Source organism: Argopecten irradians, chromosome 5 (genome assembly GCF_041381155.1).
Source record: "Argopecten irradians isolate NY chromosome 5, Ai_NY, whole genome shotgun sequence".
Classification (NCBI taxonomy): Eukaryota; Metazoa; Mollusca; class Bivalvia; order Pectinida; family Pectinidae; genus Argopecten; species Argopecten irradians.
The window spans coordinates 31,073,530-31,145,476 of record NC_091138.1 but is presented as its reverse complement, the minus strand read 5'-3'; the positions used below and the strand labels follow the sequence as shown (position 1 = coordinate 31,145,476).

The 71,947-nt window shown below is 34.7% G+C and overlaps 1 protein-coding gene across 1 annotated transcript; it reads left to right on the top strand.

Annotated features, from left to right (window-relative positions):
• The first annotated feature begins 12,274 nt into the window (after nucleotides 1–12,274).
• LOC138323514 (QRFP-like peptide receptor) lies at nucleotides 12,275–66,320 on the top strand. The gene is made up of 4 exons (XM_069268168.1): nucleotides 12,275–14,355; nucleotides 59,655–59,867; nucleotides 64,490–64,941; nucleotides 65,423–66,320. The coding sequence occupies exons 1-3, from the start codon at nucleotides 13,519–13,521 to the stop codon at nucleotides 64,772–64,774; spliced, it is 1,335 nt and encodes a 444-aa protein (XP_069124269.1). The 5' UTR covers nucleotides 12,275–13,518; the 3' UTR covers nucleotides 64,775–64,941; nucleotides 65,423–66,320.
• The last annotated feature ends 5,627 nt before the right edge of the window (nucleotides 66,321–71,947 follow it).

Sequence of the window (71,947 nt, the reverse complement as noted above, 5' to 3'; positions counted from 1 at the left end):
CGAACTAATCTAGTTTCGCCACAGATTAACTCCGCTTGAGATCCCTAATTGTCATTTCACATGACGTCAAATGATGGAAGTCTTAGACATAAAACTCTTGTATAAAGCCTGGGGACAAATGATTGAAAGCGGAAAAAAATCCAATCCAAGACATCGCCGTCTCGCTTGTCTACTGCTGTGGTATATACTCCTTCAATAGATATAACATTCGTGCGGTGGAGACCTTACAATCTAATCTGGCTTGTAACGAACACATTCATTGGCTCAGAATTTATGTTATTTATGGTGGCTGATTTTGGCTAAGTCATACAGTTGCATAGGCGAACCCACCATGCAACAGTGGGACAATGCGCCAAGCGAAGAGCGTCAATGCGCCATGCAATAGTAGGGATGTGCGCCCACGACAGTGCGACAATGTGCCAAGCAAAGAGCGATAATGCGCCAAGTGAAGAGCAACAGTGCAATAATGCAATACACTAAGCGAAATACAAAATGAAGAATTGCGACAATGCGATAAAATTCTATACACTGGTGTATAGCACTATGTAGAGTACGGATTTTACCGATTTAGACCCTAAATCGTCTAAAATAGTCTATGGGCACTAAAACCTTAACTTATTTTCAGATCCATTTGTAATTCATGAATACACTTCAGCGAATACGATTCTGCACTCAGTACAGTACATGGTTTGCATAACACATTGTAGTGCGGTTACAGTATGTATAGTAAGCACTTTCATAATGTAGTACCGGACCATTATCAGAAATGAATTCGACTGTTCCATGATTTTTCAAATTTTCGTAAATAACGCAATACGTTTGAGGATAAAACAAGTATTTTATGTTAGCATGTGAACCGTATGGAATCCGGATAATCGTACCACAATATTGAGATAGTGAGATGTTTGAACCTATCCGGAGTACATAGAACCAGTACCATATAGATTAATTATGGAAAGCTCTACAGATTTTCTGAACCCAACAATGTACTGTTATTTCGTTGCTGTTAATCGCCTGTTCTATTTTGAAATGAGACCGAAGAGTACATTGATAATTTGTAGTGCCATGTCAAGTGCATTGTCGTAAAAGTCACCGTAACGTAAGGATAAACCTTATACTGGCGTTGATTGGCTAACTATAGTGTCATGGCAACTGTTTACATCGTCACTTACACGAAACAGGTGTTAAGCTTCTGTCTGAACCAGATTGTTGAGGAAACGTGTTGATGTCGTCACTTCCGGTACTTGCACACACGTGTTCAAGACAATCAATAGTGGGGTCAGATTCGGCGTAAAAGTGCACAACCAAGAATGAATAACAAAAGTGTGTAATATTAGTTTAAATATTTACCTTCAGTTTTCTCATTTTATTTACAAATTCGCTGCGATGAGATTCGTATGCATATCTCTTTATTACTTAAAAGTGGCAATGCAAAGTAAAAAGTGATCCGTGGATATCCGCCATTGAAAAAGAATTTCCATTGGTTTCCTATTTTTGTCTTTTCTTCCTAAGGCTCCATCAACCTTGATGGGAGATTCTATAAATGTAATAAATATCAGATGCTGAAAAATCTGAAAGATGCCTACGACTTATTGTATCACATCTAATATAAGCAAAATGAAAACTTTAAAAATGAACTAATTTAAAACATTTTTTGCGAAATATTTCGCACAGAAAATTGAGCATTATCCTCGACAATTATATTCATCAATTACATGTACCAAACATTTTTTTCTAATGTCTACAAGTTATACTTTTGTTTGTTTTATTATTTTAACGTCCTACTTTCAGCCAGGGTCATGTAAAGACGGCCTCCCATGTATGCAGTGCGTAGCTTGTGTGAAGTGCGTGTTTTGGAAGAATGCGGTATGTGTGTTTTCTTGTATAGTGGAACTGTTGCCCTTTTTATAGTGTTATATCACTGAAGCATGCCGTCGAAGACACCAAGCAACACACCCCACATTATACTGACAACGGGCGAACCAGTCGTCCCACTCCTTATATGCTGAACGCTAAGCAGGAGCAGAAACTACCACTTTATAGACTTTGGTGTGTCTCGGCCAGGGGACAGAACCCAGAGCCTTCCTCACAGGGGCGAACGCTCAACTCCAGGCCAAAAGTGAGGCGGTGCCAAGGGAGGCATTAGGAAACATAAAGTCAGTTAGGAAAAAAGGAAAAATCGATGGCGAGGATGTAAGCGCGCAAAGGGTCTCGCAACATCTCATGCACTTTTGTATGTATTTCAATAAATTCCTTTTTTATGAGGTGTGTCAATTTGCTAAACATTAGTTATGAGTAATTGATTATTCAAACAAACAAAACTATATATATTATCATTAATTTAAATACCAACATTCCTAACCGGGAATGCGATCGAAATTGAACAACACTTATTCACGGCCAACAGGATGCTGAGGTCACGTGTCGGATATGACCTCCTCACCTCCGCCGGAATACACCCCCTCCCCGGCTGTGACGTAACACAACAGCACGTGCAGTGATACTGATTAAGTCGGAGTGTATTTAATTCATATAAACACGCACGTAAACAGGACGTTTATTTACACAGGAAAATGTTTGTTGAACAGATTTTAGTCAAGCAATAACTTATTTAACTTATTCACCCATGAAGCCACAAATAGGCTCTGACATATCTAGAACAGTCCATTATGAATTTTCAGAAATGAATAAGTTTTTTGAAAAGTTGAATGATTTGAAGTTTTAGTGAACTCTGTATAAATCGTTTGCTTTCATTTTTTTTTTACATTTAAGCATTGATGTCACTGTTTTTAATTTCATCGGGATATAAAAGAAATATTGTTTGCAAACTGTGTGAATACGCGTAGCGGATTCTCACAAAATATTTCAAATGAAAAAAAAATCTATAACCCTATAAAATTAACAAATAATAACACCAATGTTTATAATATTTTTTTCATATTAATTAATAAAATAAAATACGTTTAAACGTACGATTCCGTTGATTTTCCAAAGGAATTATTTTTCCAAATCAATACTCAACGTCGATGTCTTCATCACTTCTGTTTCCCATTGATCGTGGCTGTTGTTTTAAGTTGTTAAGAGTTTTAATCTGATTTCACATGACCTTTCATTGGGACCTTTTTAACCCCCATTTTGATATCAAGAACTATTAATCTATGGTAGGAGGAAACTTCGGAAAATTCGTTATTATGACCTTACAGCATTTATTATCGTAGCCAGCAAGACGTCTTAAAAACTTAACTATCGAATCGACATAAACACTTACATGATGTTAATCGGATTGTTTAGACGGCAGATAAATAATGTGTCTATCACGCGCAGACGGGCGTTGTCGTCTGCTGAAGGTGTTCCATTGTCAGGTCCACACGTCTGTTCTGTATAACATGGTGTCATGTCTGTGTAAAGTACACAAGCTATGACAAGTTCTACATTATATCGCATTGGCCAATCAACAGCAAGGCAGCGGGGGACGTGCAAAACGTTGCAAAGTAATTAATATGAATAAGAAGATAAACCGTGGTCCATCAGTTAAATATCGTCCATTCGATAGCAAGGTTTACTGTAAAAGTAGATATATTCGCGAGTGTATAATTTCGCGTTGTTATTTAGCAGTGTACACGCCTTCGAAGAGCTAGCATCATAGTTTCATACAAACACAAAGTATAACGCGCGCGGGGGATTTTCTGAGGTTAAAAGGTTTCCGCGTAATAGCGTAAATTTCTACTTCGCGTAAATTTCCACGTCTAAAGTATCAATATAATAGTACAACAACCTCTTTTGTATAGTCGCTGTTATGCAGTTTCCATGTCCAGATACATAAGAAAGGAGCAATGAAAGGAATAAAAAAAAGTCCCAAAGGCAGCATTTTAAGAAGGTTTGTGGGGTTTAAAAGCTATTTAAACTGCCGCATAAATCACATGACATCCACCGACCATGTGCGCCGCATTATATCATTATTATGGAAATTACTGTAATTATTCATGGAGTAAAAATATTTTTTTGGCCTTATGTAAAGGGTATCTTGGCCTTTCCTATAACCTATGACCGTTTTTGAACAATCAGGATGGTATAAGTCTACACTATAGGGCGTTAGAATTGTACCTGCTGCACCTATAGCATGATCGTAAAAGGCGACTAAATTTAGGATCTTATCTTTTCTCTTCTTCCTAAATGACTTTATCTTTCCTAATCCTTTGGCACCGCCTCACTTTTGGCCTGGAGTTGAGCGTTCGCCCCTGTGAGGAAGGCTCTGGGTTCTATTCCCTGGCCGAGACACACCAAAGTCTATAAAAGTGGTAGTTTCTGCTCCTGCTTAGCGCTCAGCATAGAGGGAGTGGGACGACTGGTTCGCCCGTTGTCAGTATAATGTGACCGGGTGGGGTGTGTTGCTTGGTGTCTTCGACGGCATGCTTCAGTGATATAGCACTATTAAAAGGGCAACAATTCCACTATACAAGAAGACACAACATGAATATACCGCAGTCTCCCAAAACTCGCACTTCGCACAACATACACGCAACACACCGCATACATGGGAGGCCGTCCTTACATGACCATAGCTGTTAATAGGACGTTAATTAATCAAACAAACAAACAAAACACTAGAGTCATACGTACAGTACAAAAGACACATGTTTCTAAAAGTGTCTGGATTTGTTGTCACTACAAAGAAAAACTTAGACGATTATCGAAACGCCAGATAAAACCCCCGCATCTCAAATATGTGTTATATCGCTAAAATGCTTCAGCTCCCTAGAGAAGTTTCATATTTATAATTTGAATTTCATTAAATGAAAATTTATATAATCTAGGCTAATGTGGAAATCAATTGTTAATCAATTTAGCTAAAAACTAATTTCTTTTAATACCGCACTGTTTTTCCTAAACAATATGGAAATCGTTGAAACATGAACTGTACTTTCACGCTTGATAATCGTGTAGGTGTAATTCAGATGTCTGTGTGGTATTAATTTTTAAGGTAACAGACCTAATAGCAATAAAATTCAAAGCAAATATCATATGATAAATTGTTAACATCATTTTGTAGACCGAATCATTAAGCAACGGTATAAACGCGGAAACTACCTGTTCTCACGAGAGTTAGTTCGATCACGTCGGAATCGTGTGTAGGAAGTTAAAGTGTTATTTTTTACGCAAACACTTCCGGTAGTGAATGCATCTATATAATTTGATTAGTGATATATAATCTGATTAACTGTTAATTTTGACTTCGATTTATTTCTTAAAATATCTGAATATCACGACGAGTTCAGACTTAAAGATCCACTAACGGCTTTTGATTTTTAAAATTGGAATGTAAAGCGAGATTGATAATTGTGTATAGTCGCAAAAGTTATAAGCTTACAATTATCATCAACCTCTGAACAATTTATCTAAAATCAACTGTTAATTTTCATAACGCAGGTCGTATTATATTGCCAGCCGTCACCCTGATTAAATGACTATCACTGCGCCAGACGACAAAACAGCGAATTTAATCTACACTATAACAACATATATTATGTAAGAAAACTTGACTTGTTAGGTGTTGTAACCTTATCTAAGGCATTGATGTAAATTTTCTTATGTTCTTATTGTTCTTAAGAAACATTTATTTTTGTTTCGGAAATCAGTGTTCATGCCATGGCCTAACGAGAATCTGAATTACAGAAAGCTATGGCGCTCGTAATAAGCGTTTTCTGCGGTAAAGCTATTCCTTTGTAAGATTTGTTTTCATCTTCTTCTCCTCTGAAACAAAACGGAGAACAAAGCGATCAAATAAAACAGCCTTGGATATTTCGAAATAAAGAGAATGTGCTTACCCCCTTCGCACCCGTGTTCGTTTTTGAGAGCTTTCATCTCGGGAACAGTTAAATAGTGTTTTGTGTGAGTTTATCGACAGTTAACACATATAAAGGCGAGTATATATTACACAGACACTGTGGCTTGTCAGTAAAGTCGGAAAGAGAGCATCGTTTTATTCTCACTGCTGTACTTAAACCATTGTTTCTAGGGGTCAATAACATAAACTCCTCGTACTCACCAACTGTACTCAGCAACTGGGAACTGACCTTTCTTTGACATTAACGAACATTTGAATCACGCATGCGCAATAATGGTCCCTTTGACAGGCAAACATGTTTTATATCTGCCTTAATGTGAAAGATTATCATAATTGTTTAGTTTCTCTGACACCATTTAATTCCAAGGATATTGCAACAAAAACGAAGGATCTCATCCCGCTAATTTTCGACGTCACTTTCTCATTAGTTCACGAAGAGTAAAAGTTGATTAAAAATAAGAACGAAAATACGTCACGTCTTTTCGTTCCTATTTTTAATCAACTTTGTCGATAATTAGATAAACAGTGGTAATAGCATAACAACATGCGATATTGAGCCTTTTATCATAAAATTTTAACCCGATTCATAAATTGTCTGAGATAAGCAATTACTTCACTTAATGGTTAAGATGTCCCGACATATTACTACAAACCATCAACCTCTTGGTTGCGGGTCAGAATCCTGTGACGGTTGCAAGGTACTAATCGCAGGTCTGTGATTTTCCCGTGGTACTTTGACTTCCATTCTCCTTCTTAACCTTAAATAACTCTGAATTTATATATGACGTCAGAGGTCTACCCAATGAAACCTAATTCTATAGTATATCGTATCATTACTAGATGCTTAGCTAGAAACCGTAACCTTTGATAATTCCTTAGCTAATGAAGAATGGAAATAAATATTGTCAAATAATATTTACAATTTTTTCGTGCAATTCCAAGAAAATATTTGGCTATGCTATACTCTTTAGTTATTTATTCATATTTGTTCCCATGGTATGCACCAATGAATTAATGAGTGATATAAGATGTGGGTACGTTTTCCATTAACACAGAATATGGTTGCAGGCGCACTAACCCTGACAAATTGGCCATGGGACAAACAATTAGTCTACTTGTCTCTAAGAGGTGTACTGGCTTTTCAGTAAACATGTTATATCACAGCCGACACGTGTTTGTCGTTGGTCAAGACTTCTGTGTGTGTTTACTTCATTATCATTCGTTTGTGCCAAATGCTTAATACTCTGTGGAAGTGGCCTCTCTTCTGTTACGAATGGAGTTTGTGGTGTAATCTTGTGTGGTCAACTAACCTCAAGATCATCTCAGAACAAGGGTAGCTGACTCTCTCGTCACTCAATCGCATGATCAACTATAGTAAGCTCCCTGTGGACATCGTGGCGACTCCATTCCAAGGTCAACTGACATACTGGCAAGTCATTCAAAGGTCAACTTACATACTGGCAAGTCATTCAAAGGTCAACGTACATACTGGCAAGTCATTCAAAGGTCAACTTACATACTGGCAAGTCATTCACAAGGTCAACTGACATTCTGTCAACTCCATTTCAAGGTCATCTTCTATACTCCAATGGTTCCGATCACTTACGACCGCTACATCCCTGGATTAGATTAAAGTAAAACTAGAGGCAACAGAACAGAACAGACAATTTAGTCCTTTGGTGTACATCAAAAGAGCCGTATAACAATACATTGTGGTTGACTGTGTGGCTTTGAAGTGGGGCGTCGCTTTCTGTAATCTATAAAGAAAATTTTTGCAGGCCTGTGATTGGTTCAGATTTGTTCCCTTAAGCTGCCTTTAGTTTTACTATGAGATAGTCATGGGCTGTAGAGATCTACCATTGGAGTATCGAGGATGTTTCAAGGTCAACTGGCTTCGTAGTCACTTCATAACACCTTAAACAGAACCGGTCACTTCAAAACAAGGTCAACTGAACTCCAGGGTCCAGTTGTTCAAAATGTGATTAGGATTATCACAGTTTAACAACACTTTTCAAATCCAGATAAAATGATTTCTTGAAAGAATAAAAACAAAATTTGGCAAATTCAGCAATATTTTTTACCTACTTTAATCATTTTTGTGAAGTTTCAATTACAGGTCTTCAGACAAATAAGCATTTCTTTTCTCTAGTCATGTTATTACACGTATAAGCTGATCATCTTTTGAACAACTGGTCACAGGATGTTGTCCAAATATCGCTTAAGTAAAGAACAACGCAATATTGTAGTAATTTCCCGAAGGATACCAACATGAGCATAAGAAGTGAGAGGGGAAATACAGAGGTGGTGACCCACCGTTAGGCACAAATTTGAAACAATGGAAGTTAACACACGTCTTGGTCATTTTATTACAAGATCAATTGACCTACTGTTCACGTCATAACAATAACAATCGACTTCGGCAATTCAAACCATGGTAAACTGACTTCCTGGTCATTTGGTCAGTCTTCTGGTCAGTCTTCTGGTCAGAGGCCCTTTGTACTCCTTTGTTCTACCAAGCCTCATATCCGTAACAATACCTTTCTCTTTAACCTTTCACAAACATGGGCATTCCCCATTTTCCTCGTTCTTGACAACATGACCTTTTCTCGCAGACTGACAAAGACAGTAGTTATAGTCAGTCTCAGTAGGGTTACACCGTATCATCATGTCAGATTTTCTCCATAAACAATTAGAAGCATTTTAAGGATAACAAAATGTTCACGAACTTCCATTAAATAAATGATATACGCCTTTTTGCAGTTTTTTGTCTCTACTTGCGTGACCAGGGCATGATGTTATAACCTATCGGAATGTCTTTATTTTCTCTTGAGAACAGAACACCCTTCCAAATGAGTGTACCAATCTAATATATCTACCTTTTCTAGTTTTTATTGGAAAAAAATGAGGATGTTGTCCAAAAATTGCTGATGTAAGGAAAAACGCAATTTTGAAGTAATTTCCCAAGGGACACCAACATGAGCATATGGAGTAAGAGGGAAATACAGAGGTAGAGACACACAGTTAGTCACAAATTTGAAACAATGGAGGTCAACGAATATAGTATAAACATTTTAATCAATATATATGATTTTGTAAAGGTATTGTAATTAATTCTTCTTTGGTTTCATACTGATATGAGAATGTTGCGAAAACACATTTAAGAAACATTGGCGTTGCGTATTGATTTGAAAAATTAATCATTTGATGAATCAACGTTAAAAGTTCTATTTTGTCAAGTAGTCTTAAAAAATTAAAAACAGTAATATCACTATTTCATTTTTTTATTACATTACGATCAATAAATTGTTTGCAAATTTTTATGATAATCTGCTACTCGGATGCAACAGATAGTTTGCAGATTACTTTTTCATAGATATTAGTAATTATAAAGTTTCATTCATATTGACATACATAAAGTATAACAAACTACAGCTTAATTCATCAAAACTTATTTTGTAAAATAGAGAATAGGATTTAAATTAACACGTCAAAAGTTTCGCCATGATGGCAAATATCAACTTCGCATATTTAAAGCACTCAATATTAATATCATTGTTATATCTTTGCGGAAAAAAAATTATATATATAAAATGAAACAAGGCAAGTGTCATAAAGAGATATTTTGACAGGTAATTGTCCCTAGGTAATAATGATATGAGTTTGTATATCCAAATTGAGATTCAAAATAACAATTTGGATAATAATTAGGTACAAACATGAGAATTCCAATAATTTTCAGTGTAAAATGCACATTATTTCAAAATTACTACCCCAACTGGAGTTTGAGCCGAAGAACCCCATCTTTTTCTATCCTAGCGTTATATAAAATCATAAACTTTAGTTATAGATCACAATAACTAAATATCAGTCGTTTTAATAATACATTACAAAACTTAAACCCTGTTGTCTACGGGAAAGCATTTAGTTGTTTGGTCTCTCAAACGATAAGATTCGTTGGAAAAGACCAATCAATTGTACTAGGGACATTGTCGTTCAGGATAGCAATCCTTTTCCAATTCTTAAGTGGATGAGAATTGTTTACTACACCGATTAATGGTGGAAGATCATTAAGAACATAGAAACGTATTCCGTTTTGATGTAATAATGTCATCGTGGAAGACCCACGGTAGGTTGAACAACGTTAGATTTACGTGTGTAGCATTTATCACGTGACAAGTGAAGTGTAACAAAGTACAATCAACCTTGGCTTTTCTGTGATATAATCACAGCAGTTTTAATTGTTCATCCTTGACTGATACAGTACCGATAAATCTAGGTGTAACACATTTAGACCACTCTGTTATGACGAAGAAAAATGACAAACATTTCAGCGTATATTGTAAGACATACAACCTTTACTGTTAGAGGTAGATGTAATTGTCAAATCCAAGCCTGATTCGCCATTTTTGTATAAGAACGAGATTGAATGTTTCATCTATATTTCCATAAACACCATAATTATGAGATAAATAGAATCTTACACTCGTGTCTACTCGGTGTGGAGTTTACCAAACTCGTTAAATATTTTGAGATGCCACACGCCTAAGGCTCGTGACTTATTAAATAATTGAACTCGTTTATTAAATCTTCTATAAAATAGCCATTCAAATAAGGTCCTCTCTATATAGAACACTTTTATTACCATTCTTTTATACCGTAACCAAACCAAATTTCCCTCAACATCATAATCCGTCATACTAGATCACGGGTCAGTATCGTCATCGCTGTGGCCAGCGTATGTGTATATATATATATACATAAATCTGACGAAATATGAATTTGAAGGTTCAATCAGAGATGCAGACGTATCGATTGCGCCTTCGGACTGGTATCCATTACAATCCTAACGGTATCTACTCACTGATGGTATAGAAGGAAGGGCTAGTTGATTGATGGTATGGAAACGATGCTTCTCTACCTGAACTGATGCTCTAATGGCCCCAATGCACAGTTGATATCCAGATGTATTTGACTATTACATATGTCTGTGTTATTTGTATTCTGTCCAGGCGATGTCCAAGTGAAGCTTGATTAACTCTTTCAACTCTGATGACCCGTTTGGGCTCTTCTAAATCAAAGACTAGACCAGTCTATTATACAATTTAAGGAATGTGATGGCAAATTCAGAAACCAAAGAGAGAGAGCACAGACAAATTTCCTACCATGAAATCCAACACCACGAAAAAATATCAACAATCAATATCGAACAATATATGATGAAATACATAATGAAATGCCATTGAAAACCATAAAGACCAAACACCAGGCATCTAAGACTCACGGAGAAATTTCATTATCGTACATTTATTCATTTTTCCTTTCATATTATTTTCAATAAATCCATTGATTAAATTTTTCCATTTATATATACATATCATAATTTATTCTTAACACTTATAAGCAGACAATATGTTTAATATTTAGTTAACTGAGTAGTTTTAGGTGGATCTTTGATATATTTTAATGTTATGGGGTTCTAACTCAAATATCAGAATTGTTTCTCATCTTAAACACTTTGCTGTTTATTAGGCGTACTCCTTGATTTTAATATGCATTTAAATTCAAACCGGACATCATCTAGCTGATTTAACGTTAACAAAGCAGGCCATTATGATTTATTCTTTTATTTACGAATTATGTCACTATTATGAAATTTTATAGGGGTATAATTTTCGTTGCAAACTAAGTTTGTAATCAAATTGCATTTGATAACCCAATATATTAAAAAAAAACCCAGAAAAGTGAAATCAATGTTTAAAATAAATTTTCACACTATTTGACAAAATAAAATATGTTTTAACGTACTATTCCGTTGATTTATCAAAGAAATTTCCTTTCAAATTAATACGTCATCTAGCACACCATAGTGAATAAAAGTAGTAATTTCTGCTCTGCTTAGCATAAAGGGAGTGGGACGACTGATTTGTCCATTATTACAAAAAGCCAGAAAACGAACATACTGCAGTTTTTTTAAAACACTTCACACACGCAACACATCGTATGTACAAGAGGCCGTCTTAAATGACCCTGGCTGTTAGTGGGGCGTTAATCTATCCAAACAATCAACTTACTATTTTTTAAATTCTTTTTCCCCATAGATGTATAAAGATAAAAGTACACAGAGACCAACGGTTCGTATCTCGAAATAACCCATTAGATTTTGACATCGGGGTTCATCAAAGTCGCAGGTAAAGGATACATAGATTTAACCATCCAGAAATAAGAAGTAAGGTCTGCTATAACAGCTAGTTAAGTGTTAGGTGCTATTCTGCCGTTACGTCATGCTATAAATCTATATGGGGCATTATTCGATCACCTTGTTGAAGAGTTGCCTACTGAAGATAACGTTATATGGATATCGCGATGGGTGAAATCAAAGAACATGCAAGGTCTCCGACAACCAGCTTCACGCGAACAAAATTAGGTCAAAGTATACCAATCTTTTATTGAAAAAAATTAGTTTACCAGGCACAAAATCGCTGTTGTCGATTTGAAACTAAATTGTTCATAAGAAGTCGACTTTGATGTTTTATATATGAACTTAGAATAGGCTAGCAATACATGCTCTCTCGTATAGTTATCATTAAAAGATACTCTCCTCACACGAGGCATAGTTGGACAATCTTAGGCATGGTGGTGTCATTTTAGTTAAATTATAATAAAGTATACGTATTTAACGTTATAATAGATCATAGTAATTAAGCATTAAAATTTGATAACATATTGACTTACCCGTCTTGTTTTGGCCATGGGCCAGGATGGATGACGACAATGCAGAAAATATTGATATATACTGTATGTAAATGAAATAAACAAAAGAAATTATACAACGGAAGACACAAACATATTCGAAATAAAAAAAAGAAAATAAGCAAAAAAAAAAAAAAAAAAAAAAAAAACATTACATTAAATAAAAAAAAAAAAAAAAAAAAGATAAGAAAAAAACCATGAAATATGGCATATTTTCAAATAGTTTAATTTTTTTGTAGCAAAATGAAATATTTCTTTTAATTTTAGGTTATCCGAATTTTGTAGTTAATGATCTGCCCTCTGTAATGATTCGTGGTGGAGGCGAGATATTACAGGGAGTGTAGAGATACGTACATACTCACACACACATATAGGGTGTAAAACTGTCGATAACCGCCTGATGCATTACATATAGATAATGGTGTAACCAGTATGTACCATTCTGTGATACAGAATGTATTGATTACACCGACAATACACGCGCGCCCGCCCCCTCCTTCACACACCGCTGACGAATCTCTACCATAGCTACGATATATACACTGCATACATTTTCTCATACAACGCACCGCACGGATCTGTACTAATTAGTGATCAATTCGAACGCACCCGAGCAGCACTGCTTCCCAAACCTCCCGCGCCTGTTCTATTCGATACACCGATTCTGTCGAGTTTCCTCGAGGCAGTCTGAACTACTAACCGAGCTTACAGGAGTTAAATACGTTAGTTACAGAGTCTTTCTTACATGAAAGGGATACGGAGCGTTAAGCATGTCGACAAATGTCAAGTGTACATAATGATGATGCGTGATAATCTTCTAAACGCTTATACAGGTGTCAAAGATATGATTGTACGATATTCAATAACAGTTTGAAAGAGTTTTACATACCCCATGTAACTTTCAAGAGGAGGGAGGAGATAGGATGGGGGATTATATCATCGACATGGGGAAACAAATATATCCACTCGATAATGAGAATGATTTTTTGAATGGTCTTGCCACCATGACAACTGTCGCTAACATGTCAAGCATTCGACATAACGAATCGGAATTGGACATTGGGACCGGCAATGAAACGCTCTCAAACGAAGTGGCCATGTCGGATAGCACTTTAACTGGGCTAACTGTTCTTTACACTCTAACAACTATCTTTTCAATAACCGGAAATGTCTTCGTTGTTCTTGTGTTCGTACGGGGCCGAAGATCTCGAACGGACCTACGACCCTTTCTGATTAATTTAGCAGCAGCAGACCTTATGATGGCTCTTTTCTGCATGCCGTTCACCTTTGCGGATGTCATACTAGGTCGATGGTTGTTTCCGGAAGTGCTGTGTCCACTTGTGTTATTTGTCCAGATTTTCTCGGTTGCCGCAAGTGTTTTCACAAATATGGCAATTGGGATAGATCGTTTTCTTGCCGTAACTTTCCCTTTACGATCCCGATTGACGCATGCACGTGCAAAATATTGTATAATTGTAATCTGGATTTGTGCTTTCATTTTAGGATCTGTAATGTTTTTCGTTGGGCGTGCGACAGAAATGTCAGGTTTTGGGAACGGGACAAAGAAATGCCTGGAGAACTGGCCTAGTAATGGTGCGAGGAGAACTTTTACTATTTTCATATTCATAGTTACGTATCTAGTACCTTTGTTAATTCTAGCAATTACCTACTCTATTGTTGGGATATTATTATGGAAACGAACGGCACCTGGTAATAAGGACCATATACGAGACATGCACAGACTGCGATCAAAAATCAAGGTAAGTCTATACGAGTTTTGGCATGTTATACGGGACTTATCTCAAAACCATTTACTAGTGGTTTATTTCAAGGTTAGAGTGTAAGACAACCCTTTAAATATTCATAATATTGTTTTAGAATGATGTATAACTCATAATTTCATTTGACATTTCATTTCACATGTCTCTGAAATTAAAATGCTCAAAGTGAAGAAATGATAGTTTCTTTGCTCGTACAAGAACATAATCGTTCCTACTTAACACTAGCTTACAGAACATGTCAATGCAATACGATTTGTATCTATTTTGATGCTGTTAAATCAATAATATTTTTTTTTATTACTTCATCAATTTCGATAATTGATACATTGCAATATAATGTGTAATGTTGTTACATTGAAGCGTTCTTGTGTTCACTTTTGCCCAAATTCTTTATTTTCATAAAATGAATAAGTTCCATTGAATTGTGTTGCTTTAACTACATCAATTTGTTTTAATAATACTCATGTCAATTACTCGTTACGTCGTAATGGGATATAACGATGTCGCTTTTTTTATCATTAAATAAGAGTTATAGTAAAACTAGCCATTATATCATAATTATATGATGTAACTTTTCCTTTCATTCAATAAGAGACAGTAATTTGATTAATCTTGAGTCTGTCTTTGTAATGTCATATTTCGTGACACATAAGACGCTCATAGCTTTTCGTTCTTAACAGCGTATTTGATATTTTCTATACGTTGTCATACGAATCATCTTCCTTTCTGGTTACCACTGCAGTGCCACCTGGTACCTAAATTCTGTTTTGCAGATAAGAGACTTATTCCCCTTTAGGGTGTTTATTTATTATTATGTTGTTATTTTATTATTTTGTTATCAAAACTCACGTCAGTTTCTCTGAAAAATATGACGTTACGCTTGCAGTCATGTAATGTCACAATCAATGCTTACCAACATTTCATATTCAACCTGACTACATTGTTCGAAAACAAGACGAAAAGTTAATCGTAATTCATGTGTGTAACATTGTTCGAAAACAAGACGAAAAGTTAATCGTAATTCATGTGTGTATCTACAGAAGTTAAAAAAATATGGCGTCAAGCGCAGTTGGTATCTTTGATTGGTATTAAGCACGGGGACAGATAGAGGACCTGAAACACCTTACACATAGCTTATTCTAACAGTAAGATATACATATATTTTTTCTCATATATTCTTGCAAAAGAATAAGCTATGAATAACCGATTTGATTTACTATTATTGTTTAAGGATAATTCTCAATGTTATCAAATGACGTTCACAATTTACATAAAGTTTGACGTAATAATAGGCTACTAAAGTTTGACGTAATAATATAGAAAAAATCTTGTTATGTTAACGTTTTGGAATCAAACCAAAATGAGAAAACGTCGAATTTTGTTTTAAACAACATTCCAAGCAATGGTATCAATACGTACCACGACTATTTCTATCAACGAACTGATTTGAAATCCACAAAAAAGCGAAAGAAATGACTCATGAGTAATGCTACCAAGTTAACGAAATTATTTGAAATCATCAAAACGCTAAAATCTCACAAATATTTCTATCAATGAATTTATTTAAAATCCACAATAAAGCAAAAGAAAACACTAGGGAATATTCAGTGATACATGTACTGTACACTTTTAATTTTCTCGATTTACTGTTTGAAAGTTATTCGCGGGGGTTTGTTTTCGCGAATTATCCCAGTAGCCTTTGGAAGCGTCATTATTACGACAGGCTATAATACGTAGAACCATGATATATTTCGCGGATTTCATTGAATCTAGCAAAATTAAAACCCCGGCGAATATTACCAACAATACAGTATATGGTGTAGAAAACCAATGGCTCTGTAAAATACTAGAGGACCACAGAGGTTGTTTACAAGCTGATATATTTGCCAGACCCACGTGTTGAGGCCGAGTGATGTAAGGTTTGTGGCCAAACCACCAATTAGAACACGTGGTATCGTAAACTAATTAAGCTATGCATTCTCTCATTCACTGCCAGGCATTAAATCACGTAGCGCGATTAAGTTAGTCTCCGAAAATGAATCATGAGCGAACATGTCAAATGTGTTGCTAGTAGAAGAGTCATTTCTACTCCTCTTAATTATTTTTTTTCTGAATTTCATTTTATTCCGATCTCTGTTCATACTGCAGCTCTATTAGCAAAATGTTCACATTTTTTTTAAACCGCAAAACGTGACTAAATCCATTCTCCCACTTTGATAACGGAATTTTAGTCCTTTAATTTTGTTTACTAGTTATAAGCATTGGATTCAACTTTCAATCGAGATTTTTATTAAAGGAAAAAATCATTTAGATAATATCGACAAAGTAGATCAACCGCTAAAAAAAGAAAAGAAAAGGTTGTAAATGCTGGGGTACAGAAAATATGTAAACTTTAGAGTATTGGGTGGGTGTCGCAGCTTTTACTTGATTTACCGTAACTTCGATCTATATAGGCATCTATACCTCATGAACTATTTTAGCATTAACTATGCCTGTGTTCTACTTTAAATCTTAAATCAAACATACTCATACTAAAGGTATTTTCTCACTCACTGAGATGTTACTAACCAGTAATGGTAAGTTGATGATGCATCTCGCAAGTCATAGTTGAAGGTTTTTGGCCTGTCCACTCCTCTCCCGTTGCGTTTAGTATTATTCTACCGTTACAATACAATTGTTATTGTGGAATCGTTATTACATTATTATTGATATTACACTATTTGATTGTGATAAGTTTTATCATTAGTCTAATGTCAGAATGTAGTTAAACTACTGTCATTTAAACTGAATTTTAACTACACATCATCTCAAATCAGTGACATTTAAAGTTTTGTTTATCACTGCAGAACAATTCCTACTAAAATAGATGGATGATACTATACAATTTACTTTCAGGTGCATTACTATTAGTATCTTTTATTCAATAGTTATAGAATTATAAACTTTAAAAACTTCTGATGTTACGACAACGCTATTGAAAACAGTCGATATTTGGTGAAACTATTGGCAGATGTTATTGCATTTCTTTGCAATCGATGCAGTGACATTAACACATGCTTATCGCAATGCAGCAATAGTTTCGATGAATTGTTATACATGAACCCCTAATAATCAGTTCACATTTTTGTTTTAATTCTTCTTGATTTGTTTCATGTTATGGAGGGTTGACACAAAAAATCAGAATGAGCTCTGAATGATGTTTTATGCACGATCCCACGAAATTCCGAATGTCGTCAGTGACTTCTTTCTTTACGAAATCAGTGCATCATTGTATCAGGCCTTGGAAGACGACACTATCATTTTATGTTTTGAGATAACGTTATATTATGAGCCAAGTAAAATGCAAGTTACAGATAAGATTCGTTTTTGTCAACATGACACCATTAAAAAAAACCAAAAAAAAAAAAAAAAAAAAAAAAAACACAAAAAAAAAACAAACCCCACAACACCTTGGCCTTCGCGCTGAAACAAGCAACTCCTTAATTGGTTGCTTTTCCCTAATATCACGCGGGTACGGTCCAAACAAATATTGTCAATTCACGCGTTTTTAAACAGTTATTATCGGCCAATATTTGGATTTTGATAACTTGATATTTTATTACGATATTTTGGTGGACCTGACTGTATCCATGTATAATTTATATGTGGACACTCGAGACAAATGTATTTTTATTTTGGCACCTAATACACGACTGAAATGAAATATCCAATTTCAGGAGAAGTACTTTCTGTAAAACAGAAAGAGCTTGACGTCTTTCATACCTAGCGATAGAACCAGCTGATGACCCATACGTTCCTCATTAAGCTTAGATAACATCCATATCGCTGTTGGAAATATACACGGGGATTTATTGCCCTATGCCTTGTCAATGCATCGTAATGCTTTGTGTGCATGGGTTCCTTAGGATGGCGTCTTCGTCGATTGGTCCAGACTCCCGCGAGATTTGGCACGCGCTTTAGGTTTATTTCGAAGTTTGATTGTAAATTATTCTCACACAACATTGCGTCTAATAGAGTCATATGTCTGTACAAAGTAAAATGCAATACCGTTTTTGACGTGATAATAAAAAACCGTCAAATCTTGGATTATTGTCTCGGGTAGAGACATTTACGACTGCACCAGCACCAACCGAAGATAATGGAGTAAAGAAAAATGTACATCTGTCTTGTTGTTTCCTATAACAAATGCATTAAGATGAAACGAACATACATTTTTAATACGTACTAAGTAATGGTATGTCCGCAACATATTGACATTTAATAGCTATAAAATATTCATACTAGCAAAAGCACTTAGTGTATAAATAATGAAGATTGTATACATTATAAAAAAATAAATGAAATATACATGCACTTTTATATAAAAATTAAGACAAGATTTGCCTCCCCTTTGAATTGATGGAAGTGCATATTTTCTGTCTACTGTTATGTAATTGGTGTCTAATTTGTCTATGCCTTGGGTAATGGGTAAACGTCACAAATGTCGTTAAATGACAATAAAACATTTACATCTTAATGAATCCGATACCACGTCATGATTCATGTACTTTGATATATCTGCTATGTATTGACGTATCTAGACAAATAATCACTTTGGGAGTCGCAATGTGTTATGGACAAGTATTTAATGATGACATTGGAGATCTGAAATGAAGATAACGATAAAATTAACCGAGGCGTGACAACAAGTCATCTTATTTTCTATAGTCCGTTGTGAATTTGAAATGTTGTAACTTTACAAAATCAATTTTCTACATTGCCGTTACTCTTTGCAACCTATCTTTGTTTTATGATTTTGTCTGATCTAGACGTAACCTATCAATGTAGATACATTGATCTACAGAGACGTAATACTATTCTGGATGAAAATGATAGACGTGGTTGAATTACACTTAAACTTGAGAAAAAACTTTGGGACATTGATTTTATTCTATAAAACATGTCAGGCGAGTAGCGGTAAATGTGAGTAACGAAACGGGCCCCATCCCCGTGTACCAGTGTTCTTTGTAGCAATTTTCTAATCTATCAAGCGCGAATTTTGACAGGAAAATAAATGTAGTTTCTACGGAGAGTATGCGCATGTTACCTCTGGACTGATCCGGGACCATTAAAGTCTAGTTCAAATGTCAAGCATTACACACATGTACACGTGGTTACTACTTATTTGTTTCACTTCATCGATAACTTCTTTATTAACCTTGTTAATAATCTTATCTGGCAACGCACTCAATCATACTTAACCTTTAATACATAACCTTACCATAACATAGAGCGATTTGGTTTAGTATTAGTGTTTTCGGTTTGCATGTTATCTATAAGTCAGGCTATTGAAATGCATGTCAGGTTTTGGTAGTTGCTAGAGGTCGGGGTATGCAGAGAAAAAGAAGTTGCATATGCCTTGCAAGTATCTCATGCTGATTTCAAGTTCGCGAAACAATGATTAAAATGAAATGTAACATCTCTTGATTATCGGAAAGAAATATCAACCAACATTAAAATATTAAATATCCAGGTTGGGGACCAGAAAAAGCCATTTAATTGTTTTGTCACTTCTAATTCTAATTTTCAAAAGGTTTGTTTCTTAGTGACGATCTTAACACAGGAAACATCTAAATGGTGCAGTATAAGTTTTAAAAATACTCTTAATACATAGTGTGTCAATTTTTGTAATCTTTTTAAGATCAACGTCTCCAAAATAACGCACTATTTCCTTGAGCGGTGACAGATCCTACGGTGAAAAGTTCGTGATACGCCGGATATTAAACAGCGAAAACATACGCTAACAATCACCCGTCACTTTTTAATCTATCTGAACTCGTTTTCTTGTCTGTTGTAAATGGGTGTAAAATATACCTACATGCCGGATCATTTATAAATGACAGATTCACCATAAATGAATCGAAGTGATTGGTAATTTCAAAATGAAATACACTTAATATCAACTCATCAACCGTGTTACTTGACATTATTGATATGTACGGGCTTAGAGTTTGTTAGTATATGCAGCTTATCAATGTTCCTTATAAATGTTTAAATACTAAAGTGTGTCCCAAGGGTTTCATAACAAATGAAACATCACAGTTTCAATATCGGTTGTTAGATAGAATTGTATAGAGCATTAGCAGACCAGAGATTAAAGCTGCCCACGTCTTCTTAGCTTTGCATTATATCTGGGTGCGGTTAAGGATTCATAGAATGATGTCAGAATACAAGAAGCCAGTCTGTAATTGTATGCCCAAATGAAATCGTATGACGTGCTTTATTTTCGTTACCCTGTTTTATATTTTCGTTTGTCTCTACATTTCCAAATATCTCTTTGTTTCTTATCTTCCGATACTGATTGCTCTTACTTTCATTGCGCATGGATTTAATCAGACGCTATCAAATGCCACGATATTCTAACTCATCGCGGTCGTGTATTGTCTTTATTCGTTTGTAAGATTGCTGTAAAAGTGCCTTTCTTGGGAGTTGTCTTATATAGTACTTTAAGTGTGTATAAGTAACCTTCTGCTACAATAAAACTACGCTAGTGTAAAGCATTTGACATTTGACATTTTGCCGCCTTGTCGTTGTTATCTTAGGCCATGTATTTTCTATGAATTTTATATTTTTTAATGTTATTCGTTAACATAACCATATGACATACATATATAAGCGCATCTTGGTGTATGAATTTAATTTTTGTCATCCCTTTTCTTGGAGCCAAGATGTTCAAAAGGTGATTATTCTAATAAAAGTTTAATAACAATTTTCAAATCAAGATTACTTGTTTTGAAGATGACTTGACAAAACTTTACTGATGCCTGGGGTACATTCTCTATCTGCTCGGCCACATTAAATAAGACGTAATCACAGGATTGGAAGCAAAACCAGAAATGAACATTTCACTCCTGATGTGATTAATCAAATCACCGTTTGAACATCCGGACCCTGGTACAGTATATACAGTGGTCGTTTGTTTGAGCTGGTCTTTAACTATCTATCGCATAAAACAACTGAAATCATTTAAAGGAATTTGTTGATAGAAAAAGTCCATTCTAAATTCTATTTTTGGTAAAAGCAGTATGCCAGTATGCGTAAAATGTAATATCGAGTGAAAAACATGGCCTGGAAATAATTTCCATTCTCTCAAAGATACTTGGAGTTAATTCCGTCCAATTGTTGTGTCACGATTTTGATTCCACTTACGACAATAACTTATATTATATCGTACCGTGTCCTTGTTTCGATTGGTAACTTCACAGTCGTTTGACAGACACATGTTGTAAGGTCGTGTGGATATCAAATATATCGGTCCTATAGGGGAAATAAAACCACCCTGAACCTAGCACTGACACATTATAGATTGATTATAATACCCAGGAGCTAGAACTACATGGAACTACATGTAGGTTAGAGCTTTGTTATATCGAGTGATATATGAATGTATTTGAAAGGGATCGTTGTCTCGAAGCACGAAATGTAGATTTGTTTTTTTTATATTGAATGATATATTTGAAAAAAATCTTTGTCTTGAACCACAGGATGTAGATTTGCAGATATGCATTTCGTTAAATCAAATGATGTACATGTATTTTAAACGAATCGTTGCCTTAAGCACAGAATTTAGATTTGTATTTTGTTATATCAAATGATGTATTTTAAACGAATTGTTGTCTGAAGTACAGAAGAAAGTAGATTTGCAGTTTGTTTTATCGAATGATTTATTTGAAACAAATTGTTACCTTAAAGCACAAGATGTAGGTTTTCAACGAAATATATGTCACACACATAAGCTTCTTATCTAAACAGTCAAAGCTGATTATCAATGCCTAACTTTTTTCCGATAAGATTATTCCTTATTAGGATATACATTGTATGTATGTTAATAACAGACAAAGTAGAAGGGTGACAGTTCATTATTTGTTTGAAGTATCCTGTAAAGTGTGGTCACCGCGTGTCGAACCATCACACGTAATTTATCGTTTAACCTTATTTTCCGATAGCGTGATTTTGATCTTTCGTATGTTTCCGCTAAAGTTTCTGTATACATATCATCGCTTCTTTGTGATATACCAAGCTAATACCTAAAACCACTATAGCCAATATCTGCTAGATGTATGGTATAATACAATGTAACTATGCAAGTTTTAGTGTCTTCTGTCCCTATGGCGTGAACGTAAAAGGCGCACTTTTCTTTCTTTTTTATTACTGACTTCTTCTCAAAAGTATACCGTGACACCACTCCGTCCACAAATTTTACCTTGTCATCGCCTCATGTTTGACTTTCAATTGAAAATTAACCCCTCCGTGGATGACTTTGATCTCTACCACGGTCAAGAAACATCACAGTCTAAAGATAGTATCTCACGTGCTTAGTACTCAGAATAAGGGTTGAGGAGAGGGGAGTGGGGCTGGTTTGATCTTGGTCACTACACTATAATTCCAAGACCCTTAATTGGGCAAAATGTTTTGATTTTACATGGAGGGGCATGGACATACTGCAGTCTCCCAAAAATACAAGCACATTCACTACATACAACGCACCAGTGATAAAAAACATTATATTAAAAATGTAATAAACTTTGAGAGATCATGTATTTGACATCCAAAAGAAGATTGGTATCGTTTTTAATTGTTTAAAGTAGCAAAAATATACTGCTTGTTTGACATTTTGAATGCTTTTTTGCAATTCAATGTTTGCTTTGGAACAGCTTGAACTTCAAATATAACGCTGACGTTGAGGCTGGTAGTCTAAATGTTTTGCACAAATGGGCGAATGGGATTCTAACACCTATTCTGGCCGTCAGATACGAGCGTTTTATAGTTGATTTTAAGATAATTTACAGAAACATTACTGACACCTCAGCGCAATGAAACTCATTTATGTACTTTGGCATTACCTTCTAATGCCAACACGACGCTTACCTCGCATCTGTAAAGCAATAAGAACCATACGTCTATAAACTATAAACTTCATTTATTGTACATCGATTGTGAAACAAGTTATACAACTTACATTCATAGGTCTGGCTGCGCAAGGGATTTATCTTAGTGCGGGAGGTATTAACCGGAGACACCAACTTGGTCGGGTAGGTTACATGTATCCACGCTAGTTTGATATCTGTGCCAGGAATCGAACCTCGAGCGTTCAGATAAAAGGTCGGTGAATAAATTAACTAGTGTTTATCCAGGTTGCGAGAAAAGCATCGTGTGTTCTTTATTGTGTTTAGTCGTTCTACTTGAAATCATTACAGAAGTTGACGTCATAAAATGTAAAATATAATCAATGAATAAAAGCAACTATACATTATAAGGCTTTACAAAAATCATTTTTCTCTTTTCCCCCCATCGTATATATTGTCTACCCATTGAATGTGTTCTCATCGTTCCGGCTTAAAGTGAAATGTCAGATTAGACAAGAAATGTCTTTGCATTAACCCATAGTCATTACCAGATGTGGATATTCCTTGCACAATTATCTACGCTCGGTGTTTCTGCGAATGACTTGCGCAATGACTTGCGTAATTGTACTTCTGCTCTTCAAACATCCATTAGGACTTTCTTTTTAATTGAGATTAAATTTCTCGGCTAAAACACTCTGGTAGAGTTTTTCGTGACCGACGTTCTCTTATTCAACTACGCCTCACCATTTCGACAGGCAGAGGTAATGCTGTAATTGAGTAATAAGTACCAACGGGAATGACCGAGGTCCGGCCTTATCACCCCTCAGGGGCACTATCGAAATCACTACGCCATTGCATCCGGTTTCTGTCACATTCGAAGCCAAAAGCTGACATTGCCAGTGGTATCCCAAGCGAGTCAACTATCATTGGAAAGAAACGAAGCGAATGTTTTCGCTGAAGATGTATTTGCCGAGGGACTATGAATTGTAAGCTTATGCAGAAGAAGGTGTCTAAGGTTGGAAGATTTACGATGTCTTTTATTAACCTTTCTGCCAGTATACGTCCACGGCTAGATACTGACTACTGTGTTCTGTCAGAGTAAGACATCAACCTGTGAGTGCCAGAAGTAGGGTTCTATTAAGAACAATAAATCGGATTTGACGTTACAACTAAGTTATTATTATCAATTGCTTTCTTAGTATCCCCAACAAGATTAGATTAACAGTCGCCATTGAAGTTAAGTTAATTTTTACTCCATTAAATTCCTATTTTGAAAAATACTTAGTAGTATATCTTGCTTACAAAATAGTTTAGATGTGTAATTATGAATTCCCCTGCCCTTCCAAACCTTCTACCTGATTAACTTTAAAAACTCACATAAAAGACAAAATGGCAGAGTAAAAGTTATTGTTCTTTTCTCTGTAGCATGTTACACTTATTAGTTGCTGTCTGTAAGAAAACATTATTTGAAGTATTTTAAGAGAACAAATTGAAAACAGTAAAATCGCAATGACTGTAAAATTGAGTTTTGGGGAAAAGGATCAGATGTCTAAATATGGTAAAGCAGTAATGTAGACTGTCGTAAATTAGGCGTAAAAAGCACCGTCCTTTCTACCCTTCTTCGGCGTTTAACCGTCCAAATTGTCCAACAGCGACAATTCCATCACCCTGTATTCCAGCAAGAATAAATTGCGGTCATCAGTATTTCATTCTACAATAGAAGTAGACAGAAACGTAAAGGTGTCAGTTGGGATACCGCTTTCTCGGCTTAATATGACACGGATCAGACTGTAGTGTTTGTATGGAAGCGATGGCTTTGGCCTTCGTTGTTGTTAGGTCGTAGCAAGAAGGCCTTGGAAGCGATGGTTAATAGAATAGCACGCGTTATTACAAAATACCTTGTGTCGGCGGAGATCTTATCCAAATAACACAAAACCGTGTGAGGTACCAAGGCCTATTGGATTTTGTGTCGAGAATCCCATGAAATATATATGACAGCAGATCGTTTTCATAAGCCCCGGTCTACGCGAAAGCAAATTAGATACTTTCATGTGTAAACGTCAAAATGAAATTATTTTTGGTCTTACACTGAGGCGTATTTTTCAAATATGATTGAGCAATAGAGTTATCGTTTTCTTTAAATAAGTTTTTACCTGTAATACGTCTTTTCGATTCGGTTAATGCCATTTCATTCGATAATGGACGAAATAGGGCAAACAGCGTTAGCTCTTTTTGTCCTTTGATAATTAATTGCCGAAATAACCAAGGTGTATCGCTTCGTTTAAAGTTTAATTTTCGATCTTATAAAACAAATAGCGGCGTAAGCTGTTTTCAAGATACTTGTTAAGATAAATAACTGCTGAAGTTTTTGTGCACAATAACATTGGTACATATGAAGTTTACATTGTGTGGAATTAAATAAAAATGTTTACGTGATTACTGTAGGACTATGACCAATTATTGAAACTTTACTGTTATCATAGCTCAAAGGATTAACGACGATCATTTTTACACACGTTTTAAAAATCTCAAAGCCACGGAAGAATATTTGCACGAATACTTCATGTTACAAAGTAGTGGAGATAAAACGTTTAAAAGACGTCCATGTAATGTGTTGTACGCCGTATGGGTCATGGCATTCAAAACAGTCATTACAGCTTGTGTTGTCTATTCACCAACACAAGGAAGTTTTGGCACAAGTGCCACCGCTATTTTCAAAACATCTACGCATGAATGAAAATCTAGTTCAAGTTAGCCAATGATTACAAGACCATACGCAACGTATACGCACATTCTAGAAAAGAGATTCCTTTTCAGCAAGCACCGTGACAAGGCCAGTATTTTTCATTTTTTCTTTCACTCTTCTCCTCTTTCTTCCAAACCTCACAAAGATGATCCTTCAATTGATCAAGGTCATAAAGTATAACAGTATCTTTGTAAAACGCTTAGTACCATCCGTATATTTGTATTGATACCGGTGACACATAATATTTACTTTGCATCTTAATTTATAACAATTGTAAACCGTTGCTTTCATCAAAGCTAAAATTAACATGTACATCATTTAGAATTACTCTCTAAAGTATAAATAAATGTTTAAATGAATTTCTTTCGAACACATTTATGCAACAAAAAGTCTTAGTAACATACGCCTTAAATATCACATAAATATCGTGGCAATATACATGCATTAAAGGCCCAATACGTTACCTAAACAGTATTTATAGGTGGTGGTCTAAGATAAACAACATCAGACAAATGTAACATTTCCTAAATCCACTTTAACAGAGAATGTTCATTTCGCTTATAAGCGCATCGAGCAGTGATAATTAACTGCTGCGTGGTACATGGGCAATATTGGTATTTGTTTGTTTGTTTGAATAATTAACGTCTCGTTAACAGCTTGGTTACGACCTCCCATGTATGCGGTGTGTATGCGGTGTGTTGCGTGTATGTGTGCGTGGTGTGCTTTCCGTTTTTATAGTGTTATTTCGCTGAATCATACTGCTGAAGACACAGCAATACACCCCACCCGGTCACATTATACTGATACATGGCGAACAAGTCGTCCTACTCCCCATATGTCGATCGCTAAGCAGGAGCAAAGACTACCACTTTTATAGACTATTGTATGTCTCGGCCAGGGGACAGGTCTCAGAGCCTAACTCACATTGTTGAGCGCTGAAATGAAGGCCATAATTGAGGTGGTGTCAAGGGAGACGTTAGGAAGAAGAAAGTCAGTTAGAAATGAGAGAATAAATAATATTCTAAATTTAGTCGCATCATACGATCATGCAATAGGGGCAGCAGGTACAATACTAATCCTACAGAGCTTACGACATTGGGACGCATAAGACAACCCGCTTTATTGAAATTAACATTTAATGCATCTTTGAAATTGTTCTAGAAGTATTGATAAATGTATGATAAACAGTAAACTAATAACTTTGGGAATCAAACTTGTATTGCAGTTAATATAGAAAAACAGCAATTTCGTTTCGGATGGGTAATGAGTCTTTTAAATGATCGTGAGGCTTCGTTATGATAGTATAGAATATCTCAATTCATACCAGCAAGTCATTTAGGAAATTACGCTCTCTAAACAAGGATTTCTATTAGATAATATTATCTTAAGTAATCGTCCTGCTCCTTCATGTACAAATTAAAGTTAATGACTGATGTTAATAGCTTAAATTCAAAGGGATTTCATGTATTACATCTTTTGCATTGGAATTAAAATTAAACATTATCGTAATCTTTATAATCTTTACATGGAGTCGAGCACATCGTAGCATGTTGAATATGACTCATATTTGAATTTTTGATATTGAAATGCATGTGACTGCATTTATTTTCGGAATTAAACATCAGTTATAAATACGCTATTATCCGCTAAGCCGTCAATGAAATATCGTTATCTTTGAAATACCAAAACAAAATGTCTTCACTCTGAATTAACATATAAAGAAACACAAGGTTACAAAACGTAAATATTAAGTATGGTTGCTAACGTTTTATGGTGCAGGGAATGTTATCCTGGCTGTCATGGTTTGAAGGGAAGGACGTCTGGTTTGTGGCATGTTATGGCAACATTCGCTAATGAATTACATTTTACAAAATATGCATGACCAAATTAATAGTTTACCATATACGAGGTCAACGACGACCTCGCCTGTTCTGTAATTCGCTTGTGTACATGTTATATAACGTTTCCTCATGAAGTAAAAGGCAAAGGTGTTTTTTTCAAACTTTTATTTAAGGAAATTAAACTAGATTTTATCACAAACGAAAAAAGGTTATTCCGAGGAAAAGATGGATTGTAACTGGTGATTGAAAGAGCTAACTTATTTTTGTTTAACCTTAAAATAATCAATGTGAGATGAATATTACCGCACGACTTGGGTACATTGTCAGATGAACTGGCTATAACAGGTTTTCATGTTGAAGTAAAGCGATTTCTTTCAAAACAAACAAAGAAACAATGAAAATATTGTTATGCCAAATTCGATTTCTCAAATTTTAGAATTAAGTGTTTGTTTTTTAGTATTCACATATCAGTGACATTTAAGATATGACCTTGGGCTTCAAACGTGGTCGTTTAGTATCATTGAATTGCAAATCTTTTACTTCATGCATTCACAAAAACATAGCGCTGTAGACATTGAAAGTTAACACCTGTATATTCTTGTAAGTCTGCAATGAATATGAAATCATTGTCCATTGTCAGCCAGCTTCGGGGCAGCAAAACCATTGTTGTTAAATTGTCTGCAATTGAAAACATCCTCGACGGACATAGCACCATAATTATCCTGTCAATGTTATACTGGCAGAAAGATTTTGATTGAATATTCCAAAGTGTGTTTTCTTACAAACAGAACATGACCAAGATAATTGAAAAGTTAAAATATTCTTAAATGAACACTTTGTGTACTCTCAGAAGCTCGTTTGAATTCAATATGACCAGAAAATTATATAAGAATGCGGGACTACCGATGTTTATTACAAATAAACTGAGTGTTGACATATCTCAACCCGTATTATTTACTATTTAAGCATGTTGTCTTCATCGACGATTCCGTATGAGAACGTGCTTAGACCAAAGTAAATGTAGACCTAAGTGGTAAGTCATGAGGGAATTTCGCCTCCAGTGTGCTTCACATATTCAGACATAAACACTACTTGAAGAAACTCGTTGGCTTATATTAGTTATCAGGTAGCTGGATTGGCGCTGCCTCTCTCTAAAACTTGCGGGTCCAGGTTCGAACTTCGGTCTATCTGTTTTATGCAATAAAATTATGTTGAATTTCATAAATAGTGTTTTCCATTTGGATACCAAACTATTAATTAGTAAATAATGAAAGGTTTACTTTAACTCTGTGTATTTTCATTGATTTGACGCGTCGTCCCCACTATTTATTATTAAGAAAAATAAGATTATAAGATTAAGATTAAGGATTAAGAAAAATTATCTTTGCAGTCAAATGGCCATAATACACAGGTCAAATTGCGTTTGAAATCGAACATTTGGAAACCTGAAAAAAGTGGTCTTATAAAGCAATTGATCTTTAAACAGAGGTGGTAGCTAAGACAGAAAATTCGTAAACTAAACATTATAGATGTAAACTATATTTGAGGTCCAAATTAAGGAAAAGGTGTAAAAGGTACATTTGACGATGACACAACCATGGCGGATATTTGTTCGTATAAGACAATGTTCTCATTATTATTACGGTAATTATACCCATGCAGAAGTAGCACGATAACAAATCCTGTAATACATACCAGATACTGATCTAGGGTCGTTGGTTTTTCTTTGGGATCTCCGGATTTATCTCCCAAACTAAAACTTAGCACGCCTTTTAAAGATTGAGAAGATCAAGGAAAATAAGTAAAATGATTAAATTGCAATCGTTTACGAAATAATATTATGTTCACATGAAAAGAGATCTTTTCTCTATAACCCACACCTTCACAAACTTGATTCTATTCTATGGTGCTCTATAAAATAAGAATAACTGTCTTTGTTTGTGATGTTATATGACAATCATCTACCTAATTGAAGTTTCGCGTGTTTATTGCCGAACTGATTAAGGTGTGCTGGCCTCGCAGATAGCGATATCAGGGCTTACCTACTTATCATTAAAAATAGATAAATCTTTACAAACAGAATGCATTCTCAAAGAGCTGATCTCTACTGATGCTCCGGGGTACCATCTTGTGAGGTACTTTGTAGTTTAGATGCCAGTAAAGATACATGTGATAGACACAGTGCAGGTCTGCATTGTCATCAGAACCAGTTCATTAAGTCCGAATTGTCCTTTTCACATTAATGGTCATAAGTAAAAGCCATCATACTGAAGCCAAAATACCAATTATACCCATTCTTATTTGGGAAAAATATATAAGCTTATACGTTTAAAGCAATTTAAAAAAAGTTAAACTAACATCGAATTCAAAGGGCCGTATGTTTGCATCAAACTAGTTTTGCGTTTTTGTGTTTTTGCCTCTTATTAGAGGCGACAAAATTGCGAACTTTTGCGAATTCTAGATGTCAACCAAAATAGTCCTATTGTAATAGTGTGAACAAAATCTCGATTAAAATGTATACGAGTTAATATGTAACAAACCTATTCGGACAGTTTCTACGCATTAAAAACACATACATATACACAGTGTTGCTGGTTCAAAGTTGCATGGTCATGCAATCCGTGCAGGAGAGGTTCCTCGTTGATACCGCTCAGATGACAATACATATTTAATAAACTCATTCATCATCCTTCTGACTGAAGGGACATACATCCTATGAACACTGGGGCCGTTCCTTAATGTATCCCCTGCTGATCTTCCTGTAGTGACATCATCACATGCTATAGGCCTGCTTTGTATCTAGGTATACAGGGTTGAATAATTTGTTTGTAATGAAAAAGTGATTCTCTGCTGCTCTGAGTAAAAAAAGAAACGTGTTTTGTTTGTTTGATTAAAATAACGTGCTGTTAACAGCTGGGGTCATGTAAGGACGGCCTCCCATATGTATGCGTGTGTTATACGTGTGAAGTGTCTGAGGCGTGTTTTGGCAGACTGTGACATATTCGTGTTGTGTCTTGTTGTATATGAATGTGGTTTAAGTTAATGGTGTGTAACGTACCTGGGCCCAGTTTCACGAACATTCCTAAAACTTAAAGAATTCCTCAGCTTAAACTTTTCCTTAGGGAAGCGTTATAGCTTTTACGGAAGGCTTCTTAACTTAAGGGAGTTTCTTTTCCATTACTCAAGTAATGCTTTTCAATGGATAACTCTCAGTTAAGGGTTCCTTAAAGTTAAGGAATGTTCGTGAAACTGGACCCTGTCCGATAAAAAGCGTTTCTGAATAAGAACTGTAATAGAGGAACTCTTGCCCCTTTTTCGAGAATATAACCATGCTGTTATGATACAACATATCGTAAAGCTATAACTTACGCAGGGAGTTCATTGTCGTGATTTCGAGACATTACTCTGTTCACAAAAAATGAATCCGCAATATCTTAACCGTTCTGATATATGTCCGTTTTTTTCTGTGATGAATTTAGTAAAAAAGGTAGTGATCTCATAAACTTTAATGAAATAGGCCAAAGTAAAAATAAAGTTTATCTTCCATGACTATGATTATGGATGTCTGAATATTCTGTGACAATATGTGATTTTTCAATGACATTAGACACACATGTGATTGTATTCCTTTGGGCTTGTCGGCTGTGTACAGAACAAATTACGGTTTAGTCAGGATATCTATATTACCACTATAGACGTCGCGACTTACTGTCAGACTGCCAAACCATATGTAACCATTATACACGATTAGACATTATGAGGATAAACACACGTCTTACCGCAGAAGTCAAGCGTCCTCTCGAACAAACGTGGCACTTGCTTTTTGTCATCCTGACGCTTGAGTTAACAAGCTGACTCTCTATGGTTTGTTTTTGCTTGTTAAGCTTCATACCTACAGTACTTTTGCGGTATATCCGGTAGAAAATAGAGTAAACAAAGATATGTGATGCAGTGCCAGATTTAAATTGTTATAGGGAAGCTGTGATACCCAATGTTGGACAACGATATGCTAGCTGAAGAAAAAGAGCTGCCAGTTGTTGTCAATCGTTTCATCACTAAGCTGTTTTTGTCCATTTTCTGGAAACAGATGAAGTATTTAAAGATGGGCCCAGTTTCATGAACTTTCCTTAATTTTAATTTAAATAATCCCATAGAAAAGCATTACAAAAGTTAGGGAAAAATCTTAAGTTATGGAGCCTTCCTTAAAATCTGTAATGCCTTCCTATGAGAATTTTAAGTTAAGTGATTTTTAAATTTTAAGGAATGTTTGTAAAACTGAGTCCTGGGCCCGGCACCATAAAACTTTCTCAGACAGATTTTTTACTCAAGTCTATGTAAAATCATACACTTGAGTAAAAATTCTGTCTGAGAATAGTTTTATGGTGCCGGGTCCTGGTCTTATCATCTTCAACTTTAAGGCGTATCCTTGTCAACCAATATTTTTGTTTTTATTTCTTTATAAATTCTGTGTTTGAGGCATTGTTTTGTTAACATAGTTTTTGTTTGTTTTACACTACAATTCATTTGTATTTATTATTTTAATGGTCATCTTTCATTCATAGGTCGTGGTTTTAGATGATTACACTTACGTTCACATTCACGTTTAGAAATAAAGACTAAATCCTGTCCAGCGTTGGAACCATTTACATGGCTATAAAATTCAGATGTTTCTCATGATAAACTTGATTTATATGTAGGTTTGAGATAAATGCTCTGTTCTATTTAGCTGACCAAAACAGAAGCAACCCGATTTATTCAGTTATCAAACCAGGCATCAGTATGAGCACTTGGATGCTGTTCTGGACATAACTAAAATGAGTTTCTTTTTCAAATCACCATTCTTTAGTTTGATTGTGTAATAGGGAAAGAAAAAAATGTAGCGTCCAGACAGGGATTCAAACCTGGGACCTCCAAACACTAGCCAAATTTTCTACCTATTACGCTACCTGGTCACCGATGGTCGACCAAGTCCAATCCCGATACAATTGGAATAAGATGATATTTATCCAAAAATAAAAATCGTAACAATTCCCACCTTTAGTATTTCGAATCATTTATCAAGTGAGGGTCATGTCTCTGTTACTGTACATTAAATTAATTTCACGGAGATTTAATTTCGCGTGTTAATGATTATCGACATTTCACGACAATTCACTCTCGCGTCTTACAATTCTTTGGTTCTAATCACGGTGTATTTGGAACATTTTCGCTGTGATTTTTCGCGAGATCACATTACCTCTGAAATACGCAAAATTGTATCGCACACGAAAATAAGTTTGGTTTACAGCGAGCATACACAATTTTAAAGCATGACTATGTTAGAAATAAAAGTCAGTATTCAGTTGACATATCACTCATAGTTCTATATATATATGATGGCAAGACAAAGATAGACGAACCGGTGGTGTCGGGTAACATTGACAATAGTAATTTCTGCAAATAAAAATTCTATAGACACTGTTTACAGAGAAATCAGACTTATTAAATGGTCAAAGTCTAGGAATATCTTGTATGACAAGATGACGAAATGTTTCCACACACAATCGTCCAAAAATAAACTGAATATTGGTGATGAAGCTTGGCATGACTAGTAGAAGATAAATAGCTATAATTTCATTACATTGAGTGCGGTACACACTGAGAAATGTATCACGCCATCAAGTCTATCCGGAATCACACAATCTAATAAACAGCTGTCAATCATCCCATGAAAAAACACGTTTTTGTAAGGTTACGTCTATGTGCAGTGTTGTAAAATACACCAGTTGATATGGACGTGTCAGTCGTTATAACGTGTTACAATATAGTTACATATACCGTTAACCACCTTTCTTTCGTGGCTACTAAATTTCGCGATTCCAATTTCAAAACAAGTTCGCGAAGATAAAGTTTCGCGATTTTGAAAATTGAATGCAAATATATATTAATATAAGCGAGGTTCAATGCATTCGCGGAGATAAAAATTTGCAATTTTTGCGAAAGTTAATCACACGTACGCTCGAAAAAAACGATGGTTTACAGCACCTGTATGTACGACAAAACTTACATCATTAAGGAAATATTATATAGTCGGTTATAGTTGTTTTCGCGGAATTGATGATTTTTTTGTGGAATATAGCCAAAGATGCGAAAATTTGGTCCGTAAATAGAACGATAAGAAGTAAGTAAATTATGCAGTCAATTATATGAACGCAAATTTTTCTTTTCATCAAAAGTTGATCTATTTGTTTTAAGTGAAAACGCGAAATATTTGACTTGACGAAAGTCGCTGATTATAACAATAAAGTTTCATTGTGGTTTTAGCCAACGTGTTGAAATCAAATTAACGAATTTTTAAATAATACAATACACTACATGTGTTAAATAGTCATCCCAATAATGAAAATAAAGTCATTTTGGTTTATTAATTCAATCTTGTTTTATCTTAATAAAGGCTGTGTACGTACAGGCTAATTAGATAATGTTTACCAAACGTTTTCGTCTGTATACCATACGATTCTCGTATAATGTATGGACGAGAAACTGTGGCTTTATCCGTCTAATATTCAATTTATATATATGCAAAATTACTTTGCCAAATTAAAGTTGATGAACCTTGCATCAAATGTTAAAAAGCTTGTTTAAATGTGATCAGTAAAATTAAATTAAGGTTCTATAAAAAATTGCTAAGACGTTTGTTTTCAGAGCAGTAACGAAGTACACAATTCTCAAATAATACAAGGGCTTTTAAACAAAGGATAGATGATGACGCTTTGTTTGTTTAACGCCATCCCAAGAGAAATACTGTACCGTACAATCGACACTTCAATAGAATTTTTGTGACCTCAGCACACCCTTTAAGTATTCTAAATTACTGATCCCCATGGTGATATAAACTCATAGCTGAAAATGTAACCGCGCGTGAGGTGCTTTCAAAATACCAAAAAAAACATCTTAATAGAATGATAGTGGTTTCCGAAATAGGAAGATGAAACCATTACTCTTTATAGAAAATAATCAAGTTAGATCTTTAAAACTTGTAAAATCCAGTATTTCCATCACATATCATGTAAAGAAAATTAAAATAAAATTTGATCGCACCCTTGGCATTGCAGCAAGACTATTGATAACTAATTCAAGTGCGCTAATTGGTGACAAGTGTCCATTGATGTTCCATACATTTCGGTTTAATATCTTAGCATCATATCAGAACTACAGAACTAGGAATTCCACACAGATTTAGCTCGTTATCTGGTTCAGATTCAATCAGATTCTGTAAACGTGGTGTACGTGAAGTGTAAATTTACGCTAATTACGTAGACACATTTAAACTGCGGTAATTCTCGCACGCACAATGTGTTAGTTCGATGATATGTTTCTGTATTTGCATATTACATAGTTATCTGCACTTACGGGTAGGTATTGATTGTGACGTCGTTTGTTTGCAAGCGTAGGGTAATACTTTTCGGAGAAAACGACGTGAAATTGCTTTCAAAAACTAATGACGTCACAATGGATATCTACCCGCAAGGAAGCTAAGTATGTTATGTGCAAAGACGGAATAGCTAAAAAACAATGTCGCGAAACGTTGACACATGAAATTCTCAAAAAATAAACGCTCGTGAATATATATGCATATTTACAGTAGGTCATGAATGAAAACGTTTGGTTAAGGATAAACACATGGAAGTATATCTTCAAGACAATACCTCTGTTTATTGTATCCGACCCACGACGATCAGTTGGTGTACTGTTTTCGTCCAGAGTGCACGTGAAGTGCACTACCAGCACGTGTAAATCATTCCGTATAATGGAGGATTTGTTGTAGATTAAATGCCGCCCACAGCCGTGCCATCTACCGTCCCCCTGAAGACCATCTGAAAAGCACTTTCTCAGTCATTAAATCTGAACTGTAAATATCAAACCCTAAATTTTATATGGATTTTTTTCTTTCCTATCTAAAAAAATGCATTCCTGCGTTCTGGTACATGTCAATATTTTAAATGCGCAAAATCAATGGCGTGTTTGATTATGGATACAATGCATAGTGTTTTCCTATGATATCAAGATTATTTTCATTTTAATATTTCAGCGTCAATATTTTAAATATAAACATTTATGATTATTTCCTTTGCGGTCTTATTAACATCAGTTTTGGTTTGTAAAAGTTGATTTGACTTACAGTGAATCTTGACAAGACTTCTTATTTGACAAAGTGTGAACAGGTTTCGTTCAAAGCATTTGATGACCTTTTAAAACACATTTTGAACTTTGACATTAACTTCATGTAAATAGAAACCCGCACAATTTCTACCTTGAAAGTCTGAAAAGAAGTGCTCAACAGATGACTGGTATATAAATAAAGTATATTCATTTGACTAATTAAGATGTAAACATTTAGTTTTTATAGCTATATATCACCCTATATCCGGATGAGATTATTGATTAAGGTGAAGATTTACGTTCTAAGATAAATCTAAACCGAAACCACACGAATGCGCCTGGTCTCGATTACTTCACGCTGCTGCCGACTTCTTTAGAGATTTTCGTATCCCGCCAAATGCTCCAAGGTCAATAACAGTTTAAAATACTGCAGTCGTTTCAGAATTGACCAATATCCGGACGGTTTTCCGTCTACGCTCTAAATCCGTCCCAGAAATAGTCTGTACTTAAATGCTGTGTTGATTGCTTATCAATCGATCGCTTTTAAGATTTGCTGCCATTTTTGTCTCCATTGTAATTCGAACATCATCTTTATTACTGTGTTGAATTTGCCCATGGCAAAGTCATGGAGATTAATGTAGTGACTTCTGATATATATCTTATGAACAAATTCTGTTTCGGTTTTTAAGCAAGGCATTGACGCATGAAACACCGAAAATTGACTTTTTTTGTTACTAAAACTTGAAATTATGGAAAGATTATAACTTAAATTCAAGTGAATGTGTAGGGGTGATACTGGTTTATATTTTTTTTGATAGAAATGAAAATGGATCTTTTTCATTTTCGAACATTTATAAACTTATTGCCTGTTTGGCGCCCAGAAGCCGATGTTTTTTTAGGTCTCCTGTTGTTAAGTTGTAAGCCACTTAGCAAATAGCAATGCTATGTAATAGGTGATTTATACTTCCGATTTCCAGACAAAAGCAAATAAGACAAAGTCAGCAAAATTGATGAATCCCATTTTCACAGTCCCTGCATCAAGTGGCAGAAGAGGGATGAGACAAAGCTTTCCAATTCAATGTAGGAGCTATATTGATAATTGTTTTTTGAAGAAAATCATTTAAATAATTGCCTTAAGATATCAGACAACAGAAAAGATATATCATTATGTTGTTTTCAATTGAATAGTATCAGTCAATGTGCTTTCAGGGCTTGATTGACCCCAAAACAGCCAAATCGTCTAAAATATAAGTCGATAGTTGTTGTTTTGAGAAATCGGAACCTGAAGTCTTCTTGTATTGTATTTTGATACACCAGTTCACATACCCGGTATTTATATGAAGACATTAATATATCATAGTTATTCTGAATTCAAGGAGATTAATTTTTCTTTTTTCTCTGTCTTTGAAATATGCACGTGTACATATTGTCTTATCCATCAAGACATTTTTACGGTTTTAAACTAACTGGTTAGTTAGATGCACCAAAGTTCAGTAACGAACCATGTCTCCTTAATTGCCCCTAAAAGCGGCAGGCAGAATTCCAAACCAGGTTGGGAGTGCAGTCGATCAGATCATTAATACATTGGTAATTGGACACTGTACTGGTTATATGAACACCTTGCTCTGATAACATATAAACGTTTTGTTGTATGAAGATACGTAAGACAAACTAAATATAAGTACTTGAACAATAAGTCCGGATGCACTATAACAGCTGTTTACTTCTTGGAACAGTCCAGATTCATCATTCATGGAATAAAACAACCCACTTCCAATCTTCAAAGACCAACACAAACCAAAAACTAAGCCAAAGGAATACAGATCTATAGAAAGTCCACGCTACATCTGCTGCACCAGTGAAGGTTTTTGTACTGTCTATGATTAAGTAAGCTGGTGTCGAAGTGTCCAACAACATCAGACGTCCTCAATTACATGGCCAATTGATATCAGATATATATTGATAGCGAACGCCAACAAACTGCATCACCAGAGATCATAAAACATGAACGGTAGCTTATGTGGGCATTGCTGGTGCCGTCTCTTGTAGCTTAAACAGATTGTTGGTATTCATTCTAACAATTTTGGCAATTTATGACTTATGATTAATTGTGTATTTTAATAAGGTTTGAAGATTTCATTACATATTTATGTGAAAAAAATGTTTTGAAATCCATTTCATTTCATCAGGTTTTTTATACTTTAAAACCGAAAAAAGATCAAACAAAAGGTAATGTCTATGTTCTCAACAAAAGATTTTTAGACCTGTGATACAGGAAATAAACAGATTAAATGACGTTGACATTGTACCATTATTACATGTATATCTAAAAACTCAATCGTCAGTTATGATAAAAAGCTGCAAATTGTCTTTAAGATTAATGACCAGGACTTCTACCTTAGATTTTGGTTTTTCGTCTGACATTTCCAACGTTTTCAATTGAGCGTCGACTGAATTTTTGGTACCTTAAATAATAATGAGTTATGGGAAGAGGCTGGAAACCGGAACCATCCGGATGACAAAGTCATTTGTCTGAGATCAGAATTAAGTTATTAGTAATTATACATTACCATTTGATGAAGGATACAAGCCTATGCAAGTGATATATTATCCTGATTGATGAGGAACATGCTAATTAAAAATATAACCAACATTCAATTAACGACTTTGCATATGTCTTACATTACTCATCTGGGAAGGCACAGCGATAGATCGGGCTGTAATTTTACTAGCGCAGCTGCAAATCTGTAAAAGAAACCCTAACTATTACGGTGTTTATAAAAGGTGTTGTTGTTTATTTGTGAGATTGGCGCTATCAGGATCTAAATAAAACATTAAAACCTGGAGAAATTTGTTTAATGGCGATGTGTTTTCGTCCTCTCATGTTTACTTAAAGGAGCTAAGTTGTATTAGGAGAAATAGTATCGCATCTAATTAGAAAAGGACTACATTTGTCTAATCGTTGAAATATATATTTGAAATATTCGTTTAGGTTGTAGGAAAATAAGAATAGTGTATTGATATTCTGTAACATTCACGTCTGTCCCAGTAGTCATTCTTGACCCACCTTTTGGCTAGAAAGACATGTTTTCTTGCTGAAGTTGATTCCGAGTTCCGAGTTCCGAGTCCCGTTTAAGGAAATTTTCTATCATTTTAGATAAAATCATTCAATATGCCTAAAACATATGAATAATGTTGCTTATTGTCATTTTTCATGGGTTACTAGTGGTAAATCCACTTTAATTTAGTTTTCGATCGATATTCATTTCCCAGTTCCGTTTAAGTAAAACGGAACTCGGAACCAGTTCCAAGTTCCGTTTAAGGAAGTTATCTATCATTTTAGATAAAATCATTCTATATGCCAAAGGCATATGGGAAATGTTGCCTGTTGTCATTTTTCATGGGTTACTAGTGGTAAATCCACTTTGATTTAGTTTAAGATCGACTTCCATTTCCCAATTCCGTTTAAGTAAAGTTTGGCGATAGAAAATTTCCTTAAACGGAACTCGGAACTGGTTCCGAGATCCGTTTTACTTAAACGGAATTGGGAAATGGAAGTCGATCTAAAACTAAATTAAAGTGGATTTACCACTAGTAACCCATGAAAAATGACAACAGGCAACATTTCTCATATGCCTTTGGCATATAGAATGATTTTATCTAAAATTATAGAAAATTTCCTTAAACGGAACTCGGAACTGGTTCCGAGTTCCGTTTTACTTAAACGGAACTCGGAAATAGGAGTTGATCGAAAACTAAATTAAAGTGGATTCATCACTAGTAACCCATGAAAAAAGACAACAGGCAACATTTCTCATATAGAATGATTTTATCTAAAATGATAGAAATTCCTTAAACGGAACTCGGAACTGGTTATGATGAATAGATGTTATTTGATAACGTATTTAAACTAGCTCTATCACAAATTATCTATAGCAAAACACAACAGAGAACATTTGTAATATGTTCAAATTACATAAACTGAATTTATAAAATTTTATTAAAAAAAACAAAATCCTTAAACGGAACTCGGAACTCGGAACCAACTTCAGCCTCCTTGTTTTCTTTATCATTTAGGTGCTGTTTGTTGACAAGTTTAACTGGAAATGTTAAAATATGGAGGCTTTTTTTCTGTTAAATAATCTTCAAAAATATTTTCTCATAAAAAGAACGTTGAAAATAATCTAAAATGAAAGAATTAATTTCATGAATTAACATGTTGAAATCAAGCTTGCGTATTCATGAAAGAACATTTTGTGGTAAGTTTGAAGTTAAGCTTATTTTTCTGTCATAAAAGTTATTTTGAAATGAATGAATCATGATCTCAATAAAAGTTGACTAGCTTCCTTTGGTAATTAATATCTGTAATAGGAAAATGCTTTATTATAGAAAGTTATCATACATGAACTAATCAGATAAATAGATATGGGCTGTGTTTTATCATTTTACATTTCTACTGAGATACAACATGTTATTTATGTCTCCCGCGGAAGAATATCCGTAATAATGCAATTACACGAACTAGCACACCAATAAAAATGACAGGAAAAAAATCAATAAATTGCTTTCAAAGTCTTCTTAATAACCGCCATTACAGTTTGCAGTAGTTAGCAGTACAGATTATTGGTGTGCGTGTATGAGTTTTTAACGGTGATTGAGTGGCGAGCTTTAACAGAAATTTATGGAAACTATTAAAAACCCATCCAATCATTATACTGCACTTATCATCAAATGGAATACTGTTAATTACTTCCAGACTCGTATAGTGAAGGTCAAATAGCACCAAAGTTATGTAACTTATATATCGATAGAACGAGAACTGAAACTTTCATAGTTTTGTACCCATGCAGTCAGGATTAGTGTCTGAGATACTTGTTAGTTTGTTGATTTGGCTTTTCGTTCTACTACAATAACATCCATACTTTCCGAAAACAATATTTTAATAAAATATCAGTAACAATCATGACATCAGAGCATTTGCATTTATGATCTAAAATCAAATTACAGGAGTAAACGAATGCCAGATACTCTGGGTAAATCTATATTAATAATGAATGTTCTTTTCGCGCTTCTGCTGTGTCTATCCTGTTTGAGTGTCTTTATGTTTTGGGGGCTGCCGGTATGTTCATGTTGTGCTTATAATAAGACTCAAACAATATATGAATCATTACCTTCTAAATATCTTTTGTTATTAGGTTATCAAGGAAAAAATATGCCTGGTTTACTTCAAAACGCTTATAAGCTAGTTTTCTCCCTGTTGGTTGGTTGGTTTATACATGATAGTGTGATCCTATTGAGTTTTCTTTTGGAAGTTCAAATATAAGAAAACAAAATTCGGTAGCTGTCTTGACCCAGCTATTTTTGGTATTTTTAGGTTTTGATGTATTCATTAGTTTCCTTTGACCTTAAATTGTCCATTGCTAGCGAATTAAGATACAGTTCGCCACTGAGATTGTTTAAAAATGAACATATAGGACATAATACCGGTAGATAGCTCAATGTAGAAGACTAATCTTCTTGTTTTAATTCGTATAAGTCTAACATATGTTTCATTGGTGCAGCTTTATCTGTTATGAGGGGAGAGAACGTACACATGGTGTTAAGGTGGGTCCCACTTACATACCAACCAAAGGGAGACCGTATTATGAAGGAGTCCCCATTAATCTAACTGGCACCAGAAAATCTCAAACAGCAAGTAATATTTAGGCTTAGTAGTGATATTTCAAATTCCGGGCTGCAAATGCTGTTTTGAGCAATAATCATTTTTGTTTAAAACCCACATTTAGAAGAAATTACTATGATAAATAATGTAATCTCTGTACGTTTGTGCTCACAATCACCATGCTATTTTCGTGGGTTTAATTTTTCACAATTTCGACGAACGAACTGAATTTCGCAACCTGGCTAGAGTTATATCATGATATGGTTAAACAACAGAGAAGGTGGTTGAAAAACAGTGTGCTAAAAATCTACATTAATTTTTCGCTAAAATTTCCCGGAAATTTAAATATATTTCATATTTATCGATATACCGATTGATATTGATAAGAAGTGTTGAAGAAAATGAATGCTAGATAACAGAATATGCCAGAAGAATACTCCAAAGTAATGATAACGGTGAGAAAGACCAGGGCAAAGTGGTGTATTGATTGATAGGTAGGCTACGTAGTGAATCTGTAAGACATATGTACCCCACGAGGTTAGGAATTACGTATTTATTGTGTGCGGAAGTAATCCGTATCATCTGTACTTACGAGACTAACAGTGTGTAAGTAGTCACTGTTACTGTCTATATATAACATGCGTTCCGTTTCATTATCCTAATTATAACAGTATGATCGTATACCACGACCAAGCGTTGTGTTAATGGCTTCCGTTTGTATATAATACACGTAAAATAGTTGTTGTACAAGATAATTCCAGTTATCAATTCTTTCGTTGAAGTTATGTGTAAAATTTGTTAAGGTGTTAAGGAGAAATAGTATTGGAAACACATTGCTACTGGTTGAATATTTCTAAGAAATTCGCATACTGTCATATAACTCAGGGCCCATATTGTACTGTGTAGAGTATCGCTGAATCGCTGAAATGACATCTTTGGTAAGCTTCTGGGCTTGTTTGATGTACGTTGATGCTTTCTTCAACTGATATAGTACTATACATGCGCGTACTATTTGTTTAAAACTTCCGGTTGCGTTAAAAGGTGTCTATATTTGACACTTGGTAATCGTTCGTTAATTCCTATAATGTTGATTTTGTACATATACCCTATTGGGTGTTAAAAATAACCTCTCCATTTAAAATGTTAGTGGTTGTTTAACAGTTCATACTACCACTGCACAGTTCAGTTGACTAACTCACTAGTAGAACGATGGTCGAAATTTGGTTGGGTGGTTGACCCACAATTTGTTCAGTCTGGATTTGAATCAATTAAGCGTTGGTGATGTAACCACTTCCTCTGAGAGCAAGTTAACGTTATGTTATACTGTACACTCAATATCGGTAATACGTACTATTCGTCAATCAACGTCAATACCTTCCTCAACGCTGTATGCATTTATCTTATTTAAGGAGTATGCTTACGTGCAAAGCAATGGTTTCCCTGCGTACGAAGCTGCGGCCACGAAACCCGACACCTATCCATATTTCACGTTACGGCATAACGAATGCAACCACTTGTTGTTACGACTGCGGTTACGTGTGGCGACATACACGAATGCGCCACGCGTGCAATCGTAAACATCACATTACCTATGCAGTAAATAAGTATGTTGCTATTTCACAACATCATCACGTTACAATAATAATTACGGTTAATTGGCCGAGTTAATAGCAGACTTGTGGCGGTCCAATCCGCACACCAGGACGAGAATGGTAAGAATTACTGGAATACAGATCCATAGCCATTCTTATAGCTCTCTTCAACGCCATCCTTGTATAACTGTCAAGGGATGTTAGGATTGAGCCGGAAAGCTGGGCTACTAAAACCAACATAATAATGTTAAAATGGAAACATAATCAAATGATACAAGAGTTATGCGTTTTGATAACGTCTGTAGATATAGACCGAAGTTTATCTTCCAGGGCTTAGCGTCCTAATTCGACTGTTGGCCTGTACAATTGCCTGTTGCATGTGCATCGCATGTTAGTGTGATTGTTGCTGTCATTCATGACCTTCTGCCAGCTTATCTTAAGACGAAATAGTACATCCTGGTGTTGTGTATTGATCAGGATATTGTAATTGATGGTTGACCTAAAAACAACGAAAAGTTATTGGATAAGACGAGACATTACAGTATGTTATGTATTTAATGCAAGTAATTATAAATATCTTTTAAAAAATAAAACAAAAACACTTCATTTGTTCCAATTTTATTAGTAAGTAAGCAATGCCTCAACACATTTTAGTTAAATTGTGGGATGAACAAAAATTTTAGATTTAAAAAAACAATCTTAAAGGATTTTTTTATTTAAAAATCCTATCGGTTTTCGGAATTACTCTAATTATTTATATTTTCATCTATATGTTTCCAACGTTTATCTGACATTTCATGTAACAATTTTACTCTATTTAACATAAACCTCATTTTCTTTTGTTTTATCTTGACAGAACCAAAATGCTTCTCCATTTATTGTATCATTAGTCTGTTCATTTTGTCCTATACAAAGGCCGATTATGAATTGATGGTGTTAGTTATGTGACCACTTCCGCCGGCTGTAATACAGCCACCACCGGTAATTGAACAGACTAAACAGTCGAGCTTGTTGACACAACCATCATTAATTAACTATGTATTGACTTAGGGGACGTTTGTTTTGTTCGCTGTATCAACATTAGCAGTCATACGTCCGACAAAGATAAACAGCTGATGGACGTATGGACCGGTACAAATTACTTTAGGGAAAGGTAGTTTATAGCGTAATTAATAATTAGTTTGATACTTGTAACTAATTAAGATGCCATAATCCTGATTATGAGAGGTGTATTCGGTAATAAGCATAAACAATTATAATATTGATGATATCAGACCATGACGTGGCAGGTGACCGACTTCTGTTTTCCTAAACGCATTCTAGTTTGAAATCAGTATTCATTCACAATCTTTATTTTATTTTGATTATTTTGACACTTCTACAGTTTGTTTAACGTGCTTTTATATCATTATTTTGTGTGTTCAGAGTTGTTAATATATTGTTATCTTTTGTAAAATTTAGAAATACACCTTATTCCAATGTGTTACAAGCAGTCTACTTTCCTTGTAACCATTAAAAGACAGCCCTACAGATTTTAAACGAAAATATTTTCGTTCTTGTTAATTTGCCTAATACTTTAATCTCCTTATTAGCCAAGAGTATATCTTCGCGTAGTCCAAGTCTATATTTTGATGATATTTATCAGACTTTCGTTATTCTTTTCACACAATAATCGGGTATGTGTACTATACACAATTGCTAAGTAAGAGCGGGACTCTTTCACATGTGTTTATTCCCAATACGCTGTCCCAATACCTTTACTTGTATTTCTACCAGAATATGCGGTGTTATTCAACTCTCAGGACATTGAATAAACACTGCAGCTGTTAATTAAACTTTGTTTCTGCCACAATAGTCAGTGTTATTCAACTCTCAGGGTATCAAATAAACGATGCAGCTGTTGATTAACAATTTGTTTATACCACGTGTTTGTTTATACCACACGTGGTATAAAATCTGTACGCATTCTGATTGGTTGACACGGTGAACTTTGACCGAACTACGTCTTTCTGAGTGTCGTGTCATCATTTGTCAATGTCATCGATAATCGAGTGACGTCATGCTATGCTGTGATCGCCGCTTGACGCCAAAACTGCTGTTGGATAACCTACTTATCCTCGTCGTATTTCTATCGGCTAAAAGCGGATATAATTGTGGTAGAAACAGGTCACACGACTCGTGGGTGTTGGATATGGAATTTATTCAACACTCGTAAGTTGTTTTTTAAAAGTTTCAAAAGACACTCGCTAAAGCTCGTGTCTTTTGTAACTTTTAAAAAATAATTCACTCGTGTAGAATCAATTCCATATCCAACAGCCACTCGTTGTGTAACCTCTATTTATACCACACATTCTGATTGGTTGACACGGTGAACTTTGACCGAACTACTTATTTCTCACGTCAACATTGTCAACGTCATCAATAATCAAATGACGTCATTCTATGTTGTGATCGCGGCTTGACGTCCAAAACTGCTGTTTGTAAGCGTATGCGTTGTAGTCGTTGTGTCAAAATACGTGACGTTTTCATACATGTTAAACTGACCTTTAGTACTAATAATACATCTTGACGGACAAGAATTTTACGGATGAGTTTCGTAGATTTAACGCGTATGAAACGAACTTGATCTTGATGGCAATGGCTTGTTGATCATCTGGCGAGAAATAGACGATGCCGTGTCGTGCGAATGCTTTTACATGTATACATGTAGTCCGCCACTGAGTTTTATTCTCGGGAAGCAACTATGAAGATTTGAACTCAATAAGACGTTAAATGAGTATTATTTAACCCTAAAGATGTTTCAATTAGAAGAATTTGATATCGATGGATTCTTTATCAAACGATGACTTTTGAATACTAATTAGTGTCTTTTTGCTGATGAAGATATTACTACATCTTATTTTCACATTTCTGTAAATACACGTTAAAGTATCCCTGCTGTATATCTATCGGCTAAAAAACGAATATGATTTTGGTAGAAACAGGTCACACTACTCGTGGTTGTTGATTATTGAATTTATTCCACACTCGTAAGTTATTTTTTAAAAGTTACAAAATACACTTGCTAAAGCTCGTGTCTTTTGCAACTTTTGAAAAATAACTCACTCGTGTGGAATAAATTCAATATTCAACAACCACTCATTGTGTAACCTCTTTCTCTCTCTCTCTCTCTCTCTCCCTCTCTCTCTCTCTCTCTCTCTCTCTCTCTATTTATATTTTTAAATTTTAATTTGAATAAGTGAAGAGTATGATGTGCAAAAAGATGGTAGACTTCGGGTTATATAAAGTTTTCTCAAGTAAATATAGTGTAAATTAGCCCTAATGTTCCTCTTTTATATAATTGCGTCTTAAAAAGACGAGCAGAGAAGTTGATAATGGTAGTATAAAGGTATATTGATGTTCGTATTCTACATTTCCAAGGTAAAGCACAGTCACATTTATACGCGCTTAAAAACTATTACGTAAACATGTACCTGAAGATGTTAAAATGTTATTAAGAACAAATGCATTGCTTCCTAAGTTAGCCTGAATCCCCTGCTTGATTTATATATAATGTGTAACATAACAAAGGAATCGAATTATTTCTTACGTTAACGACAATTCGTATTCTGTGATATTGCATTCTTTTGTGTAGATTAGATTTTCTTATTATTTCTTCGCATGTTGGTTACTTGAAAGTATACTATATATCGATGTGTGTTCCATGCTCTTACCGTAGTATCCAAAATAATAGTTTATTTAAATGATGTAAACCAATTAACCTGATTACGTGTTGTATGTCGAAATATCTCTTATGTCGGTTTTATCTCGCAATTTAGAAGCATATGGTTCTGGTGTACGTATGTTTGACTTAGGTTAGCGTTGATTGCTTTTCACGAATTTTCTTCCTTCACGAACGTCACAAAAGACGTTAAGTTCTTGCATTAAGCGCGAAATTGTAAACCAGATGCCTAAAACAATCGACCTAATTCTAATTCTAACACATTTCTGCTAAAAGGTTGTTCCATAATTGGTTTGTGCTTCGTATCAAAGGTTGTCGTATGTTATGTAGTTTAAACGAATATCTCATACCATTCTATATGTACCTTATGTTTTGATATAATTATTACATACATGTAGGGTAACCGTCTAACTGCTTAACAGATAATTTCAAAATGACTCCTAAAATTTTGCGAATGAATGAGGAAATCAGAAAGACGAAGAATATTAATGTTATTAATGACAAGAAAAATATGTATTAACTGTGATAGGAGGTTATCATTCTTATTTTTTGTGATAACTCATTCTCTATGTATTGTATAGTCATTACTTATTTGATAATTGCTTTGTTCAATAATTTGACATTTTTTTTACATCATAACCGATGATGAATAAAATAGTTTGATTCTAAGTTAAGCTAACCCAATGACATAAAGCAATATAACATATATAAAAAAAATCCGACGACGGAAATATAGTCTCGCCGAAAGGATATATTTCGTGGTACTGAAAACAGAATCATCCATGTTTGAAAAAGACAATTTCACATTCTGTAGATTTCATCCAAACTATGTGAGAGAGAATGCTATTAAGAATATGACTCGTCATTGTATTATCAATATTTTTATACAATGTTATGAAAATCTTTCTTCTTACAAAATAGCCTCCGAATTGAAACTTTACATCAGGTCTAAACTTCCGACCAACTTGAAATAAAACCAATGAATTTGGTATTGTTGTGTGTTGCTTCGTTTCATAACAGTTAGAGTACACGACCAATGCTCGTTAAATGAGGTGACGAATATGTATTGTCAAAATAATGAATATCTTCTCCGCTCAATAATTTTGACAATTCATTTCGGAGTCTGAGGGGTTTTGGCCAATCTCCCTTTTCATTACTACACTTCTGTGTCTAGACGAATCGTGTTAGTTTAACAGGCGCGTGCTTTTCGTGTCCATATCTGATTGCCTTCTTTCATTTTATTCTGTGCCAAAACACAAGCTGTGGTCAGGAATCGGCATGATGTGCGAACGACCAACTCTTTACCAAAACGCCTCTCGCAGACGACACAAGTAAATTGCATTAATGCTATATCTTTGTTATCCGTTGGAATAATTGTGGGTGTGGAATGAATTTACGGTCAGAATATTTAAGATGGGTCTCTCAAACAGAACATTGATGTATTTCATGAGACCGAAGAATCGCTTTGAAACAGGAATCACAGGCAAATAAAACCGCTGTCAGGAACATGACATTGCAAACCATTTCTAAATTGACCTTCTGTGGTAAAGTCACCAGTAGCCTAATTTCCCTGGTCGGTCTTTTAAGAATTTGGTTTCTGACATCCTGCTGAAGATGGAAATGTCCTCTTGACGTGTTAGTTACAACGAACATATCGTGTGATGTAGATTATACAGTCGACTCTTAGCTGAAAATTATCATGACATGTCTTTTAGCGAATTTGCTGACCTAATACTAAGGAGAATACGTAGGGAGGCATTGGAAAATACATAATGGTCTATTTTTCTAAACTCAGTGAAGTCAGTATAAAAACAATAGATAAATTGAATAAGAATGTAACGATTCGGACAACTCTTTAACATGGTTTCTGCTTTTTATGGTTTTTTCTTCTTCACTTCACAAGGTTTATTTTTATGACTACTGTGGATCTACAAACAAACAACTTGGATTTGTATTGGCTTAAGACACATAGAATATGCATTACTTGTCGATGTTGGCGTTGAAACTCCTAGACGTAGGAACCAATTCTAAAACACGTTTACAGATAAATAAATGCTAATGCAGTCCTAACACTATACTTTGGGTGACTGACCAATTGACGTGCAGTTATCGACCGTTTAGGTATTTAGGTTGATATCCATCACATGCCATACATATGTGTAAGTGTTGTGAGTTTCGATATATTTCAGTGAACTACAGTATTTTTGTGCTGAGTCTTTTTATGATAGAGGAACTCTTGCCAATACAATAAATAGTGAAGAAGTCGTCACGTCTTTTAAATTCGTAGCGATGAACCGACACAAACATTATTGTTATACACAATGGAGTCTCCTCCGGGGACAAAACACAAACTGTTTCATTTAATAGCTAGTACCAAAAGACTAACATGAACAGGGATATGTTAGAAAGAATTAAGTATTACAGAATTGATTATGAGTCGTCATTTGAAATTATTTCATCAGTGCAGAAGGGAACACTAGAATATCATACATTTATTGCATCATTGACTCTTTATAATAACTTAATTTAAATAACAGTATAAAATGTCACGATAATCACGAGTCGACTGTACCCCATGGTAAACACATATTGATGTACTAGCTCCCTCAGTTAAGAAATGACGTCATCAGATGTATATTTGGCGGGAGATATATTGGTAAAGACACAAAGTTGACAGTTATGGGACATGTTGATTAAATATCTTGTTACACGTGAGTTGGATGTCGTAAGACTTGCATTGTCAACAAGACAGTTAGGTATTGCGTTTTAATCAATGGCAGTCGTCTCGTACGTTCCGTGTTGTCATTTGACTTACAGACGTGGTGATGGGTTTTTTTTGTTTTTTTGTGTGTGTGTGTTGCGATCGCAGTAACTGACAACTTGTGCAATGTACACTCCTAACTAGCATCAAGACTAGTATGTCTACTACGGTTCCGTTTGCCATGACTATTTGCACTATTATAACATTGAATACCATCTGTATACAATCGTATGCCCAAGATACATCGCAACGATAAGAATCCTATTTCATAAAGAGTAATAAATAGAATCCTGCTATACAATCAATTCGTTGTAGGAGACAGTAGCTAAAACGTAATATTTTATATCGGAAAAATCCGTTCTTACTATTTTCTTTTTATTTAAATTTTATACTCGCGATCGTATCTCAATTTCTTGTTGATATCCATATAATGAATGTACGATGTCACCAAAATAGTTCTAGCATCTAGGGAATCTCTGACATTGAAATCCATTGATTAACATAATACAGCCACTCAAACAGATTTTTTAGTATTTCCTTCAATTTTGAAAGAAAAACGCATCGTTTCAGTTTTTGATCAAGGCGCACATGTAGCAAACAAAAATTGCCATATTTATCCTCCATGATAGACGCATAATGTCTAGTTTGAAAAGAGTGCCATCTAAAACGTTTTAACCATTGTATTGATCAGCAATAGTTTTAGTTGTGACTCTTAAGTACCGAGCAGAACATAACATGATCTATAAAGGTAGCAACCCTTAGAATTGAGAAGGTAATTAGAAAAGCCGTTAGCTATATTCGACCGAGTTCTTATAGACTAAATTCATTAGTTTCGAAAGTTCGCGGATAATTAAGAATGTTCCATTGATAATTAGGATTAGTTTCACAAATTGGGTCCTTGATGGGATTCTGTTTTGGACACATTGGGACGAACGTAGATGGTTTGCGATCTTAAATATACATTATTGATGCATCTATTTTAAATTGGGTCAACTGACCTATATTGTTCGCTTTGTCATCCATGGTGAAGAAGCACCTACGCCATATTTATTTATAATTTGTTCAAGGTATTTTTTTATCGTAATTACTATACCCACCATTTATATTACCACATGCCTAGGCTCTCCATATCTGAGTCGCGAGCTCGAATCTAACGTGGTACAGTTGCCAGGTACTGATAATGTTCTCAGGGAACTTCGGCTTTCCGACACCTTCTAAACCCGGTATGACCCTGACTGGCAAAAGCGCGATTTATTTTTATTTTCGCCCTTCCAACAGCCACGGTCATGCAATGACGTTGACAGGTTAAAGTTTTGAAAGAAATCAAGATGATCCTGACAAAGAACATCAACCTACAGTCAAACTAGAGATAGAATTAGTGGAATACAACCACATGGCTACCCAGCCTCCTCTGTGATTATTAAGTTTGCAGAAGCGATCTTACGAATAAGGGGTTTAAAAATAAGCATGACATTTAAAATAGAGATTTAAGCCAGATTAAACACAATAGAGGCAAGGATACGGAATCACTTTGTATATATTATAAAGCACATTTTCCAAGGAGGTACAGTTTTTTTTACTTACATGTGGGTCTAAAACATAACACCTCCCTGTAACAAAGCAATATTTGTACATTCGCCAATGTGCATAATTTTAAAATTAGTTTCGAACTTTTGTAATTGATTTTGGTACATGTAAATCATGATTGTTTTAACACTTTGTTGATAAGCTGATGATCCATGGTGCTTGATTGGTCTATGTATTAATCAACACGCGTGGAACTCTCTTGACAACTTCATTCTATGTTCTATTTTTAGAATGACTTTTAGGTTAAAAGAAACCCTATATTTAGTGCAAATTGACCTGATAATCGCCGGCTGTCAAGCGCCGGTGGCCAAAACTCGGGAAAAGCTGCTGGCACTCAATTCACTTTGTACGACTGCCGGGATTATATGGGTATCATAACATTAGAGATTTGCGCGAGAATAAGCATTTGACCATCTGATAGCGTTTGAAACAGCAGAAGGTATGAGGCATAAAATATGCCTGAGCAACCTCAGTGTATAAATTCCACCTGGATATTAAACCAATTCCTTTAGGATTACCAAATAATCAAAAATCCACAATACGAGTCAAAGTTAAATTCCACTTGATTATTAAAACATTTTTATTGCCCCCTGGTTTGTCTGTATAGACCAGTTTGACTTTCCTACCATTTAAAAAAATATTGATTTTTTTGTTATTTACTGGTGTTGTGTACGGCAGGTTTTTGCAGGTATTTTGAATGATGCGCAACGTGGACAATGTTGAAATAGCTCAACAAAGTATTGTCACGCTCATACAGAAATGATCAGGAAGTCTTTATCATAGTTAAAAATGGATATCCGTTCATCGTTATATAAACATGTAATTTACTATTGTAAGCAATTAGAATAGACATTTCATTATGATGTGTTTTTGTGAGATGATGCTGAGTATTTGATCAGATTATAAAATGTTATTGTGAAGGACATGCTTACTACAGCTGATCAGCGTCATCAATGACGCTATTTTAAGCACTGCTTGTCAATTACAATATTCATTTCATTACAGATATATTGAATTACCAATCTCAGGTTATTATCGGTCAGACATCTAGCCTTGGTTGTCTATCACATACCAATCTTACCAATAACGTTTATAAATGATGTTTATTTTCATGTTTAAAATGAAGTAGATAACACACTTATTTGACAGTCTGTATGATCGATTTCGAATAATAGAATCCATTGCAGTTTAATACACACAATAGTAGACAAATAATAATTGAACAATACGTCAGGCGCCCGATTTTTACAGTTTGCTGTCATGACATTAAGTGAATAAATACTATTTTCGTGTATACCGTTTCAAATGTTGATAACTGATATGAAATTGTCTGTTTAGAACACCCCGAGGTAAATTTGTGTTAGTGATACCACTTAATACGCCGTGCTTATCTTTTTGTATGGCTCTATACGCCATGTAATGTTTTGATGTGGTCTGTTAATTTATCATATTTCCTATTAGTCGTAATAATTTGTAGTCATCGTGAAGTAGCACTCATGACTCAGATAAATGGTTCTTTTTTATCGATCATGTTTATTTATAGCAAGATTTATAAGGCCAAAAATGTCTGTTTAGGGTTACCCGACCGACCCTATTTTTTTATCCCCGCCCCTAAGTTTTTTTACCCATTTTCCTACGAAAGATACGGATTCCGATCACAGACTCTGATTCCGGCCACTTCTTTACACATCTCCGTTAGAAATAAAGAGTCCAGAGTTAAAGACACTGATGTTTAATCATTTTATTGATATATAGGTGCCATATATCTGTTTAGTAAACAGCTCGCTATTGCATCTGAACTTAACAAAGATTAATAATAAAAAAAAATCATCCCTACCTACCGACCCTATTTTTTGCCAATGTAACTCTAAATAGACATATTTTTTTGGCCTAATCATAATTGTATCAGAATCAAGATGTTATTATTCATACCCTACAGTATAGTGTTTGCTTAGACGCCTTTGTGTAAAAACTAGCTTTTCAGATGGTGGTTCTCAGATATTACCAATATTCCAATAAAGCTCAAGAATTTGCATTGACATCATTAAATCATAGAATCGTTCATTTTCGTTTTTTCAATAATTGTTCAGAAAAAAAGGTAAACGTGTTTTCGATTTCATGATCAATGTCGAAGAGAAGCACTAGTAGCCGAAACAAAAACAAAATATGTTGAAAAATTAAGTTAAAGATACTGTTTTTCTTGCAAGTTATCGTACATTCGTTTTTTTTTGTTTTTTGTTTTAATTATTTGTGATTCAGCAAAGAAAATCATCGCATCTCATTTACTAGTTGTATTCAACCAAGCAAATAACGCTGGTCCGCTTTACAGCATCTAGCTTTGATCGGTTAAAGCCAAAAAAGAGTCAGCATACCGTCAATAAGATCATGCTATAAATCTACGTTTTATGTTTATATGTTATCAAATTCCATGACTATTTCCATATGTAATAATTAGGTTGTAATTGAATTACATTCCGAACATATGTTTTGCCTACCGCAACGTTATCCGTATCACAGCTGTATCGCTATAACCACGTACAGTCATATATCTCGCCTCTAATCCCACCAAAACATGTGCTAGATATTGCATGCCAAACGGCCATTTGTATAGAGTGCGGCTATCTAACTAGAGAAAATATGTTTTATTTTATGATTATATTCCAATCTTGCGAAGAAGGAAGAAAGTCTACCGACAGTAATTTACAACTATAAAGAATAATTTGTGTCATGTTCTGGCATAGAAATTATTTTCTTCTCTCGGCCGTCTGTTTAAAAAATAATTGACATTATGCTGACTTTTGTATTTTATATTTCATATTTAACACATTTCTATTTGGTTTTTTTTATTTATATATATATTTGTTGTAAGTTATTGTCTCTATGAACGATCACGTTCTGCGTTGTTTAAAATGCTGTAATGAAGAAATAAAACACCCAAATAAGTATATCAGACTACCGTTCAGATCTTAAAATTTCACAAGTAAGTTCTAACATTAATCTAACTCCTCTTAACCCAAATTTAAAAATAATACATATTGTAAGATATAATATCTTAAGGATAAATTTAGCATTCAATGGACTAGTTTACAGTTTTTTGTCCCTTATGTTTGTCTTTTTTTGATTTATGTACATATTTCAGTGTTTTTTTTAATTATGTATAAGCCGCACCGGACTATAAGCCGCATTCTCGATTTACATGTACGGGGGAAGCGTTGCGACTTATAATTCTGTATCAACGGCACAACTACTACTACATATATGTAGCATTCTGATTATAGCTTGGATATTTGAGTGCTTTTTCAATAAGGGTTAGGAATAGTCATTCTACTTATTCCGTTATGGCGATGTTCGTTAAATACATTGCTAATATATGAGGTTCACGGCTTTTAACCTATCAACATGTTATTACGATGTACAATATACATGTACCATCCATACTTTTACATTAATCGTGATCAATGATTATAAATCCTCTTGTCACTTTTGTGTCTACCATTGTTACCATTATTACCTTTTTTTACTTCTTCTTACCACTCATCTTGAAGAAAGCAATAGGACTAGTTTTTCCGTTGTCTGTATAATTTGACCGCAGGTGGGGTGTGTTGTCTTTGGCGGCATGCTTATGTGAGATTACACTATAAAAAGGACAGGACTCCAGCTATTAGAAAAAAGGCATGGCAAAAATACACTTTAGCCATGTAAAATATAAATATCGTCATACGGAGCACTTTGAATACAAGGAAGACCGCCCATAAGTGATCTTAGCTGTTGATAGGACGTCATACCAAATCAACCAACTAACCAATATAAGAATACACAAACTAGTGCTATAGCTTAATATTAAATACTAATGACGGCAACATCTTAAGGATAAAATAAATGTGGTTCTGGTTTAAATTCGTAGGAAGCATTATATCAATGGTGCGGTATAAAATGCGATACTGCGTCATTACAATATACGTCAAAGTATGGATAGTAATGGAAATTAAAACTTTAAAGGCGGACTCTGCCTTTCGGAAACGATTTTTAATGGGAATGTAAAACGAGGTCGATAATGTTTTAGAGTCCCAAAAGTTATAAACGTTTCGTTTATACTACACGTATCATCGCCTTCTGAACAATTTCATTCAAATACATGTTAATTTCATAACGCGGGTCGTCTTATGATTCCCGTCGTCGTCCTAATTACCTGACAGTAGTTGACTATCACTGCGCCAGACGGCAAAACAGCGAAATGAATCTCTACTGTTATCATATATTACGCAGGAAATCCTGCATATGTTTGGTGTTGTAACCTCATCTTAGGTCATCGGTATATATTTTCTGATGTTATCAATGGTTTTTTTTAAGAAACCTATATGTTTTGCTCCGGAAAGAAGGTGGGCCTTTAAAACAGTATTGATGAATGACCTTACATGAATAAAACGTAAGAGATATCGCGTTAAATCATACCACAAGTATCAGAGTATGTTGCTTTAATTAAAAAGCAACCATTTATTGGGAAGCTTGTAATATAAATCTACAGAACATAATAAAATAACAGAGGTATTAAAAAGTTTTTGTTATGTTTGAGCAGATATATAATGCGCCCACAAACTAAAAATGTTCATTAAGTTTCGAAATTGAGCAATATTTCAACGCGTTAGCCATAAAGACCGTTATTACATTAAATATGTATAGATTATTGTAAGGAATTGAGTAAATGTTCATGCAAACAAAGCAATATGAACGACTGAATGATCAATGTAATATCCCTTTATGCACACTCTACAGCCAACAGCTTCTTTAACACGCTAAACGCAGACGCGATATATGAAGGCGGACAAAGCAATGTGAACGACTGAATGATCAATGTAATATCCCTTTATGCACACTCTACAGCCAACAACTTCTTCCACACGCTAAACGCAGGCGCGATATATGAATTATCTATTCATGTATTCAACAATGTCAGCTTTTATTAATAAATCTGTGCGGATGAAGCCACACTACCACTATTAACTTTGTTTTACTGCCATACTGAACTGTTGGGTTCAGTGAGAACAATGGCAGGACTCATTGACCTATTGTATGCTATAGCGTCCTCTTTGGACATAGAGATCGTATTTGTTTCTGCTGTACATCAGACAATATTGAGATTCGTCTGAATAAACATTCCATTTACCACACATTTAAAAGAAACCATTGGCAAAATCTGAAAAAAACCAATTATCCTTGATGAGATGTATGTTGTTTTGCCGAAACTTTGGTTTTATATTTCAGTATTGCATCATGTACAATACTAGTCTTTCCCACTAATACGAGTATAATGCTGGTCTCTTCCACTAATACGAATATAAAACTGGTCATTTCCACTCATGCGAGTATAATGCTGTCTTTCACACTCATACGAGTATAAGGCTGTCTTTCCCACTCATACGAGTATAATGCTGTCTTTCCCACTTATACGAGAATAATACTGGTCTTTCCAACTCATACGAGTATAATGCTGCCTTTCCCACTCATACGAGTATAATGCTGCCTTTCCCACTCATACGAGTATAATGCTGTCTTTCCCACTCATACGAGTATAACGCTGTCTTTCCCACTCATACGAGTATAACGCTGTCTTTCCCACTTATACGACTATAAGGCTGTCTTTCCCACTCATACGAGTATAACGCTGTCTTTCCCACTCATACGACTATAAGGCTGTCTTTCCCACTCATACGACTATAACGCTGTCTTTCCCACTCATACGAGTATAATGCTGTCTTTCCCCACTCATACGAGTATAACGCTGTCTTTCCCACTCATACGACTATAAGGCTGTCTTTCCCACTCATACGAGTATAATGCTGTCTTTCCCACTCATTCGAGTATAACGCTGTCTTTCCCACTCATACGAGTATAATGCTGTCTTTCCCACTCATACGAGTATAATGCTGTCTTTCCCACTCATACGAGTATAACGCTGTCTTTCCCACTCATACGACTATAAGGCTGTCTTTCCCACTCATACGAGAATAATACTGGTCTTTCCAACTCATACGAGTATAATGCTGTCTTTCCCACTCATACGAGTATAATGCTGCCTTTCCCACTCATACGAGTATAATGCTGTCTTTCCCACTCATACGAGTATAACGCTGTCTTTCCCACTCATACGACTATAAGGCTGTCTTTCCCACTCATACGAGAGTAATACTGGTCTTTCCAACTCATACGAGTATAATGCTGTCTTTCCCACTCATACGAGTATAATGCTGTCTTTCCCACTCATACGAGTATAATGCTGTCTTTCCCACTCATACGAGTATAATGCTGTCCTTCCCACTCATACGAGTATAATGCAATCTTTCCCACTCATACGAGTATAATGCTGTCTTTCCCACTCATACGAGTATAATGCTGTCTTTCCCACTCATACGACTATAAGGCTGTCTTTCCAACTCATACGAGTATAATGCTGTCTTTCCCACTCATACGAGTATAATGCTGTCTTTCCCACTCATACGACTATAATGCTGTCTTTCCCACTCATACGAGTATAACGCTGTCTTTCCCACTCATACGAGTATAATGCTGTCCTTCCCACTCATACGAGTATAATGCTGTCCTTCCCACTCATACGAGTATAATGCTGTCTTTCCCACTCATACGAGTATAATGCTGTCTTTCCCACTCATACGAGTATTAGGCGGTCTTTCCCACTCATACGAGTATAAAACCGGTCTTTCCCATGTAATAAATTTACATACGTACATGCCTACCCATACAATACAACCTCGTGACGTCGCTACGCCAACAATATATATTTTTTTCTTAATAGATTTTAAAGAATTTAGACCTATTTTGTTATAGTGAACACAGATAAAGGGAATTGCATTAAAAAGCCGCGCAATTTTCACATATTGAACATTGACTTGCAGTGAAGCGTTCCATTAAAGTCATTTCAAAAAGGCGGAAGATCATAATTATAAAATCATATCAAAAAACGTAGAGGTATGAGAAAAAATATTCTTTGATATGTGGAAAAATTTCAATATAGATTGCTTCGCGATATTAATTTTTGCGATTAGTGTGAGACAGTGAGACCTTTTACTGCTAGCATAATTTTTGCTCCCGCAAATTTTTTTTATAAAGTATATGCTCCAAAGGGGAGAAAATGTTGCATAATATATTGACGGATTGAATACGTTTACAACATGAATGGCCACGGATTTCTTTAAATATCTCTTATTTTCTTATTGATATATTCGAGCCGTTTGGAAGGAAAGACATGTGGAGTATTATATTTTGCAGTTCAAAATTAAACCTTTGTATATACTATGAAAAGATATCACAATAGCTGTTGAAGTAACATAGTACTAAAATACCTGATGCTAAGTTGCTTGTTATTGAAAAAAAACCCATTTACACAATCACTAGCAACAATTTTTGAGATCCTATTTTGTTAAAACCGAATGTTGCTATCATAGATCTAGTACGTCTGCACGAAGCATTTTTCTTTCAATGTACAAATGTAACAATCGATTCGTGTGCAGGCAGAAGCAAAATGAGCTATGTCATTATGTTGACAACATCAAAGTATAAAGCCGGTAATTTTCAGAGCATATGTATGGAATATGACATCTGGGTTTGTAAAATAACGAAAGATGTCTGTCAAAGATAGAAACGGAACGCAATCCACGAATTGATCGCAGCAAATACGCTGTTTTGTGTATAACTAATAACGATGACGGAGGGATTATAGGCTTACAGCCTTAGATATAGGTCGCAGTTTGACCTAGTTTTGGTAGGCTTGCTTTCGTCTTGAATAGACAATGTGACCAAGAGATTTCCATTATTCTTCTAAAAGTCTTTCTTTTATGGTTTACTGGTTCAAACAATATGAGTTTTCCAAAACATGTGGCATGTAGTTTTTTTGCATTGCGTTTTGAAATAAAAAAGGGTATCGAAGATTAATAAACGAGTCGATTTTCATGTTAATTGTGTTTAAAAGGACAAACACATATGAAGAGTAAAATTTATTTATATGAACAACGGAAAATATATTAAAAAAACTTATTGAAGTTGTAACATTATGTGCACTACACAAACGAAATTTAAATGAGTGTGGTTGTGATAGAAACGAGAAATGATGAAGCAGTTAACTTGAGTCTTTTTTCTACGGTTTTTGCTCGCTTGCTTGCTTTGACAATATTCCATAATACTCCATTCCGGGACAATTTTGCGCAATGATTTTCAGCGCTATAGAATACCTGTTCATTGCTGTATTTACAGAATGAAGAAGGGAAATATTGTGCTGGAAATTTCCATTTCCTGTTTTTTAAGACAAAATTTATTTCTGTATTTGCAGATCGTGAAGATGCTTGTGATAGTTGTTGCTGTGTTTGGAATATGCTGGCTTCCAATACATGTTTTTGTCATCTTCATGGACTTCTATCCAAGTTTCTTTGAAAATGGGGACCAAATGCTTACGATGGGAATATTTCTCTGCGTCCACTGGCTTGCTATGTCAAATAGTTTTGCGAACCCAGTCATATACGGATTTACAAACGAGAGTTTCCGGGTAAGTGATATTAATAAATATACATTAAGATTTATTTAAAGCTGAATAATTTACCTCTCATACCATTTTTAAGGTTCTCACATCATCGATAAATTGTAAAAGTAAAACCAGCTATCACATTTAGTCGATACACGTCTCTTATCTATATATGCTGGTATTTTGGAAATTACCTGAGCGGTATTATTTTTGCATATTTTGATTATTTTAAAAAACAATTTATCTCAAATCATTTATCTCGTATCTTTCTAAAATCACAAATTCTTTGGGCCCGCAAAAAAATAACAAAAATACAGTAATCAGACCATTGAATCTCCACTTTCTTGATCAATAATTCTCCAGTTGCTTGTAGAAAGGTATCTAGCATAGTTCCGAGGAAAAATCAAATCTATTCATCGCTGCCGTATAACACCAAATCCTCACTAGGCCCGAAATTATTTGATAACAAAAACTTTCTCTATCATCTCTAATCAGTCTGATAAAAGACGATTTTCCACACTTATGCTCCTAGTGAACAACAGTCTAGAACTTCTTAACGAAATAATAAATGACGCTAGCATTTAAGTGATGGGAGCGACGACCATTTAGTATAAATATTTAAACAGCGTTGACTATAATATACGCACAACGCCAGTTAGCACTATTTATCAAACCTAGTTCTACATTAAAAGGAATGCGTAAGTGATGTGAGGAAAGGTTTAGAGTATGGTAGTACAGGTTGTCGGATAACCATCACCTACAGCGTTTAAGACACTACAAATTACAGCACAGCGTTCAATACGAACGTTTTCCGTACTGTTATCATTTCACATGTTGAAGCAAGAAACCACATGACTCCTTCTAGACTGACAGCCTGTTTGATAATATGTCTTGGGAACAATTTACTATTTTTTCTGGTTCGTTTTATCTTATTATAAACATTTTTTCTTGTTTGTATCCTGCATTTATTGAAAGACATTTGTTTTTACGTCATACAGGGGTCAAGCACTTGATCTTGAAGATGATGGGTTTTTTTCTAAAAAAATAAAGATAATTAATCGAACAATAAAACGTTAGATACAGGATTAATAAATAATGTATTATGTAAACTTTCAATCGTAAAAGTTTGACAATAACATATAACATATAAAGGAAGAAATATTTAATTGACAGCGTTAAGCACCTAATGAACCGATAACAACAAGCTTTGTTTTATTTTCATCGCTGAAAATTCCAGCAATTTTTGTAATTGATCGCAGTTTAGTTTCTGTATATTCAATTGAACTCACAGAGAGAAGATTTTGCCATGTGTGTTCTTTCTCCATTTTTATTAATAAGAAGTTGATTAATAAGAACATTTCGGTACACAGACTGTCTTTCGTATCATTTTCTCCATTTTGATATAAATATAATAAGAAGAATTTGCGAAATTATTTGACCATGAACAAAGCAAATCGAATTCGTCGCGAAAGGTATATAAACATGCTATCTGCTTAAGATACAGATCCTTTAACCACTTTGTTCAAAAGAGGATCTGACAACATCTCATGTGGGGTCATGTTCTTATGACCTTCTTATTGACCACTTCCAAAGGTCACCAGAACGTGACCCCTAATGGGATGTTGTTAGATCCTCTTATCAAACTTAATGATAATAATTAATCTGTATTTTGATCAGATTGATGTTAATGTGGAAAAACAACGCGCTGCCGGAAATAGTTAATACATTTGGATATTGAAAGAAAAACAAGAACTTTATATAAAATAAGACGGAAAAGCAATACTGTAGTGACTTCCTTATTGGAAACATGGGGTTTTGTCAACAATCGTAAAATGAATTACTGGATATATGTCATAAACTCAGACATATAAAACTGAAGACGATACACCATATCGCGCCAGCAATGTTTTAAAGAGTCACGCTCATAGCGCATCAAATCATCACAGAATGCCAGTTACAGTACATAATTTGCCATTAATAGTCTCTTCGTAATTGGCTTAAAGATCCAAATGCGTTATTGCACAAACGTTGAAGGAAATTAACAACTGAATTTACAGCACTTTTGGAAACCGCTTAGAGATGTATTTTACCAAAAATAACTTCTTGTCGCTCAGGCGTGATAATGAACGAATCAGGAAGTAAGCCAGTGTGTCATAAATTGTTTTGAATGTCGTAAATCCGCCTCTGTCTACCGGCATTTCGATAGTTGATTTTGGAGACAATATTTTACATCGATATATTACTGTGTCGATGACATTCATGTATGCATGATATGCTGCGAGATGGTGTTAGGAAATATGTAAATTGATTAGATTTGTGGTCAACGTATAGGTTTACATTTCTTATGCTTTTTAAGCAACAAAACTTAATCGAAAGGGTTTTTCGATTTCTAAAACGTGAATGTAAAAGATAATTTTGTAGAGTCGTAAAAGTTATTAATTTTTCGCTAATACTACACTTATCATCGCTTCCTGAACAATTTAACAAAAGTAAATAAAATGCTAAATTTTCATAAAGCGGGTCGGCTTAAGATAACCTTTTAATTCACTTTTGATTGATATTCGGAAATGAAATGGATCCATAAGAACCATGCATTCTATGCTTAAGTAACGAAATACACAATATATAATTTGTAAAATACTGAATGTTTCACTAGTTAAATAAGTTGGTTATACATTAGAATCAGAACAGATAAGCTATCCTATTATCCCTAGCAGTAAAGTATTGATTCTAACGTCATGTGTTTGCGAGCATGAAGCATAGCAACGTCATGGTGAAAAATAAAAATAATAAAAGACAACGTTAGTTTCGTACACAAACTATTGCATCCTCGGTTTTCCAGGGGTTCTGATCACTTGCGATCTCTACACTCCTGGACTGTATCATAGTAAAACTGAAGACAACTCAGTGGAAAACATCTGAACAAATCACTGGCCAGCAAATATTTCTTTTGATGACTACAGAGATAGCGACGCCAAACTTCAAAGCCACACAGTCGACCACAGTGTACCGTTAAACGGGCTCTTTTGATGTGCATCAAATGACTAAATTACCTGTTCTGTTGCCTCCAGTTTTACTATGGTATCGTCCAGGGGTGTAGAGATCGTACGTGATCGGAACCCCTGGAGTATTGAGGATGAAAGAATTGATATCACAATCGAAATTACGATTCCGCAAGGGAGATAACTCTAGAATATCCAAGGACGGACAAAATAACTGATCAACCAATGTATCCCCAAGAAAAGAAAACTGTAAAATAATAGAGACGATTTCGCGTGCATAATTGCGTTTGCGTAGATCGACGGCCATGGTATGTTTACTGGTAATCCAGCATTCTAGTTACATTGCTAATAATACACTTCTTTAATTACATCGTTATTCTTAACACAGTTTGGCATTCACACGATTTCTGGTTGGAATTCGTTTAATTAATTGTTTGCAGGATAATTGAAATGAAGAAAATAGTGCTAAAACGTAAAAGGATGCGACAGACATTAAAAAAAATGCTATCGAACCTATTAAGAATGAATTAATGATTTTGCAAACAACATTGTTGAGAAAAGAGCATGTTAATAAGAACTAAGAGAGACAATGCAATGAACCACATATATGTTTATAACTATAGATCTGATTTGTTCGGTATCAATTTCTTTGGCATGTTTTGTTTTCACATTATCTGAATTTCTGTTAATTTATTTATACAAACCATGTATTATACAGTGTACTGTCTTTTTATTTGTTAGATGAAAAACAAAAGAAATACAAAGCAATTGGTTTGCTGATGATGGGAAAGAATGCCATGCAATCTATAGACATACACTGATGTAGAAATAATGACCCTGTTTGTTAATAGGGCACAAATCTAAATTAAACCTTTACCCTCATCTAGAACTGTTAAGTACCTTTTCTGCTTTATTAGATTATGACGGTTAAGTGATAAGGTGGGAATAGGGTGCAGAGGCACAGAAGATGAGAAAAAGCTTTCTTTATTTTACATCAGTTTTTTATAAACCAATAAAACGATGTCAGGTGTCTATTTAGTGCTCCATACGAAACCTTATATTTTACCTTTACATACTAATTGAATGTGTTTACGCTTACGCCATGTAACCAATTTTAACTATTAACAATAAACAACGGGTTACTTCGACGAAGAAGTGTATTCTTAGATGTGAAACTCCAAAGGATCGGCTATCATTATCATATATATGATAACGCCAAAATATTTTCATGTCGAAAAGAAAGGTATAAGTTTTATTTTATTTGTGCTACTTATATTAACTTTCAGGCAAACTTATCCAAACAGACAATACAAGGACAAAGATAAACGATTTCTAAAGAAAAAAACACTTTATGCATGCTCCACATAAAATTCCCCACAAAGTTGTGGATTGAAAATGGCCACCTTATAAAGATGACTCCATATTCAATCAACACTTAACGTACATTGTAACCGGAGACTCTAAAATGACCACTCCAAAAAACATTGTCAAATAGAGAACAATTAAGAGAAAAACAAAACATCACAAAACATTATATTTACAGCTTAATGGAACCACAAGAAATTTGTGATATATAACTATTTTTTTTAATGCGGTGTTCGCTAAGACAGATTTTTCTATATACCATATTGATATATTTTGCAGGCTGACTTAGCTACTCTGTTCTACATGTGGATGCCATGTTGTGGATGTCTAAAACACGCCATGCCCAGACTAAGCAGCTCTTGTACGAATGAAACGGTGATTCTCAGACGCCAAAGTACCGTTATCAACAGTAAACTGAACAGCACTAACAGCCGACTGTCGTCTACCTCAAAAACACGCTTGCAACAATTTGCTCAAACAACCTATGATAACAAGCGTTTCCTCGAACCAGTCCCTGACAGCAGAGAGTGTTCCGCCATTTCTGGCGGGTCTACGGATGAATGAACTTTACCGAATGTATTATTGGTTTTGGCATGGATTCGGAAATTTAATTGGAATATTGCCGAATCATTTATGGAGTAAATTCCGATTAGTTATTTAGTCTTTCCACTTCTTTCTCTAAGATGTTTTGAAGACTGCCATGACTTCAAGCGGCAAAGTAAAATTAATAGGTGAGACGCAATGCTGATGGAGATACACAGTGTTTGTCTTAACAGAGCTCATTTGAGCCTACTCAAGTATTTACAATGTAGAGAGGCCTTGGGTAAATGTGTTATTTATCGCATAAAGCTGTAAATTCACGAAATATTAAAAATAAAACACGCCAGCAGCCATGTTTCAGAAGAATAATATCACTTATAAGTTTGTCAAATACACAACACTATTCTTTGATAATAACGTATTAGGGGTGAAGGATAGCTCAAGCTTAACAAACGAAATGGCGTTTCTGTAGTACATCTCAAACCATACAATTTTAAACATTTTTAGTAACACTAACATATGTTCTTTATATTTTGAAAAAAAATTAAGAAAAGTAAAGTCAAGTCTTAAGAAGACAACTTGACTTTTTTGACCACAAAATTAAATATACGTCTTGCATGACTAAACATTGAACAACATTATAACGCATTGTTATGTTTTGTTTATTTGCAGATTACCATCGATAGAGTGACACCGGTTAGTTAATCATGCATGTGTGTTTATACCTCCCGTTAGACCAAGGTCAAGGTTATCATTATGTCACCATATACACCTTTGATTTTAAAACTTTACTACATCCAACCCTGTTTTCGTCACCATGGCTTGCCTTCCATGGAACATTGTCTTGTCAGATATGTGTGAACGCCGAGAGAAATAATTTTACTGTATAAGACCCTGGGATCGTGAGATTTGTTGAATTGATACGTCTAATGTCATTAACGAGATGTTTTGGGCTTGGAACAAAATTAATCTACGTTATTATAACTTACCGTTTTGTCAATATATCTATGCTAACTTGCTGGATGGTAGCCCATTTCCAGTGATTAATTTCTGATGAGACTTTCGCGGCCATAGCTAATGTGAAGCGGCCATTGTTGTAAGATAGTGTATCGATCCCTTGTGATACTGAAGTCTACCACAGTCATGGACGACTAATCCATCATCATTTCATATGTATGGAGATGACAGTGCTATCTATCTGAGACTGCGATCGCCCGTTATGATGAAATAACGGCCGATTCAGCACTGACGTTGGCCACTAACGACCACTGTTCCCCGGGTGACTTGACCCTATGTCAGTCCGCGCGTAAAAGTAGTCCCTGGACGTTAGTAAATCTCTTGTTAACAACCCGGTACGATATAGAACGAACAGCAAGAGATATGGTTGCTTTTCTGTGTCCGGAGTATTAATACTGTAGATGACAATCGTTTTGAGATGAAATGGTAAAATGTGTTTCTAGTATTTCAAGCATATCCAAAACCATTGTGATCATAAAACATATTGTACAATCACATCGCAAATCAACTTTTTTGTTTTGTTATTAAAAGTATTCATGGAATAAAATGTTGAAGAAAAGAGTATTGTTTTTTATTATGACCTCGTTATCTTTAGACAGTTTCACTCTGAAATATGATCTGGTTGACCGAGTTCTGAAAGATTATTATTCAATGTATTGATGAACAGTCCCATAAAAGGGACAGAAAACAACAGTATATTTACGTTTTAAGTATAACATGTATGGTTAAAGTCGATTCTAAAAGGGGGTATATATGAGAATGTTATGGAAGGATATATCCAAAAGTAACCAGTAATTAGTGTATTCATATAAATTTAGCAAAGTGAAAACGGATTAACAAATTACTTAAATTTACACATTTATGTGGACTAAAAGAACAAGCCCAAAACCTTTGGATCGCGAGTTCGAATCCTATATGGATATAATACCAGGTACTGACCACTTGTCAGGGGTTTTTCTCCTAATACTCCGGATTTTCTCCATCTCAACCCGGTACTTCCTTAAAAGGATCCTTGCTATTGATAGGACGTTTTACTTAGAAAATATATCGCTATTTTGTATTACTAAGCATGTTAGTTACATATTGCTTGAATTATCGTACATAAAGTGATGAAAACTTAGTGCACACATAAAAACAAATCGAACCATATACCTTGTTATGAATCAAGAATTTGGAAATATTATTTATATAAACAATAGGTAACTAATATTCAGCTGTTGATAATACATTACAAAACTTACACAAACTTTAACACTGTGGCCTATGTAAAATTATTTAGTTGGCTGGTCTCTTAAAGCCCTAATTTTATGCACAGTGCTATATTTTGTAAAAGGGTTTTTGCGGTATAGAAACGACATATTGTGTTAATTATATCCACGCATATGAATAATAATTTACAGCTTTTTCACATTTCACACTAAAATTTGACTGTGTTAATATAAGTATGTTTACAGTATATAATGTGTTTTTAAGTATATACTTGAAAAGAACTTCAAAAGAATGATTGTGATATTATATCGTGGACCGTGTCTCAAATCGAATGAAATGTTCCAGGATAATTGTAATACGACAAACCCCAGGGACAATACAAGCTGTTTTAACTATCTTCTATACAAAAATTGTCAAAACACGATATGAAAACTATCGAACTTTAAATTTTAAACATAATCTGACACTTTGGCAGAAAATTTCACTTTGAAAATACGTGTCATTTTTCGTTCTATACATTTTATAGCAGTAAGAAACCGAGATTTGGCTGTTAATTAAATCAAATAAGGGTGTGTTTTAAACAAAAGTTAATAATTAAGAACAATTCAGGGAAAAATATTACATTAACTATAAGAATATATTTTCTCCATAAGATAATACAGTGTTTTCTCCAGCCTTAAATCCAAATATCATGTAAGTAAAACGAACTCCAAATGACCTGGAATTTGTTTTTCTGTACAAGTAGTTTGTTGTACAGTTTGAACAAATGCAAATAAGCATTGTCTTAACCTACAGCTTGTTTTGTCTTTTTATTGACTTTTTTAAATATAATAATAAATGCCATATATATTATGAATTATACCTTTGCTTAAAGCGTTCGGAAAGGGTTTATATGAGTGATTTGCTATTCGCTTTTGGAGTGTAAAATTACCAAGAAAATGAGGTGAACAAAAGTAAGAATGAATTCATTACACAAAAAAATGCGCAACATAAAATTCGGTTTTACAGTGCAGCAGTTGGAGAATTATATCTAATTCGTCATACATGAGAATTCGAAAGTTCTTCCGAGTCCATTATGTTCGAGTTTTACTGTATTTTTAAGTATTATTACATTTAAGGTTTTACGGTGAAATTAAAAGCGAAATACATGTACTTGACTCCAGTGAAAATATCAATTTTCACTCGCTTTTGACCAATCGGAATGCAGCATTGACAGTGAAAATATCATTTTGATTGTCACATCATTAATTTGTGTGCAAAAATGACGTCATATCTTTGGGTAGAATTGTGACGTTATGCTCGCACAGAATAGGACAAATACCTCTGTAAATTTTTGGCGAAACTAGTAGTGATGGTCTTCAATAAATGGAAGCAAGAAAAATTATCTAATAAATAGAATATTCCTTGTTTATTGATGAATATCACTAATATGTCATCTCGCACTCGTGAAAAATATCAAAGTTTACACCTAAGTCGATGAAATACATGTATAACTGGTATTTATCAAAAACAAGGAGTATCCTTTCTATATCTGAGAAAACCCAGGTCACTAGCACTTTATCTAAATACACTAAAGTGCAACATCCTGATATATATATATATAATAGCCTACATGTAATTACGTATTTATGAACGCTTCTGAATACTACAGATAACGCAAAACGCATCACTTTCTTAAATCTCATAAAACCATGTTAAATTACAAAATAATTTTATAACTAATAAAAACTTAAACTGAATCATTTTCGACAAATTGAGATTTGTCCTATAAGACCACCCGCTGACACTTTGAAGTGGTATGGAATTAGTTTCCTATCAAAATTAAACATAATCAGAATAAATGGAAAGAGGTGTGAAGCCAGTAATTCTGGTGTGGTGTTAATAGCGGGAGATGCTTTTTTCTGGTATCACTTCCCATACATACGTCTGCTGATCAAATACTCTCTTTGAACATCTTAGATAATTCTTAAGAAATAAAACTTCATTATCAAAGTAATCCCATCAATGTCAAATAGCAGGTGCTGTTGCTATAAACATGTTTATGTAGACGACTTCTGTGCACCAGACAACACCTAAAAAGTCACACAGAAGAAAGCGCATTCGCATTAACCTCATACCAACTATAAAAAACTTAACCGATTGGTTTAGATATATATTCAAGTCCACGATTTATTGTCTATTTACTTTTTTACTATTTTTCAATTTCGTCGCGTTATGAAATAAATTTTGTTTGCACATTGTGTGAATCTGCGTAGCGGATTCCCACAAAAGTTTTATTTATTTTTCCAAATCAATACGCAACGTCAATGTTTCTATTGTGATGATAACGTCATTTTTTCATGCTATTATCAGATTCTTTTATTTTTGACATACATTGGTGTGTAACATACATTGGGAGTTCTAGCATAGCCAATACCATGATAGACATGCTAGAACACCTAATGTATGTTGCACATCAATGCGTGTGAAAAATATGACAACCATGTATTTACATTTATATAGTCATTCCTATTATATAAAGAAAAAGAGTGAAAAATAAAGTATGAAAATAAAAGTTATACTATTGTACAGTGAAAAATATCATTTGATGGAACAGCCAATGATTTACCGGTGCAATAACAGTAGATGAAATAGTCCCATCAATAAAACGTGAGTTACAACGATAAGTACAACATTTCAATCCAGTACACGTATTTTCATAAGAAGATATTTCCATATTGATCAATTTTCAGAATGTATTATATTCTTCTATGAATTATCATACTGACGAAAAATCCAGTTATTTCTTGGCCTTTTGAACTCTGATTGTGGTATAAGAATGCTAGTGCCTAACTGCCAATGTAAATACTAGAACATATCATACAATGGGCTTAGTAGCAACATGTATGTACTGTGCAGTGGTAGTGTAAATATAGTGGCATGAAGCAAGAATCAACGTATCAGAAAGCTAGATTTCGTATAAAACAAAACAATATCAATCATAATCCCGCAATAACATTTTTTCGCTATCCAGATATGAAATAAGAAAACAATTTTTAGCCTATAAGTAATCAACCATATGGCTTATCGTTATATAGATCAGATTTTCTTCAACATGTGAATACTCTACGAGATTGCTAGATATACAAACCGCAGAAATAACGAGCTATACGCTATACGGATGTTACCATGTTGATTTCATTACTGTTGTTCTTCATTAATTTACCCAAGACTACTGAAAAAAGTACCAGGTATATATGATTTAAGAACAAGAGATGGGTAAGGAAATAGCAGAATAAAATTGACATCAATATCTCTTCGTTGGGTCTTCGAAATCACATGTACCTATCATCAAAAACATAAAAAGAAGGAATATGCTGCTGGAGCCCTCTTCATACTAGATGGGGACTCGACTACGATCTCCTCAACCATCATGGAATCGTAACGAGACAATTGGTCTTCATTGTCACTGTTGTTATGCCACTTCGCTCTTTCAACGACCTTAGTACGACGTGATTATGACCAAATACCGTCAAGTCATCACAAAGTTAATTTTGAGCATGCTCAAAATAGCCATAGCTCGATTTCGCTCTTCCACATACTACAGCGAGCCCCAACAATTTATTTAAAACATCACTACGATTTTGTTGTGACGTTCTAATAAGATTTATATATTTTTTAGGTCGTAGGACGGTCTTCATCCCATCCAATGTGAATGTTTTTATCAAGCTGATTATAAAATGCAGTCATTATAGTTTAAAAGAAAAAGAAATGTTTCCATGATTGGATACAAGGAAACCACACTTCAACTTGCTCAGCACATACACAAAGTCGTTTTCCACTTAAGCTTATTAGGGGACATACCACTTTTTATAAAATCCTAATAAATCAATTATAAGTAGTGATACCTGGGATGATGCCATCCATAGAAAACTACACATTTACTTTTCTTTTTTCAACACTTAGCACCAATTAAATAAGATATAGTTTGAAAATATTCCAAAGCTAATATGGAATGTTTGATTCCAATTTTGAAAAAAAAAAACAAAACCAAAAAACCCAACAATTCAGGATTTCTCGATTTCTGTAAACAAGCGAGGTTTTAATCCTTTTTTGACTAAGCAGATTTTAGTTAAATAAGAAAAAAATTATGTAATTTGGCGTTATTTAGTTGCCAGAATTCCGGTCCTCGTGATATAACAGTTCCTCATATTTATATTTACGTGTAACATTCCCCTCATGAATTTATTTAGTCGAGTGTTGCTGGTTATCTGGTTAGAAATGACGCAAAACGTATCCCTTATGACGTAATTAATGTCATTAATAAATGATGAATTGCGTATCGTATGTACACTAATTGATATATCTGTCTACATAATAGCGGATAAGCCCTTTATCCATAGCCGTGCATCAACACATACATTCTACCATAACCTTATATACGAGTAGACATATGCAAGCAAACTATTATATCTAGTCCCGAAAGACAGAGCAAACCTTATCAAACAGCGTCTGCGTTTGGAGAGGGCGACAGTTTTAGGATACCATTTAACCTGTTACATTGTATTTACGCGTAGGTATTATCTTCGTAATTTCGTCGAATATTGCTATCATTGCGAAAAGGTGATCCGTAAAATATTTATCAATTATAGACCTTTGTTGCGGACCATAATGGTGTAATTACGCCTTGGTAGAATACTAAATAATGACATCGGGCGTAATAACGATTCTTATTTTCTTTATAAGATATACAGTTCTCCCATATTTGACAGGGTTTTCTCCCATACCTGAGAGGGTTAACCCGCGATTTCTAAGGGAAAGATAACTCTGTCTTTTACCGGGGTAGGGAAAAGATAGTCTGAGATACTCTGCCCCTGACACCAGACTTAGGCATTATGACAGATGATGTCTGTTACACCAGACATCCATCGGTCATAATGTCTAAGTCTGGTGTCTGGGCCAGAGTATCTCGGGCTAGGGAAAAGACAGCTC

Bases quoted from the DNA above. Each gene is read 5' to 3' on its own strand.
- LOC138323514 (XM_069268168.1), top strand. From the start codon at position 13,519: ATGGGGGATTATATCATCGACATGGGGAAACAAATATATCCACTCGAT. The intron at 14,356-59,654 runs GTAAGTCTATAC...CTGTATTTGCAG, and splicing joins GACTGCGATCAAAAATCAAG to ATCGTGAAGATGCTTGTGAT. The intron at 59,868-64,489 runs GTAAGTGATATT...TATATTTTGCAG, and splicing joins TTACAAACGAGAGTTTCCGG to GCTGACTTAGCTACTCTGTT.